Source organism: Oculina patagonica, chromosome 2, assembly GCF_052425735.1.
Source record: "Oculina patagonica isolate OP01 chromosome 2, crgOcupat, whole genome shotgun sequence".
NCBI classification, from domain to species: Eukaryota; Metazoa; Cnidaria; class Anthozoa; order Scleractinia; family Oculinidae; genus Oculina; species Oculina patagonica.
In genome coordinates, this window is record NC_135759.1 from 40318402 (window position 1) to 40387933 (window position 69532).

Sequence of the window (69532 nt, forward strand, 5' to 3'; positions counted from 1 at the left end):
ACTACGTGCAACCGAACCATTTGCAATATGTCGTAAGATATTTAGGATTTTGAACGACTTTCTGCGTGGAAGGCGCCCGGGGGGGGGTACTCAAAAAAGTTTTATACGGGGAGGCTCCGCCCCAAGTTCTAACCCCTTACCCTTTTATATACCATTTTTGACAGAAATTGTACCCCTTTCGTATACCTTTAACTGAAAAAAGGTACCCCTTTCATATACCTAAGAGACATGGCGTGTACTTAAAATAGGACGTTTTCTTGTCATTTTAATGTAGCGCTTAATAAATTAAAATGATACAGCCATAAATTGCGTCTGTTCGAAATATTTTAATAAAAGACACTTTTAAATAGCCAAATGACAGATTTCCATACCCTTTCATATACTCAAACTCGGGAAATCCCTACCCTTTTACATACCTGAAGCCTGAAAAAGGTACCCCTTTCGGGCGGAGCCTCCCCGTATAGGCCATTATAGGGAGTACCCCCCCCGGGGGAAGGCGCCAGCGTCACCGCAACTCGCTGCTGCAAACTCACCGTAATTTTCACTTTGTAAATCCACATGAATGATCGATCGACAGAACATAGAAATGATCATCTTGCATAAGGCGAAAACAACTTAAATCTTAAAAGGTCGAAACGTTTACGCGACATCAAAGTATCTAGAAATCATTCTTGCTAGATGAGCTTCTTCTGTCTTTCCCCAATTGCCGCCAAAGCAGAATTCGCCGCGAACATTATAATTTATTCTGCCGCCAGAATGGAAATTGATCCATGTAATATAACACAACTGATGAGAAGATAACTCAAATGCTGCTGACAGATTATAACACTTTCGGTAACCGCGAACTAATCCTCTTAAGAAATCAGGAACTTACAGTTGACGCCACTTGCGTCCCCTCATGCAAAATGCCAGTTAAATCTTATATAGGCTATTATTTATTTAGAAGATGTGAAATTGTGATTTTATTTCTTTTCACATGCGTATCTGATTTTGACTTTACAGGGGACTGTACTTGACTTAAGTGGACTGTACCAGTACATTTTCATTACCCACCACCACTCCCAAACCCTACCCCCCTCCCCCTCCCCCGAAAAAAGGCAGAAGAATGAGCTGGCTCTAAGTGCCCTTTGATTATGATTAACCAACTAAAACAGAAGTTATCAGAAAGCCGTCAAAAAGGTGTAAAAAATCGATCAAAAACTTTGTCAACTGGTACTTACGAAACAGCGCGCAGCAATGTAAAGGGGTTTATTTTCATGGAAGAGAGAGGCATTATTTTTTTTATTATGGGACCAGAGAACACAGCTGGGAACACACGCTTAAAGAACCCTAAGTGTGTTTCACTTTGAGGAAAAGAGGAGTTACTGCGTGATTATTTTCTATCACTGGCGGCGGATCAAACCTTCGGAATCGAATGCGGAAATCAAATGATTCATTATGCTATTTTTAAACTGCATTCTTACGACCGTAAGCATGTATTGTACCTTGATCTCCGGCATGAAATTGCAGTGTTTCCTTTTCACTGCGACAAGTTACTCTAAAATTCGAGAGAACTGATAAAGTTTATGCAAGTATGTATGTAAGTTATGTTAGACATTTTGATGAGTATGGTTTTGGATTTATTTGGTGTGATGTCATTCCCATTATGAGCTAATGATGTATGCAAGACGGAACAAACTTCAGCCAGAGGGCAAGTCTACCCCGTGAGAGCAGAGCAGATCAGAGATTGGTCGCGTGCATCACATGCCTTTACGTTGACCAATCATTTTTATAGTTTTTCTGGCAAGTATTGTTAAACTACTTCACAAGTTACTCTACATATTTTAAGGTGTGTCATATCTTAGCTAGTATAACGTCCAGTTGACATCTTCTACTCGCGTCGTTTCGTCCAAGCCAGCACAACCGTACCTACACTGTACCAGAGACGCTACCGACTCCAAAGAAACCGGAAAAAGCGAAGAAACATGTTCAATTTTCAGAGTTTAGTGATTGTTATGTTCCTAATTTTCTTGCCAATGGGTAAGTGACAACATATTATTACTTCAATTCGCATTTCTTTGAGAAATGTTTAATTCCTGCATGCAGATTTCACTCGCTCAGTGGTCTTGCATCATCACTGTGCTTCGACCTCGTGGTTTGCACAGTGAATATGCTTTCATTCTTCTTTTGCTTTCACATGTGTTCTTTGCCCTGATTTCCTAAACTTTAAACAAACTTAACATGTGCCAGCGCTTTATATATATATATAACTATCTATATTGTTTTCTCGCAGAACAAACTTGAAATTAGTGTCAGTATTTAGATTTTCTTGTTGACTGCAGGCTGCATGCCTTTCCTGTCCTCGTGCTATGCCATGAAACGAAATCAATATTAGATTAACTTTTGACATTACAGTTTAAAATCAACAGAGGTTTTCATTAGATCGACATCAAATATTAAGCCAGGTCGAGGAAACAGGAACAGTTCGCAGGAAACATTTTAAAACATTTACGCAATCTACTACAAAACTAGACCAGAAACAAATCTTAATATTATCACTTTGTTTTAAAAGAGCCGAAAACAGTTTGAAGTCTAATTTAATTGTACAAATAGCAGTTAAAAATTTGATTCGGCGTAGTCTGTAGTGATTCCCGCACAAGTAACTGAAATTAAAAAATGCCAGTGCGCAAAAGTTCAAGTTCTGCTGTTATCATTTGCTGCTGTTATTTGACTCTGCGAATGTCTATTAGACTAACTCTAAATATTTTTTCAAAAGTGTCAGTTATTTTTTCAGTAGCGTAAGAGCTCGTGAATTTAGTTCTCGTTTTCTGAGTCGCATTTTGCGAAACCATGAATTTTTTCCGGTTTCGGTGAGGTTCATACGTGCAGATTAACATTACAGTTCAAAGTCATCACAGGGTGCCATTAGGCCGACGTCAAATGCCTTCAATTTTAAGCCAGGTTGAGGAAACAGTACGAAACATTGCGAAAAATTAGTTTGTTTAGGTGAAAGCATTTTCCTACAAAACTAGGCCGTAAATAAACTCTGTTCACTTTGATTTAAACCAGCCAAAAACAGTTTGAAGTCCAACTGCACAAATAGTTGTAGTACATTTCATTCTTATTACTCTGTCGTATTTCCCGCAAAAGTAAATTAAAGATGCCAGCGCAAAATTCAAATTCTGCTGTTCTCATTTTCTGCAGCTCGTATTTCAATCTCCGAATGTCTATTAGTTCCCTAAGAAGACTAACTCTGAGTATTTTTCCAAAGGCGTCAGTTATTTTTTTCCAGTAGCGTAAGAGCTTGTGAATTTAGTTCTTGTTTTACGAGTCACATTTTACGAGGCCATGGAATTTCCCGGTTTCGGTGACGTTGTGCGTGCAGTACTTGAATTTCTCGTGAAGTTCGTACGTGCAGATCGTCAGTAATACAATTTAAAATCATGACAGGTTAACATTAGGCCGAGCCGAAAACAGTTTGAAGTCCAATTGCACAAGTAAGTAAAGGATGTCAGAGGAACATTAAAGTTCAAGTTCGACTGTTATCATTATTTTGCTCCTGTTATTTAAGACTGCTACTTGAGTTCCGTATCCGATCCCTAACAAGACTAACTCTAAATGTTTTCCAAATGTGTAGCGTTAGAGCCCGGGGGGGGTACTCCCTATAATGGCCTATACAGGGAGGCTCCGCCCGAAAGGGGTACCTTTTTGAGGCTTCAGGTATATAAAAGGGTAGGGATTTCACAAGTTGAGGTATATGAAAGGGTAGGAAATTCGGGCATTAAGATATTTAATAACCTTTAAAGTAAATATTTCGAACAGACGCAACTTATGGCTGTATCGTCCTTTATTTATTATAAAGCGCTACATAAAAAATGTCAAGAAAACGTCCTGTTTTAAGTATATGTCGTGTCGTGTAGGTATATTAAAGGGGTACTTTTTTCAATAAAAGGTATACGAAAGGGGTGCCTTTTCTGTCAAAATGGTATATAAAAGGGTAAGGGGTTGGACCTCGGGGCGGAGCCTCCCCGTATAAAACTTTTTCGAGTCCCCCCTCCCCCTCGGGCACAATAACAACTGCTACACTAGAAGACAAGTAGTGACTCGAATTACAAGCTTACGAGAACTGCTTTACTACTGGGCCCAGTTGTTCAAAGGTGAATAACGCTATCCACCAGTTAAATCACTATCCGACGGATAAATGTTGGCAAAACAAACTACGCTATCCACTGGATAGTGATTCTATCAGTTAAATAGCGTTATCTATCCTTTGAACAACTCAGGACTTGCCCATATTATGTCTGTGATATCACCTATTCCGAGATTGCGCTGCAGAATAGATTTGGTGGGCGTGTTCGAATCCCTACAATTATGGACCTCTCAAAGGAGCCCGGGGGGGGGGGGGGGTTCTCCCTATAATGGCCTATACGGGGAGGCTCCGACCGAAAGGGGTACCTTATTCAGGCTTCAGGTATATATACTAGTTATGCAACGCTTTCGAGTGGTATACTATGGAATATCCCACAAGTCACTTGTATTTTCTCGGTATACACACGAGCCTTTAGGCGAGTGTGTATACCAAGAAAATACAAATGACAAGCGGGATGTTCCATAGTATACCACGAGAAAGTGTTGTGTAACTATTTTATACCATGCCATGGAAAATACGCTTACTAAATTTCTTCGAGAATACAATCGCAGCGCACGATGGGAAGGTTGGGTTGAATACCGTCGAATATACAACGGCTTTCCTGTATTCTGATTGGCTGTATTTTCTATGGCATGGTATAAAAAAGGGTAGGGATCTCACGAGGTTAAGTATACGAAAGGGTATGGAAATATGTCATTCGGCTATTTAAAAGGGCCTTTAATTAAAATATTTCGAACGGACGCAATTTATGGTTGTATTATTTTAATTTATTAAGCGCTACATAAAAATGACAAGAAAACGTCCTATTTCAAGTCCACGCCATGTCTCTTAGGTATATAAAAGGGGTACCTTTTTCAGTTAAAGGTATATGAAAGGGGTACAATTTCTGTGAAAAATGGTATATAAAAGGGTAAGGGGTTAGAACTTGGGGCGGAGCCTCCCCGTATAAAACTTTTTTGAGTAGCCCCCCCGGGCGTTAGAGCTCGTGAATTTAGCTGCCGTTTTACAAGTCACATATAACGAGGCCAAGAATTTTTTCCGGTTTCGGTAACATTGCGCGTGCAGGACTCTCGTGAAGTTCATGCGTGCAGGAATTTTTTCCTGTTGCTTAAGAGAATCGCACCCGTGATTCTATCCTGTTGTTCTCCTGTTTTTTAGAAAAATAATGCTAATTTTGTCCCTGCGCTTTTATTTCAACCTGTTTTATAGCATACCTTTAATCAGGATCTCCACTCAATTCAGAGGAAAAAATGAGACCCTTGGAATGAGGAAGTGTTTGTATTCGCTGTGATGCGATGCAAAACTGTTGTGTTAACAAACTGGCAACACAAATTTGTAATTTTTCCTGTTGCTTTTTTTTAAATGCAGTGACTTCCCGTGAATGTTACCAATGTCTGAGTTCGCTCTCTTGGCAAGACTGTAATGCTAACAGGGTAAAAGTCCGATGCCTAACTTCAAATCAGTGCATCAAAGTCAGCGGTGAAAGCTCAACTGAAGCTGCTTATGGAAAAGGCTGCGCGGCAACCTGCTCAGCATCCGACATTCCAGTCTGCAGGGAGCCTGGTGTCAAGTGCAATGTGGACTGCTGTTCCTCAGATTACTGCAATGGGGCACCCGGCCGTATGGTCAGCGGTCTTCTCTTGGTGGTTGCCACTGGCGTCATCTACTTCTTGGGTTATTAGATTGATTTTGAGTAACTGTAGTCTTTCATACATGTAATGTGGTTTAATAGGCAATTTGGTGGAACACTGAATGTTCTGTACAAGCGCTTAGTAAATTATTAATTTGGAGTTTGTAAAGACTGTAAATGCCCGTTTTAGATTTAAAGGGCGTCAGCCCTTTGTAAGAGCATTTAAAAAAATGTTTTTTAAGCTCGTGAATGTGTATAGCTTGATTAATGAAAGCTAAGACTGGAACATACGATACGTAATGTAAAAATAAAAACTGTTTTGTTGATTCTTACTTATACTGTCTAACTAACCTTGCTTGCTTGTTATAGGACCATTATATATGATTTGTCACCCCATCTCAGACCAATCAGACTCTTGTTTCTGTGTTGCAGTACAGTAAAACCCGCGAGCAAGAACTCTAACATTTAAGAACCTGTTAGGCTAAACTTAGCCTCAAATTTGTAAACAGGTTCTTATTTTCTAAAATTGATTAAAAATGTTTATTTTTGGGAAATAAGTTTGGACAAAGCATAACTGTACATGTATATCATGTCATATTCTAAATTATTAGTGCTTCATTTTTACATAAGCACTTATGTGGTATGCAAATTTTATACAAGAAATAGGCCGAATACCACTAAAATCTCTTAAACAATATTGAAATTGTTAATAGCCCTTTATGTATAAGAACCTGTTTAGGCTAACCTGAAAATTAATAGGTTCTTTAATACTCGCGGGTTTTTACTCTATACATGAGCAGTCATGCATAAAATCTTTTCTGTCGGTCATTTCCATTTTTATTTCAAAAATTCTTTCCTGTCAAAATCAAAAGAATTTTTTCTACAGTCTCGCTACAAATCAAAGCCTATTTTAGACCAAATTGAGGTAAAACTGGAAGAACAAAAAACCTTATTCTTTTGAGGCGACATTGCCGTACATGAGTGTGTCAGGCGGCACGCATTGTTGTATTAAATAGATTTAGCCAAGCCTAAAAGCGGAGCTCCCCGGTTATTTACTTTGCCCTTTATTAAAATATCTGAATTCACTGACAGTAGGCATAAAAAATGGTTAATGAGCCCGCAATCCAATAGAAAAACCATTTTTCGGTCAGCGGTCAACTTTATAAAAACGCGTTACCTCGATGAGTTATACACCTGAGCCCGCGATATGATCACGTGATACTGGTCAGCGAAAACCTTGTATTGACAGCTGTCAATTGACCATAACTTGGATGCCCATTAACAAATAGCCACCAACAGCCCTGCATTTTTAATTTCTGCCACCATATTGATTTCGTCCTCTTTTTCCTGCCCCTTTATCGTTCTTGTGCTTATTATTTTCCTATGGTTAATTAGTGTAGAGATTTGTAATACATCGTTTCGTTTTGTTTCTTTACTTTATTACATTGTAATTTTTTTTTCTTCCTTGTGTGTATTGTATTGTTGTAAGCATTGTTGTAAGCATTAATAATAATAAAAAAAAAAACAAAAAAAAAAAACAAATAGATGAGTGTTAATCTATTTCTGAAGTGCGCAACACCGTACGTACGCCGTACGCGCCCGCGAGCCATGCCGCTAGCCATGATGACCATGAAAACTCAAGTTCATGGTTTTCCTATTTCTGTGAATTTTCTATGGGTATGGGGCTCCGCTCTGCGGCCCTTCGGGCCGCTGTGGAGCTCCGCTATAATATTGATCATCAACGCATCGTTGATCCTGAAGCTTCAGAGGAAATAGTTGAAATTTCAGCCTGGTTTCTAGCATTTTTAACTTATCCATTTCGAGTGTCGTTTTAACTTACTTTTTACAAATAACTTTTATGAAGTAAAACTTCAACTGAAAGTTAAAATTTACCAGCATTTCAGTTATCTATATATGTTGCCTCTGTTACGGTCTTGAAGTTAGTAAGTTGCTACGCTCTGTTTGTTTAGTCTTGTATATTTATAAACATGTATGTGAACATCATGAAAGATCTGTCAAAAGGGACTACTGTGATCCTGATATTCCATCATCTTTCGGCTTTTTAATGCAAGACTAATTAACCCAAACCTGCCTGACCCATTAGGCTATTTAGCTATAATATGCGCCTGAGCGCAGGGACCGCGGAGAGGGAGGGGCTAGGGGAGGCTTCAGCCCTCCACTTTTTTACAGTAACATGAAAAACAATGTAATGAATGGTCGATTCCCTCTATGGCGCGCGCCTGCAGGGAATCACGGTAGTTGTATTCATCGTTGCTAATTCTCGCGCGACCTCGCGCATGGTTGATGAATACAACTACCATGATTGCGTGCAGGCACGCGCTATAGAGGGAATCGGACATTAAAAAACAAACGAAAAATTTCTGAAATATTTTGGTTGTGGATGCCATATTATTGATTTAGTTTGTAAAGGACGAAAGTAACAGCAGTTACTGTTACCAAAATATACTTATCTTCAACTTAGATACATAAAAAACAAGTAATTGCGGACGATTGTCTAAAAGGTTTTCAGATATAATCGAAAAGATATTAGGCCACTACAGTACAATGCCCTTCATTAAAACTGGCTTTTTAAGGGTGAATGGACTTCTCATGAAAAAGGCCTGTTTCGTCATTGGTCAGTTTCGATCTGAACAAATAAGTTAATTATAAGACAATACGTTTTGCTTTCGAGCTCATGCTTAAATTAATTCATTTTGTAACAATGAAAGTGAAATTGTCTTTTCTGTTTTCATTCCTCTGATAACATCTCAGTTTCCGGTACTTCAACATGGTAAGAAAGGTTCATGTCTTGATGTAAGGTTTAAAGAGTCATGAGTGAGCATAATACACCTTTATACGGGGAGGCTCCGCCCCAAGTTCTAACCCCTTACCCTTTGTTTACAGAAGGCTGGATCGAGTTAATTCTTTTAAGTATCTGGGTGTGATTATCAACGAGAACTTGACTTGGACAGATCATATAGAAAACCTCCGTAGTAAGGTATTACTATTACAAAGGTTGGGCGTACTTCGAAGAATTAAGTGTTCTCTACCAAGAGATATCAGAGAACTTTTCGTTAAATCAACTATAATACCTCTGTTAGACTATGCGGATGTCACATGGGGAGACAAAGCCAATTTGACTCTTATGAAGAAAGTCCAAGTTCTGCAAAATTTAGCTGCCAAAATTGTGCTCGATATGCCAAGGCATTCATCTGCTACCGAGGCGTTCCAACAGCTTGGCTGGGATAATTTAATGGAAAGAAGAAGACTTCATAGATTAATTTTGTTTTTTAAGGCATTAAATGGCTTGATTGACTGGGATTTTAATTTTTATAGCTTTAAAGACATTCATAGTTATAATACTCGTGGACGAAATGACATTTGTAGGCCCAAGTCATGTCGCTCCTGGGGCCAGAACCGTTTTATTAATCAAGCTGCTCACGAATGGAACATTTTACCCGACAAAGCAAAAAGCGCATTTGACATTTTAACTTTTAAAAGACATATTAGAAGTATTTTGATAAGTTTTTTAATTTCTTATATTCATTTTTTAAAATTTAACTTTTTCATCTTCTATTTTTAATATTCACTGTATAACCATTTTTATCATATTTGTTATTTATTTTATGCAGGGCCCCACTGAAAACCACCTTTTTGTGACGTGGGCTCCCTGCTAAAATATCTTTATTATTATTAATGGCAGAACGCGCGGAAGAGTTTGGGTCGAGTACATGAAAGCGAGGCGAGTGAGGCATCGGCTTCGAACCAAAACAAAGAAAAGTATGGCGAATTGAAGTAGTATCCCGGGGGGGGGGGGGTACTCAAGAAAGCTTTATACGGGGAGGCTCCGCCCCAAGTTCTAACCCCTTACCCTTTTTATTCCATTTTTGAGAGAAATTGTACCCCTTTCGTATACCTTTAACTGAAAAAAGGTACCCCTTTCATATACCTAAAAGACATGGCGTGGACTTAAAATAGGACGTTTTCTTGTCATTTTTATGTAGCGCTTAATAAATTAGAATAATACAGCCATAAATTGCGTCTGTTCGAAATCTTTTAATTAAAGGCCCTTTTAAATAGCCAAATGACAGATTTCCATACCCTTTCATATACTTAAACTCGTGAAATCCCTACCCTTTTATATACCTGAAGCCTGAAAAAGGTACCCCTTTCGGGCGGAGCCTCCCCGTATAACAAACAACTACAAGCAAGGCTGATCATACTACGTGAAAAATAGGCTTTGCGAGACAACACCACGACTGGAACCGACACAGCAGGATTGCAACCGCGGACAGCTGTTTCGTTCTTATTGGAACTCATCAGCGCGGTGTAGCGAATCTAAATGACGCCAGCCCAAAGGCCAACGCAAATAAATTGCCCAATAACCCGTACACTGTATCAAGTTCCGTACTTTGAACTTACTTGTCCCCCGAATCACGCGCTTTGCAGCGCGTGATTCGCCACCTCCTCTATTCGTGTCGTTTCGTACCAGCCAGCACAACTACCGTAACCACACTGAACAAGAAGGCTACCAAGTCCAAGGAAAGCAGAAAAAGCGAAGAAACATGTTCAATTTTCAGAGTTTGATGATTGTTATGTTCCTCATTTCCTTGCCAGTGGGTAAGTGACAACTTTTTATTACTTAATGCGCATTCATTTAGAACTGTTTAATCAGTCCGCATGCAGTTGATTCACTCGCTCGGCAGGCTTGCATCTTCATGATCACTATGCATTGGACCTCGTTGCATGCACAGGAAATATGCTTTCGTTCGTCTTTTGCTTTCACAACTGTTCTTTACCGATTTCGTAAACTTTAAACGAACTTAAAATGTGTCAGTACTTTATATGTAAAACTATATCTAAATTGTTTCGTCACGGGGCAAACATAAAATTACCTTATTGTTACTTATTTTCGCGGGTACTTAATTTCGCGAAAATGGAACAGGAATATTTCGCGAGACTTAATTTTCGCGATTTGGCCAAAAATACGTAATTAGCATAAAAAATACAATAGAGATCGTTTAGAATTAATTTTCGCGGGTCTTTAATTTCGCGATTTTTTGAAAATCGCGAAAATCGCGAAAATTAAGTCCCGCGAAAATAAGTAACAATAAGGTAGCTAGTGCCAGTTTTTAGATTTTCTTGTTGACTGCAGGCTGCATGTCTTTCCCGCAGGTCCTCGTGGCTATGGCTACGACTGGACTCAATATTAGACATAAAGCTTGTTCAATCTGTTTTAAACTAGCTGAAAACAGTTTGAAGTCTAACTGCAAAAATAGCAGTAGAACATTTCGTTCTATACTCTGTCGTGATTCCCGCACAAGCAAAGGTATCATATCGCAAAGCTCAAGTTGTGTTTTAGTATTTGTTGCTCTCATTTTGAGACTGCGAATGTCTATCAGTTCACTACCGATCCCTGACCTAAGAAGAGTAACTCTTCAATAGCGTCAGTTATTTTTTTTGGTGGAGTTAGAGCTCGAAAATTTCGTTCCTCCGATTCACACGGCACCCGGAACTTCTTCCGGTTTCGGTTTCGGTGAAATTGCGCAAGCCGGGACTTGAATTTCTCGTGATGTTCATACGTGCAGCACATGACAAGACGCAAGCCTTAGATATGAGAAGTTCGGTCATTTGAAATGACCGAACTTTGATCCGGACTAAAGATAAAATAGAAGTCGCTGACAGATCTCACAGCAAGAATTGCTTGAACGCTTTGGTTAAATTTAATCTCAAGTACGTTGCGTTACGATCGTTGCGTTACAATATACATACGCTCGCAGTACTCCTGGCTTGGCACAATTTTTAAACCGCCCGAGTACAAGTACAGTTGCTGATCAAAACGAAAGCGCGGCGAGCCAAGACTATTGAATTGTACTAAAAGCGATAAATACGGCTCTTATCGGCCGGAACGTAAGACTCTTTTCATCGAACGGAAAGTTATCGAAGGTGTACAGTTTTAACATGATTGACACTTTGTGGTTATCAAAAAATTTGGTGTTTTCAAGTGCGTCCACGATTGCCAAATTCAAAATTTGGTAGAGACAAAATTTGTCGAGACTTTTGGTAGAGCCAAACACATTTTGTCAGTCCAGTGCGTCCGGGCACTAACTAATAAATATCACGCCCCTGGGAGATACAGTTGGGAGAGAAGAATGAGACCCTGGGAACGAGAAAGTGTTTCTTATCGCTGCGATGCGATGCGATGTGAAAGCTTTGCGTTAACAATTGGCAGCCACATATTCATAATTAAATCCTGTTGCTTTTTTTTTTATAAATGCAGTGACTTCCCGTGAATGTTACCAATGCCTGAGTTCGCTCTCTTGGAAAGACTGTGATGATAACAGGATAAAGGTCCAATGCATAGCTTCGAATCAATGCGTCAAAGCCATGGCCAGGGGACAAAGCTCAACTGATACTGGTTATGCAAAAGGCTGTGCGGCAACCTGCTCAGCATCCGACATTGAAATCTGCACGAAGGCTGGGTACAAGTGCGAAGTGGACTGCTGTTCCTCAGATTACTGCAATGGCGCACCCGGTCGTATGGTCAGCGGTCTTCTCCTGATGGTTGCCACTGGCGTCGTCTACTTGTTCGGTTATTAGATTGATTTTGAGTGATTGTAGACTTCCATGCATGTAATGTTGTTTACAAGGCAATTAGGAGGAGCATTGTTAAGACTGTAGGTTGAGCTAAGCGCCGCTTTAGATTTTTTTAAGGAATCCGATGCAAATTTAAAGGCGTTATTAAGTGTAGATCTGTATAGTTTGACTGATAATAGCTTTTACTAGAAATACGATACGTGTTGTCAAAATAAAAAAAGGCATGGCTGTTTCTTACTTTTTCTGTGACTTTTACTGTGTTACTAACTTTGCTTGCTTGTTAAAAGACAAAAAATATATTATTTTTCACCCTATCTCAGACCAACCTTGGACTGGTTGCTGGGTTGCGATACGCAGGAGGCATGCATTGATAAATTTTGGATCAATTTTCTGTCCAACCTCGTTCCCAGGGCTTTTCCCTTGGTGATTTGGAACGTGCGGGAAAAGACCCTGGCATCGGCCGGTCACGTGATTATCTTAAATATTTCGCGGAACTCTAATTTATGCAACGGCTGGTAAATCCCGCTAAAACAAAAGTGAATAGAATACGTTTCCTCTGCGTTTTCTCGGGTTTTCTGTGAAAATTTTGGAGCAGTCAACTCCCAAAAATACACGCTCGGAATTGACTTTGCCGGCTCTGTGATGGTGAGTACGAAAGCCATCATTTTGCTTCGGGTTTTTGCCATCGATGACATCGAAGCGCGCGGCAACCCTGAACGGGTCCGAGATGCCTGGAAAAACCTTCGCTAAGCAGCTAATGTTTGGAGAAAATCCGGCACGGAACGATGAAAGCGATCTTAAAAAACCAATGGAAAAGTATTCTTCGTCCTATTGAACTGAGCTCCTAACGATATAAACCAAATCACTGGAGCAAATCTGGACAGTCTAGAGGTCACAGGTATCCCGGCGTATACACAGTTTCCTGTTTGTCACCTCTAGCTCATGTTTCGCTACACGGCTTGTTTTGGCTCTTTTCTATTTGCAAGATATTCTATAAGCTCTCAAAATGGTCGCTCTGGAAGGACAGGATCTGAAATATTCCGTGATAATGTTGATTACTTGCATTGTGATGCCGGGTTCGGCTATAGCGCTAATTAATTTCATGAAATACTGTTGCAAGACAGACGTCTGGTTGCAAGATGTATTGATTTGTATCATATCACGGATGACATTTATCTTTGTCCGGCTTTTTCAGAGCTTTACTTCGAGAAAGCTAAATTTTTATTTTATAGAGAAACATTCTGTGTAGTAAAGGTTATGCTTCTTGTATTAATTTGATCGAGCGTTTTGTCTCTTGAGCTCGATGCTCTCTTGTTCGCTAGGTTACGTTGTGGCACCGAATGATTTCAATGCAGATTTGAAATCTCACACGCGCAAGTGGAATATGTTGACTGTTTTTCGTATTGTATATGCCATTATATATATAAAAAAAATTCTCTTGAAGTGGCTTTAAGCGAAACAGAGGACATTTGCGCATGGTTTAGAGCCATTCCAAGCTGACTGAGCAAACCGAAAACAGATAATTCATGCGTTGCCTTGGTTCATCGTTTTGCAATATTTTTAGGTTTCTGTGTAGTATATTGGATGCCCCGCATACCTGTCAAAGATAAATTTCATACGTTCAACCTTCTTTCCGTACGAGTGTTTTGAATACCCACAAAAATTCGACAAAATTTTATGGCGGCGGGGACGCGAAAACGGCCTTTTAACCTTTTGCCGATTTTCTCAAATATAAAAACCCTTTGAAAATTTTAAATGTCATTTTTGTAAATAGTTCACCAAAGGGTTTCTTTTGACTGAATATGAAGAAATGCGAAATCGGAGTTTTGAAATTTTTTTCTCGAAAATTCCAGTCGGTAGCACTTAACATATTTGGGTCTATTAGCTACCTTATTACATGAAATTTTCGCGACACGTTAATTTCGCGATTTTGTGAGTCGCATATTTCGCGACACTTGAATTTCGCGATTTTGCGAAAATTTTGTATTTTGAATCACTTTAATTTCGCGTTTTTGAGTAAGACACAATTTACATTTCCTTGGCAATATTATTTTACATGCCCTTGAATTAAATAAAAACGACTTCACTAATGAAAAAATAACGTCAAAATTAACAATAATGCAAAGTGGGGGGGGGGGGGGGTAAATCTCGGCAGTAGCAACAGTTCTTGAGTCCATTGACGACAACATCCATTTTATTTTAGGTTGATAATTCCTTCCTTCAGTGGCACTTAACGTATTTTTCCTTAATTATTGACATAATGTGGGTCACTTAATTTTCGCGTCGTGTTATGTTCGCGACACTTATTGTTCGCGTCACTTTAATTTCGCGATTTTTTTGGAATCGCGAAATTCGCGAAATTAACGTGTCGCGAAAATTTCATGTAATAAGGTACTTGAAAAGGTTTCTACTTGGAATGACGCTCTGTTGCGGTTAGTACTATTTACTGACTTTCTGATATGCAATCAATTAAAATCCATGTGTAGTGAGCCCGAGGAGGGTGGGTAGAGTATGGTTTTAGAGTTTTCCTTCTTGTTCAGGCTATCGATTTTACTTCTTATAATTTCAAACCGGAGAGGTATCCGATTTTTACTAATCCGGCCACAATGTAAGATTATGTGTTGGCAATGATTTAGATATTGACGCAAAGCACAATTACCTGAATTACGCTACAATAGTCAATTGTACTCCATTCCACTTCACCCTTCTCCAAGTGAAAAAATGCCATTGTGTGAAGAAATCGACAAATAGCGATTGGTTTAGTTTTTATAGCTTTCTATTTTGAAGCACGGCACGTTATTAACTTTTCTGATGGTCAGTGAGAGGTCATTCTTTTCCATGATATCGATAATTCTCCAGCAATATCTCGGCCCAAGTCAGCCTCCTTTCATTTTCGATGCTATCGAAATTATGAAAATTGAATGGAGAAGCGAAATCTTATTGCATTGCTGTAAGTTGTGTTACTGGAAGTTTGTTTGATTACCTTTAACAGATTCACGGCGATCTCTATCGTCTAAACTGACACGCTCCTTGTGCAATATAAATAATAAATATTATTATTATTATTAAATATAGAACCATGGATAGTACCGAAACTCCCTAATGTAATGAAAAACGAATGCGTGACTGACTAGAGTCCTTTAATAAAGCTTAAAAAACTCATTAATAATTCATAAAGAAAATACAAAAGAAATTAGTGTTTAATGAGTGTCTTTATATCTGATAAAGACACGGCTAAACTTTACGTCCAATTTTCTAGGTCAAGTAACCCCAAATCTAAATATTAGTGCAAGAATGAGTTGATCTACATCAGAAGATTTTTAAGCCGTTTAATAAATTCGCAGTTCGTGTTTTATCAAGTCTAAAACACTCGGCTGCGCCTCGTGTTTTAAACTTGATAAAACACTGCTGCTTATTTATTAAACATTATTTCTTCATATTTTTCGGCATCAAGCACGTTTGGTGATAGGATCTTATTACAGGTGTCGATTAGTACAGATTTTTGGCAATAAATTTGTACCGGTTTAAAGGTTTTCCCGTCATTTCTTCAGAGTAAAGACGTTAATCACTTTACTTCCTTTTCACTCAGGTACCGTGAGGAGTTGAGTTACAAGAAAGTGCAGTAGTGAAACTTTTGTTCTAATATACTAGATACTGTTTGTATCTGATCTTAAAGAAACGGTTTAAAAGATGTTAAAAACGTATGAAACTGAATTTCGGTAACTCTGTGTTACCTTTATCAGAGTTAAAATCGGTTCAGTTCATGCATAATAAGTTAACGATACTAGATACTAGTTTTTTTGGACCTATCAACAACTATCAGTTATACATCTTTATTAAAAATACAAACATTGAAATTTAATGACACGCACTTATTATTATCAATAGACAAACATTCTACTTAACCAAAATAGGGAACTCGAAACTTGGAAAATAACTTGACGTATAGTAATTTATGCAAGACGGAACAACCTAGGCAAAACCGGCTTGACAGGTCATGTAGGCTCTGTGATTGAAGGTTTACGTCGACCAATCAGACTTATTTTGACAGGTATTATTAAACTACTCTGGTAAAAGGTTACTTTTGACATCATTTTCCCATACTTGAGGCGTGCTTCATTAAGGTTCAGTTGAGTTCTCCCTTCAGCTCCCTAGGAAGCGGAAAAAGTGAAGAAACATGTCGAATTTACAGAGTTTGGTGATTTTTACATTTCTAATTTTCTTGCCAGTGGGTAAGTGTGATCTTTGTGTTAGCTTTATTCCAAAGGCAGTGAGAAATCTCTAATTCCCGATTTCAATCGACGCATACTTGCGTACGTGCCGACGTTAAGCTTGGCTTTCACTAAGCATAGTGAAGTGATACAATAGCAAAATAAGCGCATGCACAAACAATCGCCGGGACATAAGCATGAGAACCAACACTAAACTAAAACTATTCGTTCTTCTTATGTCTCCGAAGTCCTTAAATTACTATCCGTATGTCGCTTAAGCTTCTACCAAGCTTAAACCAAGTGCAAGCTTCTACGGGTGCAAATTTAGCTAACATTTTGCTCCGCAAAATAAAATTTAGAAAATGTATTGACGGCTTCTATTTGCGAAAAAAGTTGAACGTGTGTTTAGCAGTGTTAACTGCAGACGTAAGCCATTGTCTCTATTTTATGTTACCGCACTTCAGTTCGTTCATGCACGTAAAATTACATACATACATACATACATACATACATACATACATACATACATACATACATACATACATACATACATACATACATACATACATACATACATACATACATACATACATACATACATACATACATACATACATACATACATACATACATACATACATACATACATACATACATACATACATACATACATATACTTTATTGACGCTCTCTAAAAAGGGTTTTTCAGCTCAATATAATAAAATTACAAATACAGATTAAAAATTTAAAAATTTAGATTAATTAAGAATATAAGTTTTATTATAATTACAATATAAATATAATTAAAATTACAAAGAATATAAATATAATTATAATTACAAAATTACATGATTGGAAAAACACATTTCCTCATTCACGTCAGTCCTGAAAAATACCCAGTTTTACATTTATTATTGTTGAATTCTTTAACGTATAACAGTCTTTAAATTTGCTAAATTCTAAATAAGAAACGACACAAAGATTTTCTTTCAAAACATGATAACATGGTAAGAGGGTGGTAAAGGGTTTTTTCGTGACCCTTGATCACGTTGATCGCCCCTTTTCTTCCCTTGAGATGTGAAATGGCTATTTTTTCCGTCGTGAATCGTGACTTCTACTATGGCCCTGAATCGGGATTTTCCAAAACGTTCTCTTTATTCCGTAAAGCGTAAAATGCCAATATTATTAGTTTTCGTGAATTGTGAAAGGGTCGTTTTATTTTCCTTGAAACGTGATCTATATCCCTCCCCTTCCCTTAACCACCCTAATGATAACACCACGTTTCAGCTGCCATCATATATCATTTTCAGCTGCAAATATTTATCAGCATTTTTAGTTGTTTATTTGGCTTAACAGAACTCCTGATTATGATATACAAATTTAGTTCAAGTGGCAAGCATGCACTCTCGGGATCTTTATTTAGTTCTTCCAGTTCCCAAACAGTTGAAAAAAGCCACGAACGGAAAAGAGAGTTATCGAGACACTGGGAACGAGAAAAAGTTTCTTAGGGTTGTAATGCGATGCAAAATGTCTGTGTTAACAACAAGCAGTTTTATCATTTTCCATGTTTTTTTTTTCCAATACAGCTATTTCTCATGAATGTTACCAATGCCTGAGTACGCACTCTTGGAAAGACTGCGATGACAAGCAAATCAAAGTCCAATGCCAAACTTCGCAGGAGTGCATCAAAGCCAGCGCTCACAGCTCAGTTGAGTCAGTTGATGCTTATGTAAAAGGATGCGCGAAAACCTGCTCGGCTTCTGACATCCCAGTCTGCAGAGAGGCTGGTGTCAGGTGCAATGTGGACTGCTGTTCTTCAGATTACTGCAACGGCGGAATCAGTCGTATGAACAGCACACCTGCTCCCTATTTCAAACTCAAGATTCCTTCTTCAGGATGCTTGTCATTCAGTGCATCTATTGTTGTAATTAGTTTTTGTTTTGGTTTATTTGCATTGGTATTTGTATAATGGCTTGCGTTCCGATTTTCACTGTAGTTTTCCACTTGTTCGGGTTGTTTTGGGGCAATTGTGTAATGTATTGTCATGTAATGTAATGTATACCGCCTAGTTATTCATGCATCAATTTTAAAGTTTGAAAACACTGTTAAGTAAATTAACCGCCGTTTTAAATCTAACTGAATTCTACAAGAGTCAGCCTTCCGTTAAAGCAGTCATAAGAAAAGCGTTATTTTAGCACCTTCATCTGCATAGCTAATTTACTAGCTGGAACATTCTATATTTAGTTGTAATATCTGCACATGTTGAATATAAAAGTTCTCATTTACTTTTTTGCTTCCTATTTCTGATGAAATAGCGTAAGATATTTAGCATGTTTACTTGTTAAAAGAAATACAGCTGAAAACCAAAAAGGAATTACTAAACAAAACAAAAAAACTAAAAACAGTTCGGCTGCTGAAGTAATTTATTATTAACGTTTAATACGATACTTCATCAGTTTTGTGAAAGTATTTTTCCCCGTTGATTTGGATCAATCTTAGGACATAACGAATAGAACGAAAAGTATAAATCGTTCCATCGGTTAACTGTCTCAACTGACAACCCCCAAAAATTTCAATAACAATCCCTTTCCCGATAAGAAAAAGTCCCTCTCTTCTAATATCTCACAAGATGTATTTGGTTTAATTGTTGAATCCACCCAAATTTGCAAATAATCAACAGAAAGCCACGTGTGGGAATATCCTTCGGACGACGGCTACACACACCGTACCGATGTCAGAAATAGGAAAAGTTTTAATCGCTAAGTTCCCGATAGCATCGATCAATGCTTCTTTATTTAATTAAGCGGATGTGGTTGTGTCTCAGTTTCCTTCCTACGAAAAAAATCACGAAAATGAGTGGAATGCTTTCCTGTCGCCATGGAACAAGAGCAATTGCAAACAGGAAGCAACTCAGTATTTGCACAGGACCTTTCTTTAAATATCACCGATATTTACGTTATGCCTTTAATCAACGCACCCTTTATGCGAATCCTTCTCAAAAATTAGGACTAGAACTCTCAGTCTCCCTCGGTGCCCGTAGCACGTCACAAATGCCATGTTCATAATTCGCGATATCTTATATCGAAATGTTCAGCATCGCTAAGGTATATCGAAAATATTAATCTACTTAGACTTAACGTCGATGCAAAAAAAAAAACAGTTGAAGGCAATATGCCGGTCCTAGAAGTTCTTTTATTTAACGTTCACCAAAAGTCCACTAACACAGGCAAGTCAGCCAGCGGATAGACTGTCCACAGCCTCTCGATTTTTGCTTCTTCCGTTTTGCGCAGGCGTCCAGTTCTCTCGCCGTTCTCACCGCGCGCTCATCGAACGAAAAAAAAACACGAAAAAATAGATGGCTGTAAACAGTCTAGCCAACGGATAGCGCGGGCAACAAGTCGTGATAAGTAGAATTTTTCAGCTGTTATTTTATTTCTCCATTGACTTTTACCCCCCTTTCACATGAAGTCAAACATAACCCTCCCTTGCAAATGGTTGAGTTTTTTCCCTCAAATCTGTACTGCGTTCCATGATGCTGTAGTCATTGACTCTGGTGTTCTTATCTTGAGCGCCAATGCATACCGTATTTTAATATTCGATTAAACGCCGCGGCGTTTATTTAATTTTTCGTGTTTCGAGTGCGACGTTTATTTGAGGGCAGCGTTTATACAAGGACGGCGTTTATTTAAAATTCTCAAACTCATTAATAATTCATGACGTTATAAGCCAACCAGAGCGCCCCATTCGGGTCAGGTGGATGAGTTGGAAACTCAATGAAACACCAGTTGAAAATCACTAGTGTTTCATCACGTTTTCATCACTAGTGTTTCATCACGTTTTCATCACTAGTGAAAAAATTGTTCTTAATCTGCATATTCATATATTACTCAAACACAGCTTTACATGAATCATTAATTTTTAATAAACAATGACCAGGAAAAACATTTCAAATTACAAACTGACAAGCCTAAGTCATTTGAAATTAAAGTTTACAGTACATTTCTTAAAGTCGCCAAAACAGACTGGCATAGTATCCATATCCACATTCTGAGAAACTTTTTCTACCTTCCGTGACACGGACTCACTGCTGGAATCGACACTAATTGTCGCACTTACTGTAAGCGGCTGAACTTTGTGCAATTCATACTCTTTAAAAACTCCACCAACCTCGAGTATTGGAACATTGACACTTCGCACTCGTTGCCAATCCTCCAAAATCCCTATTGCCCACTTATTTTTATATCTGGTAGACTTCGGTACTGCTCTCTCTACGCAAAGTTCTTCTTCCTCGATTGTTTTCGGGGAGCGAAACCTTCCTTCGGCCATGGCAAAAACAATATGTAAATCCCTTCAAGTTCACAACGCTTTTAGAATACAAATTTGGTGCAACGCGAAACTATTGGATAATTAAAAACAAAAGCTCACAAATACAATGAATGCCGACTGAATACAACAAATCACACATACAAGGCATTTTAAAGAAAAATGGGAAAAAATACGACACTGCATAATTTTGTATTGTTTCTTTAGAGAAGTCATTTCAAAAACTCGTGCATCGTGTTTCATCACGATTTCCAAACACTCGAAAACAGATGAAAGCACTCGGCCGAAGCGGCCTCGTGCTTTCATCTGTTTTCTCGTGTTTGGAAATCGTGATGAAACACTCGCACTCGTTTTTGAAATAGTACTTCAATTTTTTTCCTGCAAACAATAGTATGGTAAAAATAATGTCAGACAACTCGCCCCCCGGACAACTAGCCCCAGACAACTCGCCCCCAATCTGGACGACTAGCCCCCACTTTCTGGACGACTAGCCCCCATTAATACTTAAGATAAAATTTACTTATGCTTACCGTATTCTGACTTGCTTTTGATGTCCCAAAAATTCTACGATAGCAGGGCACGAGCACGAAATATGTAGCGATTATAAAGTTGCTTCGTGTTGGCGACAAATTTATTATGTTTAGTTGGAACTTTGCGTTTAGTTTTGCCTAAACCTATGAAGAGATAAGAATTTTAACTGCTATTTGTATGTGTTGCTAAGGAAATTCGAATTGCGGTGACAAAAGACTGCCCAATTTACCTCTTACATAAACTTCGCATCGACATTCGCAATCTTACGCCATTTTGCGGTTTCTTTATAAAGAAGTATCGCAGGCGCATACAAGCCGCGACGGGAAATTTAGCAGGTGTTATAAAATTTTCCATGGGAAAAGACAATTCTGCGAGGAATAAACAGGGATATATGAAAACTACTTTATAAAACAGGGAGAAAATTGTTGGATACTCGCGCTTAGGGAAAGTAATCATTGGTCATTGACTTTTGTATTGTTGGTGGCTCCTAAAGGAGCCGTTTTTGTTGGCTGCAGTAGAGCCTTTAATTGTGTTTTATTATTAATTTTCTCTATTTATTGGCTTGACAAGGTGAGCACAGGCCTCTAGTAATTCTCTTGCGTTCTTCTCGTCGTCGTCGTACTCCTTCCATAGCGCGAACAGCCGTTTCTGCAGTTTCTTGTACGTCGTACGCTGGTGTCTCTTGAGCAGCTTGTCAGACACCAGTCGGATCTGGAGGTTGACCAGCAAAGCCTCCTCATGAAGAAGCTTGATCAGTGTGTAGAGGGGCAGCTGGGCTTTGCCTTTCGCTCGTCGGTTTAGTCCGTTGTGCCACCCCTCAAGGTCGTTGTTGGTCCTGACCGCCTGTTTGAATACGCTCCAGTAGGTTGGTGGGAAGAACTCGCTGCTGACCCAGTTTTCGTCCACGTACTTCACCATTTTTTTGACAGCACGGACGCTGGCTTCTCGTTTCAGGCGTTGGAATCTCCTGGGGATCTTATCAGCGGGCAGGTAGGGCAACGCCATCAGCTTTCGTAGAAACTCGTTAGTCCCACGGTCGTTTTTGTAGGCTTCTTGTAGACCAAGCTCTTGAACCTGGAAAGAACAATTGAAATTTTGTGTTAAAGGAGCTACGTCACGATCATGAAAGCGATCAAGTCTGTGAAAGCAAGATTGTTTCGTTCTTGAGAGATTTGAATAAAGCTCTTCATGATTTTAAGTCCATCATGAAAGCGATAAAGTTTGTGAAGCAAGATTGTTTCGTTCTTCTGCGTCATTTTAAGTCGATCGTGAAAGCGATAAAGTTTGTGAAAGCAGCTTTCAGGCTCGCGATAGCCTGGGTTCCAGTGTTTCGTATTCAATATGGCGACCATATTTACGATCGAAGCAAAATGCATTTCAGTTTGTCGAAGAAGAGTATAAGCAACTAGAGTAGAGTACAAGAAGAGGTGTTACAAGTTTCATCTTTTAAACACAGAATAAGGTAGGGGGCTAGTCGTCCAGAAAGTGGGGGCTAGTCGTCCAGAAAGTGGGGGCTAGTCGTCCAGATTGGGGGCTAGTTGTCTGGGGCTAGTTGTCCGGGGGGCGAGTTGCCCGGATACCGTTTAGAATGCCATGCTGTTGAGTCCTTACAAGGACGAAACAGCTGTCCATGGCTGCCACTCCACGGGTAATAGGCTGTGCGCATGCGTACAGGTCTTGGCCAGGCCGTGAAGATGTGTCGTGTGACCATTGCATTCAGTGGTTTATAATAGTATGGTTGTGGTACATTAGAATATTAAAAAACAGGAACATGTTAAGTGCTTGTCTGAAACGTCGTTTTCAATATCTTAAACATTGTTGCAATCAAGGAAAATAACCTTTTTAGGCCAGCTCAAACTCGATTATTACTGCATTCGCTGTTTTCACCGTTCCCATAATACATCTTTTTTACCCCCCAAAATTTTTGCATAAGCATTGTTTTCAATTTCTCTTGAGATTTACAATGACGTACAATCGTCCCAAGAGAAATTGAAAACAATGCTTATGCAAAAATTTTGGGGGGTAAACAAGATGTATTATGGGATCGTGAAAAAAAGCGAATTTGCTTTTTGTGTCTTTTATTCGAATAAACGCGGCATCGTGATGCGGTGTTTATTCGAGGGAGGCGTTTAATCGAATGAATACGGTATTTCCCGCGCAGCCTATTTAGTTATAGCAGCCGCTGGCTTCAGTTATCAGGCAGTTTCCCGATACTCTGATGATTGAGCTTCAGCTGGCTGGAGAAGAAAAATAATGTTGTCCTAAAACTGGTCTTCCTACCGACTCCCAACCCCGTCCACATGGCGCTTTCCCCGGCTTCAAAGGGAAAAGTGCCCTGGGGACGAGGTTGGAAGTCTCCATCTTGTTCCTTACCCTCCCCTCCCGCCGGTTTTTGCATCCTTCACAACATGATTACCCCTACAGAGGGGGGATAAGTTACCGGGATCTGATGAGCCCGGCGTGAATATTTAAAATATCACTGGCGTCCTGGATAGATTTTACTTTTCTTTTTCAATTAGTTTTTTGAAAGATTGATTTTTCTCTTGTGTCATCATCCTTTCATCATCAGAAGCAGCGAGCGCAGTAAATTAAATGCTAGCAAATTAAACAGATGTTCAAGAAAACTCACCAATGCTACTGTTTGAAGAAAATCGATCGTATGCAAAATAAGCCGTTTTATTTGACCATATGTTTTTTGTAAAACAATATTGAAAAGGAATCGGTTAATTGTTCCGTTTTGCTGTCAAAAGTGATCCGTTCGGCTTGTCATAATTTTGTTGAACAATGTTACCAGAAGTTGTTTATGCCTCCACGGCTTCTCCGTCAGCCATGCCATCCGCGACTTGTGGCGAATTCCTTCTCGTGGAATTCTTGATATTTTTCGCCATATTCCTGGCTGGGTTTGCAAGCAATGCTTTGTTCATTTTAGTGAGCTGCAAAGAGCTGGTAAATAACAAAGGCTGCAAAGTTAAGATCTACAATAATTATCTGGTGCACTACTCTATCGCAAATGTTATTTTGTTGATCAGTATGCCGCTCGATATCATCAGCTTTGCTTCAGGTGGATCGTGGTATTTCGGGGAGCATTTCTGCAGGTAAAACGAAAATTTATATTTTCAATTTTCGTCGGCTGCAATATGACTGCGGACGCCTGTTTTGACACAAAATGAGCTTTTTAATAATTTAGAGCGTTTGTTTGAGCGCTTTAATATTATAAATAAATGCTATCTGAAGAAGGCAATATTTTATTTAGTAAAGCTGTCCGCAAAATTTTGGAAATTCTCCATTATTTAGCTTTCTTTAAGTTGTTCTCAAGTTTTCTTTATTCAAGATGTACGATTTGAATTAACATTTGGACATTTGGATTCAAATTAACATTTGAATCGCTTAGCGGAAAAACTGTCTTTAAACTGTTATGTTAAAAATTCGAGGCGCCTGCGAATATTTTGGTTACTCTTTGCCTTGCGCTTTCATTCATAGATGTATTCAAAGAAAACCTTTTCCTTTCAAGTAGTAGAAGTAAGGTCTGTGGCATTACTACAAGTTTGTAAATTAAAGAGAGAGTTTTGATCATATTACTCACGAGTTAAGAATATACTAAATAATACACTACTTGTTGGAAGATCTCAAAAATTTGCATAACAGATCACTTTTCAGTGAGAGGCTAAAATATCAGGCTAAGATTTTCCGTCGATTAACATCCGATGGTTTGTGCCTTTTAAAAAGAGACATCTCGTATGAGCGCAGTTAAATTGCTTTTTGGATGCAATTTACTCGGACATATAAATTTGGCACTCCCTGAATTTATGTATTCAGACAAAGACTCCACATGCTGCTTTTATGAATATGTTTTGTTAACTAGTAATACACGAAAAAATACAGAATTCTGATTGGCTAAGAAAAATGCAATTTTTAGGAAGCACAGTGCAGAATTCAGTTCAAATTACAAACGAAGATTTCTGAGGTTAGTACAACAAGACTCTGTGACATACCAACCATCATCCGAAGAATAGCGAAGTGACTGCTTCCAGTGCTTAACTAACCTGATCCAAACGCTCGAGGGAGTTTATAATAATTTGAAATTCTCTTAAATTCCCTCTCGTGTCTTCATCAAGCTATGTAATATTAAGTAGACACGACTTGCCAAACCCCTTAAATTTATCTGCGCAGGTTGCACTTTTTTGTTGAGAGAGCCCTATACGTTGCCATAGCAACCCACGTCCTGAACATGGTACGGGATACTTTCGCACCATTCGGCTTCCCTGCCATGCCGTTCAGCTGCACAAGCACTTGGATTATATCACTGGTGTTCATGTGCCCGCTGTTACTTACCACCACCATCGTAAAGACGCCGGAGGGGTGCATACGCTGTGAAGTAATGAAGAACAGTTTGGGAAGGATGTGGATGTTTCAGTGGAGCGAACAGCTGTACGTGGCCATTTTGCCTCTGATCGCGATTTGGTTTTACAGCAACAAGTACGGCGAGCATCCAGACTATGAAGCCATTGACAAAGCTGGTAAGAACAAGGCCTTTATCTTAACCTTAAAACAAACTTGCAGTCATCATCTCTAGAAATCGCGGACCTCCGAGTCCGGAATTATGTCCTGGACCGAGAAGGAACGCAAGAACAAAGAAAATGATGGAGAATGAAATGAATTTTCTTGACAATTAACAAATGTAAAAATGTGAAAGGGAACACAATAGATTGATGTATAGAACCATGTAAGAATGAAGTGAGACTCGAATTTCATTTTATTCATGAACGTTTTCTGCGAACAGTTTTGAGACCAAAATTATAAGGCGTAGAGGAGAAATGTATGGGAAACGAACTTAAAGTTTATAAACGGGAATCGGCAAGAAGTGATGAAAAAATGTGAAAGGGATAAAACTATACTGAATCTAACTCACCAAATGACTATCCTTCCGATAGATATCTTGCCGAGAAAACCATGACTGTAAACACACGGCGGAGTCCTGAAATCCCATCCGCTGGAGCCGATTCGCCGTGCTCCAATGCCGCAGCCATCGTAGACTGCCCTATCAGGAAATGACCAGTGGCCACCACAAATGTGGGCTGAGTACCCGATGAAGAGCCAGTCAGGCCGAACAGCGAACCAGGCGGCGGAATGGATGCATCAAAATCGCCTACTTCAATGTCCGCGATTCTAGCGATGGTTTAGAGGGTCCTGAAGGGGAATATAAAATCCCGTTTCTCAGTTGTCCCGATTTTCCAAATCCCAGCCTAGTTCTTTTGCTTATTTGTTTGTGATTCCCAGTCCCAGTGACCCAAAAATGACCCAGTCATTCCCTTTTTTCGTTACGTAGGAAAGTTATCGATTGTGAACTTGTTCATTTTAAAAAAGTAATACGAAAATGTCAACTAACTGTAAAGATAACAGACTGCCAGTCAAAAATGATCACAAATTACTATTCACGCCAGTCGCTGGATCCACAAGATTTTACTTTAAGTAAACGCCCTTTAATGAAAGATATATTTTTTCTCTCAAGGCCCGGATGACGTTGGTGGTAAATTCAAGATGAATCTGCGCTCGATATGCATTGCTCTCGCATTCACCATCTTTATCTGTACCAGTCCAGCTCGTCTTACTGAGATCGCCGGCGGAGATTTCAAAATGTGGCCTGGGCACCAGATTATCTTTTCCTTCATCCCTCGTCTGCTGATCTACGGGCAGACCATAATATTCACTGCAGTGTGTGCCTACTACTATCCGGGCTTTTACCAAGGAGCCAAGATTGCCGCCGGAAGGCTGTGGAGCTGCCGCAAGATACCGGAAAAAATCATCGCTGGACAAGAAGATGAGAATAAAGAACTTCTGTCGTGACTGAACACGATTTGTATTGGGACGTTCCTTTAGATCTTTTTCTTTCTCATTAGAGAATATAACTTAGTAATGCTTTAATTGTCACTCGCATATTGATTTAAATACCTGGAGGCAATGGTTCGATTTAGCGACCAGGCACTTATTTACTTTTGGTAGCACAAGAGAGGGTTCTTCTTTTTGACATTAACATCGCAATGTGATAAAGCATTTCAATAAACAACGACAGATACTGTAACTTAAGAACTGTAACAATGGGAATTCGCAACGTCACTCGCTTGTTCAATATCAAAATTATGATCAGCTAAGAAAGAAGGACTACATAATTTACGCGCCGTGTCTGATCAGTTTTAAAATTTTATGTCAATGTCAACGTCTTGAATTGCTTTTTCGCAATGGGATCGCTTATTGGAATAGGGTCGGCGCTCATTTGATTTCAAACATTTTATGATGAAGAATTTCAGGCCAAGATATCATCCTAGTTATTCTTTTGATGAAGAATCATTAAATAATGTGGTTATTTTAAAAAGCTTTTTTTACTTTTCCAAAACGGACTGTCCACTTTAGTAGGTTTAGGGGTTGGTTTGGGAGGGAGGGGGATTGTGGAGATTCAAATAAATCGAGCATCTCCGAATCTCACACAGTAAGGCAATTAAAAAGTAGTTCTTGTGTAAAGTTACTTTCCAGCAATATTAATGAAGTGAAATTTTATACATGTTAAAATTAACATTAGCATGTATCCGACATGTATGTACAAGTAGTATTTATTATCAGTAAATCACCATGAAATATTATACCATAACCGAGAGAATTCTCGCGCGCTGATTGGTCCAAAGTTATCAAAGTTATCAAAAAGTTATCGGTTATGGCCGATAAGAGTTTATAGTTAGTTATTCCTTTAGGCTCCTGGTGGAGCAAAGGGCGTCAACAATGCTTCGCCACCGAACTCTATTTGCTGCCGCCTTCTCTGCTGCGTTCCAGCTGATGTTAGCTTTCTTTAACTCCTCCTCAGTTGATCTTCTCCAGGTCTTAGCAGGTCTTCCCACCTTTCTTTTCCCCTGCGGATTCCACTTTAAGGCCTGCTTGGTGGTGTCAGTGCCTGGTTTTCTTAGTGTGTGGCCGATCCAAGCCCATTTCCTTCTTGCTATCTCAGTTGGTATGTGCTCTTGTCCTGTCCTGCTCCAAAGTTCTTTGTTACTGATCTTTTCTGGCCAGTGAATCTTGAGGATCTTTCTGAGGCACTTGTTGACAAAGCTTTGTAGCTTATTTGATAGAGCTTGTGTCACTTTCCAGGTCTCTGAGCCATAGAGAAGCGTAGCTTTTACATTAGTGGTGAAGATGCGCAACTTGGTTTTGGTGGAAATCGAGGAGGCATTCCAGACTGGTCTAAGCATGTTGAACGCCAGTCTCGCTTTACCAATTCTGCACTTCATATCCTCCTCAGTTCCTCCAGTGACTGTGATGATACTGCCTAGATAAGTGAAACTTTCGACATCTTCCAGATCCTCGCCATTCAACTTAATTTTGCCCCGCTGCTTGCTTTTGGTTCGCATCACTTTGGTTTTCTCTTTGCTCACCTTGAGGCCGGTTGTCTCTGCAATCTGTGCCAGGTTGTTGGTTTTGGCTTGCATATGTTGTAGTTTTTGGGAAAGAAGGCATATGTCGTCTGCATAATCCAAATCATGGAGTTGAGTTGTTAGTGTCCATTGGATTCCTGTCTTACCCTGATCTTCCACCTCTTTCATAATCCAATCGACCACCATGATGAAGATCATCGGAGACAACAAACAGCCTTGACGAACTCCTGTGCTCATTTCGAAAGATTCTGTCAGCTTCCCGTTGTGAATGACTTGACCAGATGACGACTCGTATAGGTCCTGTATCAGCTTGATGAACTTTGATGGAATTCCATAGTGATGCATGAGTTGCCAGATGATGTTCCTATCAACACTGTCAAAAGCCTTTTCGAAGTCGATGAAATTCATGTATAATGGAGTCTGCCATTCGTTGGATTGTTCGATGATTATCCTTAGAGTGGCAATGTGGTCAGTGCAGGATTTATCTTTCCTAAACCCTGCCTGATTACATCGCAGTTGTTTGTCCAGGGCGTCCTTAAGCCTTTCAAGGATAATGCGGCAGAATACCTTGCTTGGGATGGAGAGAAGCATAATTCCACGCCAGTTGTTGCAGAGTCCAAGATCTCCCTTTTTGGGCAGCTTCACCAGATAACCATGCTTCCATTCTGTTGGAACTTTCTCTACTTCCCAGATCTTAAGGAAAAGTGGATGTAGCATTTCTGCTGTGTTGTTAGGATCGATTTTGAGTGCTTCAGGCGGAATCCCGTCTGGTCCTGCTGCCTTCCCATTCTTCAGTTTTTTTACAGCTCTAGCAATCTCTGCTTTGGATGGTGGATGGATGCTGACAGTTAGAAGGGGTCAATTTGTTTCAATAAAGCCTGGCGTAACAAGGGGAGGTGGTCTATTTAAGATGTCATGGAAATGTTCTGCCCATGCATCTCGCCCTTTGCTCTGGCTCTGTGGAGATGGTCCTGCCTTCCTTGTTCTTAACTGGCCTTGTCTGTTTACTTTTCTTTCCTGACATCGTTCTAGTTATTTCGTATAACCTCTTCATGTTACGCTGCCCTGCTGCAGTCTCAGCTTCAGTTGCAAGAGCATTGAAGAATTCTTTCTTGTCCTTTCTAGCACTCTTCCTTACCTCCTTGTTTAATTTCCAGTACCGTGATGTTAAGTCCCTTTGTCTGTCCTGCTCGTTGCATCCATTGATATCTTCCTTAACACCTTTCCTCTGCAGGATCAGAGACCAAGTTTCGTTGGACAGCCATTCCTTTCGGTTACTGGCCCTTCTACCTAGGACTTCATCGCATGACTCTTGCCACGTCTTTTTCAATCCTGCCCAGTGATTGTTGAGATCGTCATCCACAAATTCAAGGGCGGAGAACTTGTTCTTTACTGTGCAATTGAACATCTTCGCTGTTTCACTGCAACTGAGATTGGGGATGTTGTATTTGCAGTGAGGTCTAGCTGAAGGGTCGCGGTATGCCCTAAGTTTCACCTTAAAGGTCCCCAGTAGAAGATGGTGGTCTGAGGCAATGTCTGCCCCTCTCTTTACTCTCACGTCCAACAAACTCGATCTCCATTTCCTGGCAATTGTAATATGGTCTATCTGATTTGCCGTTCGTCCATCAGGAGATATCCAGGTGGCTTTATGAGTGGCTCTGTGGGGAAAAATGCTTCCACCAATGACTAGGTCATTGAAAGCACAAAAATCGGTAAACCGTTCTCCATATTTTCGCTCATGCAGCCAAACCCATGGCAACCCATGACCCTCTCCTTGCCGGTGTTGTCAGGACCTATCTTGGCGTTGAAGTCACCCAAAATAATTTTGATGTCTCGTCTTGGTATGTAAAATAAAACACCTTGGAGACTACTATAAAATTCTTCTTTCTGGTCATCTGCTGCGGTGTTAGTTGGGGCATAACAGTTTATGATGGTGACCTTTCTGCCCTTGGAGTTAAATCTTGCTGTGATAATCCTTGGTGACACTGGATTCCATTCAGTCAAGGCCTTTGCTGCTGACTCGCTTAACATAAACGCCACTCCTTCCGTGTGTGCATGTTGTTCGTCTTCATGCCCAGAGTACCAGGCCTCCAGTCGCAGCGCCACCTGCCCATCCACCTGCGAGCAGCCCGGGTGGCGCCGCCACGGTGGCCTCCTGCCCGGGGGGACTCGTCCAGCCCCCCAGAGCCGGGACACCAGATGGCAGCCCGAGGCCCCAGACTGCCGCGCCGCGGGCGGAGGGCGCGAGAGAAGGAGAGACGGGGGGACGGGGAGGAGACAAGAGGGAGCGGCGGGGAGGGGACGGCGGGCGGACTGACCCGGGCAGAGAGGGACGGTGGGCGGAAGAAGGAGCCGGCGGCCGAGAGGGGAGGGAGGGGCGGACGGGCGAGCCCGTGAGGAGAGGGGGAGGACGGCCGGGGGGGGGTCTCCGTGAATGAAAGCGAATTTCATCGTGTTTTGTTTGAATCAAGTACGCATTTGTTTTCGGAATTTAGGATTGGACTTCTACTTACTAGGTGATCTGTCAAAAGAAAATTGACCAGGCTTTTGAATTATTGGTCTAACTGAGAAGAACGGTGCTAGCAAACCGGCAGGGGACTGTCGATGTTTAGTGAATGAGCTCTAACAAGATCTTCAGAAAGAAAAATAATCTTGCCCGCTTCAAGCGATAGGCACACACTCAACGAGAGAGGAAAAGGTAATTGAAATTGTTATTCTTTGAATTCTTGTTTATCTTCTTTTGCATCATTGTCGTTTTCGTACGTGTCGGACCGGAATTTTTACGTCCCACCGGCAAAGTTTTTTCACGGTCAGGCATTGCTTTTGAGAAATACTTGTTCGAGTTTGTTATGGTATAAAACAAATCGACCACATTTTTCTATGGTCTACTTAACAAATAGATTCCATTTTGCCGTGCGTCTGTTCAGTAATAGATCACAGATGACGTCAAAATGTGGTATGAACAGAGAAGTGGCCCACGAGGCGCTAGCCGAGTGCGATGTCATACCACATTGACGCTGGATCACTGAACAGACCCACGGCAAAATGGAATCTATTTGTTTTATATAATAACACAAGACTTCAGCACACTTCAGTGTGAGCAATGCCGCCGTATCGATGAGCTGAGTTGTTTTGATTTCACTATTGAGATTTTCGTTAACACGAAGCATTGTTAATCCGATTGAATAAACAGAAAAATGGTCAATTGAAAGTCAATGAAAACACTAACCTTTATTCCGATTTGGAAAGTTGTTCAAATCTGTAAACATAACCGAAGCGTGGCGTTGTCCAATAATTTTGCATAACATCGGTCAAACTTTCATAAAGATTTTGGATAATTTCTCGAATAATTCACTGTCTTCTTCAAGCTTGTTTCGCCCAGTTAAATGCTTCGAAAGGTGAACGATGCTTTGCATATTGTTTCTCACTGAAGATTTGTAATTAAGCTAAACGTTTTTGCTTTGTTGTGGCCTCGCAAGTTTGAAAAACTTTGCCGACAACTCTGAATTGGACTATGAACTCTGATCAAGCGCGCGAGTCACACCACCGCGTGACGTCATCTATGTGTCTGTACTCCAATAGATCATAAGTAAGAACCAATCAAAATGCGCGTAGAATTCAGGTTATTATATAAACTCTTATAGACCATAGAAATGACGCCATAAAATGTCCAAAACTTTGCAGTGAAACCACTCGGCTAACGCCTCGTGGTTCCACTTGAGTTTTGAACATTTTCTGACGTCATTTCTATGGTCTATAAGACCATGGAAAAATGTGGTCAATTTGTTAAATGAGCCGTTCGTTCACAGTCAGAGCAGCAGTATATACAATATATAATTAAAATGTATCATTAGAACTCTATATCTTGAGTCATCAGTTCGTCTGTGATCTCAACTTTACCTTTAATCATAAGTGATCAGAAATGAAGGTTGATCATGATCAGAAATGAGGGTGGGGTTGATCAGCCTTTTTTTAAAAAAAAATAAATAAATAAACGCTGATCACCCGTTAGCTAAGGTCAAATAAAAAACAACCGAAGATCTTATCCTGTGTAGGTCCGAGAGGAAGAAAAACGAACGATCGACAAAACTGAAAAAGATATTGAATTGTTTTTGCACCTTTGCTGTTAATACACGCTGAAACAGATCTTTTTGTGGTTTGTGACGTACGTAGCGGAAGTTAAAAGATATTGGATAGACGACGAATACGCGATCAGCCTTTTTTCTGTGGGAGGAAAAAAATAAACGCTGACTGCCTGTTAGCTAACGTGAAATAAAGAATAACTGAATATCCCATCCTGTATATACGTCGGAGTGAAAGCATAACGAGCTATCCACACAAAAAATATATTGGATTGTTTTTGCACGTTTACTATTCATACCCGCTGAAACAGACCTTATTGTGGTTTGTGACGTACACAGCCGTAGACGTTGGGTCTTCAGCTATTTTTATTTAACGTTATCTAACGAGCGATCAGCCTTTTTCCGTGGCGTGTAAAAAAATCAACTCTGATCGTCCGTTAGCTAACGTGAACCGAATATCCCATCCTGCCTTACGTCCGAGTGAAAGCATATCGAGCTATATCGACAAAAAATTATATTGGATTGGTTTTGCACCTTTGCTGTTTATACGTGCTGAAACAGATCTTATTTATTGTGGTTTGTGACGTACGTAGCGGAAGCTAACCACGAACGTACGATCACGCATTCCAAAAAATATATTGGATTGACGACGAATACGCGATCAGCCTTTTTATCGATCCGCGGCGGGTAAAAAAATCAACCCTGATCACCCGTTAGCTAACATGAAAACAATATAACCAAATATCCCATCCTGTGTACGTCCTAGTGAAAGCATAACGAACTATTGACAAAATATGTTGGATTGGTTTTGCACCGCGTTGTGGTCGTGTGACTGTTATATGCCCGGCCAGCCGGCCACGGTCTTAAATAGACTAAATGCCCGGCAGCCAAAAAATTTACAGAATTTCCACAGAAAGATTTTTTCAAACTTCTTGATAGTATAAGATGTGTTTTTAGAAATGTTGAGCGATTCCAAAAACCATGTTGGTTTTCTATTTGACGAAATATCTGAACTTGGGCATAATAGTAATAGTAAAATCGCTGTGTTCTCGACACTAATTTTTGGCTCAGCCCGGCATTCAGGAATACTCACCAAATTCCCGCAGAAATCCTCATTTAAACCTAATGAGAGTATTCTATGTTTGATAAGAAATGCCAAGCGATTCTAAAATTAAATTCCAATTTAGTCTATTTAAGACCGTGCCCGGCTGCCGGGCATATAGCCACAGCGTTGCTATTACGGTGTTCAAGTGTCAAACAGACCTTAGGGCCTGTTTACATGGAAGGCGGGTGCCCCGGCACCGAGTTACCCGCAACCGAGCTACCCTGGGGAGCCAACTTTTCATACGTTCTAGAAACGACAGCCACTGCAGAGGGTACCCGCTGCCGGGGCCCGGCTGCGGGACCCCGGCGGGAGCGAGCCGAGGGAAAGAGTGCAACCGTGGAATCGTCGCTGGAATGAGGAATAGAATCCCGACACAACGACGCAGCGCGACGGACCGAAAAGGGGGACGCCAGAGCACCCATGGAGCACCCACCCGCCAAGACGCTGCCCGGGGGGAGGGGTCCCTCTAGCCGGGACTGGGCCGGGGCACCCTCCCTCCGTAAAAGGCCCTAACTGTCACGCAGCGGTTGCTAACAAGGAACCTGCGATCGGGCAATTTTTTTTAGGGAAAGAGGGAAGAACAGAACGCTCCGCGCTCGTTAGATAACGTTAAATAAAAAATAACTTAAGACCCCAATGTGCACACAAGAAAAGATATTTTTTTGTTGCACCTTTAGTATTTTCACGCGTACACGCGTTAATGTATATGTTGGTCTACAAGCACGTGCGCACGGTTTTAAAGACGATTCTGTGCAGGCACAGGTGAGACTTATTTCACGTTTTCAGCTTTCTATTTTTGGATAAGCACTTTTGGCTTAAATTTTGTGTTTTCGTTACGTATACTTCCGCCTTTGAATTAAGCACGTTCTCTATGTTGGTTTCTTACTGTGGAAATACGTTATTAGCCAATCAGAAGGCAGTGTGCTGATACGTATATATATGAGTGAGGCGGAAAAGTTTACAGTTCGCCTTAGACTGGGTTGGCTATCTATCGGGAAAGCTTTTGACAACAGTGGTGACGAATTTTTGCAGCGTTATTACGCGGGGTTGGTAAGTAATTTGCATTTTTTAATTTGAAATTTAAACGAAGTCTCCCTAGATTTCTGAGTTCGGTTTACCACAGCTTTCAACGTTTGTCTCGTGTCAATAGATAAAAGATTTCTGGAGTTCCGAATGAAAGCAAATAGTAATGGAAAGAAAGCAACGCCAATTTATTGACAAGAGATGAAAAAGACATTCAAGCGTCTACAGCAACAAAAGCTTACAAAGCGATAAAAACAACCTCCTGGGAGGATATACTAGCCTTTACGGGGGGGGGGGGGGGGGACTTCCATTTATGGGCTATATAGGTATGTGCCGCGCGATAGGGTATGGTTTTTGAGGCTCTCGGTCCTTAAATAGGGTCTCATTTTTGCTCCTTTTGGCATTGTGTTCCCGGCATGATCCTTAGATAGGGTACCTAAATTCTTTCAGCTAAAAAAATAAATAAATAAATAAACGCCCAGCTAATCGAAAAATAAAAAGTGATCTTTAAACTGAACTAACCATTCAATTATTAGTAAATCGATTTTATAAAGATTTGTGTTTTGCCGTGCGCGGTTGGCCGTTATTTGGGTTGTCATGCAACGCTTTCTTGATCTCTTCCCCTTGAATTCGGTTTCGGGTTTGGGCCTTAAAAAGGGTATCAATTTTCGCTTTATTTATCCTTAAATAGGGTCAGGGTTTAAGAACCTTCGCGGAACACGCCTATCCGAAATTTATGGGAGTCCTCCCCACCCCTCCCCCCCCCCCCCCACGATGGATAAATAAGCCCGTTTAAATTTACGGGATAAAGCTTCTGTGATAGGATCTTATTACAGAAATAATCTTTTCAGCCAATTTTGGGTGTCTGTACTACGCTTGTGTTTTATTGAGCATTTTTTGAGGCGAAAGCATTAAGCATTATTCGAGCATTTTTGTAGCATTTTCCTGTTTTTTTTTTTTTTCAGAGAAAATAAAAAATGAATTGAAGTAAAAAAAAAAAAAAATTCGTTGGGACCTTGGCTTAATACGATGTCTACTTAACGAGATTGACTTTATGTTGCTGTTACTGACGTTTGTGATTTAAAAAGCCGTACGCGTCCTGCGTTCAAACTCTACAAAATTATATTACCGGTTTAAACTATCAGTTATGCATCTAAATTGAAAATACTACATTGAAATTGAATGGCATGCACTGCTTATTATCAATAGACAAACATTCTGTTCTACTTAATTAATAACGAACTCGAAATTTGAAAAATAACTTGGCTCTAGTTATTTATGCAAGACCGTACAAACTGGCAGAACCGTCTTGACAATTGCCTAGTCATGCAGGCTCTAGATCTGCGATTTAAGGTTTACCTCGACTACCGTATTTATTCGAATAAGCGCCCACCTCGAATAAGCGCCCACTCTGTAGGTAGTAAAAGTTAATAAGCGCCCAGCCTCGAATAAGCGCCCACCCCCACCCCCTAAAAAATTGACATGCACGAGAGTTTTAAAATGAGAGGTGTGAAATTGACTATTATATATAAAGTACTACCAAGAGACTACTCTGAAGATAAATCTTTCTCAATAATTTACAGAAACTTTCAAGGATCAGTAAAAAATTCGACTTTTGGACACCTTTACGTTCTGTAATTATTTATTTTTTTCTTGCAAAATAAGCGTACTTCTTGCTAAGAATGGTGAAAATTTAATAAGCGCTCAGCCTCGAATTAGCGCCCACCTCGAATAAGCGCCCACTCTCAAGGTCCAAAAATTTAATAAGCGCCCAGGGCGCTTAAACGAATAAATACGGTAATTAGATTTCAACTTATCTTGACAGGTGTTGTTAACTACTCTGGTAAAAGATTACTTTCGACATCATTTTAACATACTTGAGGTGTGCTACATTTAAGGTTCTTTCTCTAGAAAGGGGAAGCTGATTGTGAAGAAACATGAGAAGTTTACAGAGTTTGGTGATTTTTACGTTCCTAATTTTCTTGCCAGCGGGTAAGTGTGATCTTTGTGTCATCTTTATTCTAAGTGCAATGAGAAATATCTAATTTCTGAGTTTGCTAGTGGTGCGATTTCTACTGACGCATACTTGAGTACGTTCGTTGAGTTTTGCTTTGTACAAAAAAATCAGGCTACAAAGTCAACTCGAAAACGTCTTTTCGTTCAGTTCGTATTCCTTAACAAATGTCTTCAAAAAAAAAAAAAAAAGGAATTAGATTTTAATTAAAGACAAGGACATCACATCATACCAATAGATGTTAATAAAACAGGATCATGGCTTTGTAAATTTAAGTTCTTGCTTCTTTGACTAGTGAATGTGGATTTTTTTTTTTACTTTTCGAAAAAAATTGGGTCGGTCGGGTGACGGGAAACGAAAAATTTTTGGGATGGCCAAATAGAAACTGTCGCCTTATTTACGCAACACACTTGCAGTGATAACAGTTCCTTAAAAAATCTGCCGGTTAAAGGGTTAAGCATGGGAATAAGAATAGTGAGGAAGTACAAGAGCAAATTAAGCGCAAGAACAAAGAAAAGAAGAACAAAACAACCATTCTATCTTAAATTTAAGTTTCTTCAGTCTTATGTGTAATCAAATGTAATCGCAGGGATAAAGCATGAGTACCAAAACTGAACTAAAACTGTTCGTTTTTCGCCGGTTCAATTATGCTTCAGCGTATAAAGCTTGTAGGACCACGGCAGCGGGCTAAAATATATTTTAGCCCGTTGAATTCTCCATTTTAGCCCGCAAAATACGCCACAATACCCGATGAAATGATTATAATAGATATGTTTAATTCTAGTGTCGATTCTAGTAGCAAGAATACACTTTCAAGATCTTTATTTAATTCTTCCAGTCCCCCAACAACTGAAAGTGACCCGGAGGGAAAAGAAAGTAATCGAGACCCTGGGAACGAGAAAGAGTTTCGTTGGGTTGTGATACGATACGAAATGTCTGTGTTAACAACAAGCAGTTTTGTCAATTTCCATACTTTTTCTTTCAATACAGCTATTTCTCGCAAATGTTACCAATGCCGGAGTAGGTACTCGTGGAAAGAGTGCGAGGATACACAAATCAAGGTGGAATGCCAAACTTCGCAGGAGTGCATCACATTCAGTGCTCACACCTCACTTGCCGATCATGTTTATGAAAAAGGCTGCGCGATAACCTGCTCGGCGTACCGCATCGCAATCTGCAGGGTGAATGGTATCCTGTGCAAAGTGCAATGCTGTTCCTCAGATTACTGCAACGGCGGACAAAGTCCTACTACTGCTACAACTAAAGCTCCTTATTTCAAACATACAAATCCTACTTCAGGGTGCTTGCTATTAAGTGCATCTATCAGTATAATTAGTTTTTGTTTTGGTCTATTTGCATTGGTATTTGTGTAAGTTATTTACCTTTAAATTAACCTTGAATGATACTTTATTAAAGTGTTGAAGTATTTAGCTTAAAAAAACTAATTGTGGACACTATTTACATTATATATATCTAAGCTATTTAAAGTACTTTGTTGATGGCCTGCGTTCCAATTTTCCCTGAAGTTTTAATTTTCTACTTGTTTTTTTAGTAATTATGTATATATATATTGTTATGTAGTTATTCATCAAGTTTAAAGTTTGAAAACAGTGTTAGGGAAATAAAATGAATTCTACGAGAGTCAACCCTCCGTTAAAGAGTTAAAGCAGTTTATAAGACTAGGAGTTGAGATGATAGCAAGTAATAGAAGGAACGAACGGAAGGTCATGGGAATGTTTCGGATGTTCACATTTTCAGATGTGAAAGATATGATTTTTCTCAGTGAGTCACTAAATGCTGACAATTCGCTTAGTTTGTATAATAATTAGTGACATTGAGAAAAGGAAGCAATGTAACATAACATAGCACGTGCAATTCGATTGCAAAGCCATCAGAAACACCAATTTATGGCGCCAAAAAGCTCAAAGCTCGCAAGTAATCTTCGTAGTGTTTTTGCTCTACATATTTCCCGCTAAAGCCTCAGAAAGTAAATTTTTTCCTTAAATTAACTTAGTAATGAATAATTATGAAAGCAATATATAAGAATTAAGGCCTCGTAAATTCGTTATTCATCAGAGCTGACGCATAAGGGATGAAAAGATCGGTTCTCCGGCACTTTACAAGACCATCTTGCTTCAAGCGAAGTTTCTTGGGAAGCATTTACAAAGTACTGAACAGAAGCGCGAAGGACTCTTTAGCGAAAAGGACATCACAAACGGCAAACGCAGCTTCCACATTTTACATGCCGCTGATTATACGTACTGCATGTACTCAAAATCATCGCCAGCGAAAAAGTCGAAAATCGAGTGCATGTGTCACATATATAAAGCGCCCAGGCCCCACGCGTTGTTTTAGCAATGTTTTAGCATCTTCAAGATTATAGCTTGACTGGCTGAAATGTTTTTAAGTTGTTAGTATCTGAACAGGAAGTGTTGAATAAAAAGTTGTTTTTTTAATTTCTTTGTATTTTTTTCCTACTTCTGATGAAATAGCTAAGATAACTCATCCGTTTTGTTAAAGCATTTCCCCCCTTGATTTGGACCAGTCTTGGGACATAACAATAGAGCTAAAACGAAACGTATAAAGTCAAAGGAATCTTTCCATCGATTAACTGACAGCCCTCCCCGATTAAAAAGTCCCTCTCCTCTTGGATTTTTTTGTTGAATCCACCCACATTTGCAAATGATTGACAGAAAGCCACGGGTCGGAACTTTTTGCTTGGCATATCTTTTGGACGACGGCTACTCACACCGTGTCGGAACTAGCAAGAGTTTTTATCGCTCAGTTCCCGATAGCATCGATCAATGCTGTTTATATAATCAAGCGAATGTGGTTGTGTGTCAGTTTCCTTCCTACGAAAAAAATCACGAAAATGAGTGGAATGCTTTCCTATCGACACAGAACAAAAGCTAACAGGAAGCAACTCAGTGTTTGCACAGGACCTTTTTTTATAAATATATATCACAAATATGTACTTTAATTATGCTTTTAAAACATAGGGTCGGGGGGGGGGGGGGGGGGGGGCGCCCCCCCCCGGGGATGGGGGGAAAAAAAAGAAAAAAAAAAAAAAAAAATTTTTTTTTTTTTTTCCCCCCTTTAAAACGCACCCTTTTTGAAAATTCTTCTCAAAAATTTTACATCTCCCGTTTTCCAGACTTTTCATTTTCGTGGACAGGCTAGAAATTTCAGTTTCCCTCGGTGTCTGTCAAATTTCCCGGCATTCAGTTTATGTCTAAATGTTCAGTATCGCTTATATCAAAAATATTGATTTACTTAGACTAAAATAAACGTCGATGCAACAAACCGTGACAAACTCAATTGCAATATGGCGATCACGATTCACGAACAGAGGCAACGGCAGCGCAGACAACACAAATTCACTCCTTTTTACTGTTTTTGTCATGCATGAATATAATTTTTCAGCTGTTATTTTATTTCTCAAATAACTTTTATCCTATTTCACAAAAATTCAAACATAACCCCGCCTTTCAAATGATTTAGGATTTTTTGCTTCATAACTGTGGTCAACTTTACTGCGTTCCTTGGTGCTATATTAAATCATTGACTCTCGAGTTCTAATCATGAGAGCCTATGCATATATTTAACGTGTAGGCTGTTTAGTTATAGCAGCCACTGTCTTGAGTTTTCCAGTTTCTCGACACCCTGTTTATTTCAATAGAAGCTAGGGTAAAAATAAACAAGGCTTCAGCTGACTGGAGAAGAAAAATAATATTGTTCAAAACTTATTGGTTTCCCAACCGGCTCCCAACCTCGTCTCCATGACGCTTTTCCCTTTGAATGGAGAGAGACCTGGAGACAAGGTTAGAAGTTTCCACCTCGTCTAATCTCTTACCCTCCCTCCCTCATTTTCCTCCCTAGCCCCTTTTACTACTTCATTACCCCGACAGAGAGGGGGATAAGTCAACAGGGTCTCATAAGCCGTGAATATTTTGGATTTTGCTTGCGCCCTGGATAGATTTTGTTTATCTTACTCCATAATACTTTTTTTGAAAGATCGTCTTTACTCATGTGTCACCCTTTTTATTAGAAGCAGCGAGCTCAGTAAAATTAATGTTGGCAAAAAAGATGTACAAGCAAATACACCAATGGTACAAGTCCACATCGTTTCCTACTGTTTGAAAAAAATCGATCGTATGCAAAATAAGCCGTTTTATGTGACCATATGTCTTCTTAGCAACAATATATTTTTTAGCAATAATAAAGAAGAATCAGTTGATTGTTCTGTTTTGCTGTCAACTGATCGGCTTGTCATAATTTTCGTCGAATGTTACCAGAAGCTATTTATGCCTCTTCGGCTTCTTCGCCAGCCATGCCATCCACGACTTGTACATGTGGCGAATTCCTTCTGGTGGAATTCTTGATATTTTTCGCCGTATTCCTGGCTGGGTTTGCAAGCAATGCTTTGTTTATTTTAGTGAGCTGCAAAGAGCTTGTGAATAACAAAGGCTGCAAAGTTAAGATCTACAATAATTATCTGGTGCACTACTCCATCGCAAATGCTATTCTGTTGATCAGTATGCCGCTCGATATCATCAGCTTTGCTTCAGGTGGATCGTGGTATTTCGGGGAGCATTTCTGCAGGTAAAACGAAAAGTTATATTTTCAATTTTAGTCGGCTGCAATTTGATTGCGGACGACTGCTTTGACACAAAATCAGCCTTTTTTAATTTAGAGCGTTTGTTCGAGCGTTTATATGCTTTCTAAAGAAGTCAACATTTTATTCTTAGTAAAGCTGTCCGAAAAATTTTGGTAATTCTCCATTATTTAGCTTTCTTTGAGTTGTTCTCAAGTTTTCTTTATCCAAGATGTACGATTCAAATCAACATTTGAACTTTTGGATTCAAATAAACATTTGAATCGCTTAGCGGAAATACTGTCTTTAAACTGTTATGATAAGGGAAAAATCGAGGCGCCTGTGAATATTTTGATTACTCTTTGCCTTGCGCTTTCATGCATAGATTTATTCAAAGAAATCCTTTCCCTTTCAAGTGGTAGAAGTAAGGTCTATGGCATTACTACAAGTTTGTTGATCAACACTGGAAATTAAAGAGAGAGTTTTGATCACATTACTCATGAGTTAAGAATAAACTAAATGATACACTTCTTGTTAGAAGATCTCAAAAATTTGCATAACAGACCACTTTTCAGTGACAGGCTGTAATATGTTCTAAGATCTTCCGTCGATTAACATCAAATGGTTCTGGTTTTTTTTAACAATAACCATTTCGAATGAGCGCAGCTTGCTTTTTGGATGCAATTCTCTCTTTATGTAAATTCGGCGCTCTGTGAATTAATTTTAAAAGACTTGCCATGCTGGTTGTATGAAAACGTTTTGTTCACTGTTATTACACTTGAAAAAATACCAAACTCTTATCGGCTAAGAGATATGTAATTTTTGGGAAACACAGTGCAGAGAAAAAGTTATTTAGTGCAAATTACAGCGAAGATTTCCGAAGTTAGTACGACCAACCTCTGTGACATGCCGACCGTCATCCGAAGAATTGCGAAGTGGCTGCTTCCAGTGCTTAACTGTTGAACTTGATCCAAACGCCTGAGGGAAGCTGAGGGAGTTTTAAAAGAATTTGAAATTGTGTTAATTTTCCTCGGCTTGTGTTTTTATCAGGCTGTGTAAATGTAAATTTTAAGAAAACACGACTTGACGAAGCCCTTAAATTTATCTGCGCAGGTTGCACTTTTTTGTTGAGAGAGCCCTATACGTTGCCATAGCAACCCACGTCCTGAACATGGTACGGGATACTTTCGCACCATTCGGCTTCCCTGCCATGCCGTTCAGCTGCACAAGCACTTGGATTATATCACTGGTGTTCATGTGCCCACTGTTACTTACCACCACCATCGTAAAGACGCCGGAGGGGTGCATACGCTGTGAAGTAATGAAGAACAGTTTGGGAAGGATGTGGATGTTTCAGTGGAGCGAACAGCTGTACGTGGCCATTTTGCCTCTGATCGCGATTTGGTTTTACAGCAACAAGTACGGCGAGCATCCAGACTATGAAGCCATTGACAAAGCTGGTAAGAACAAGGCCTTTATTTTAACTTTAAAACAAACTTGCAGCCATGCATGTTAAGAAGGTCTTGAAGGGGAATATAAAATCCCATTTCCCAGCCCAGATTTTGCTAAAATCCCATTTCCAAGCCTATTTTTCCCCATTTTCCAAATCCCAGCCTAGTTCTTTTGCTTATTCGTTTGTGATTTCCATTCCCAGTGACCCAAATTCATTTTTCCTGATTTGCCCAATCCCAGGAAACGCGTGAGTCCGACGGGTCGCCATCTTGGCGAAGATGAAATGACTCACAGTTTTTCATCTTCCCATTTTTTCGCATTAATCACGGATCCAAGATGGCGGCCCGTCGGACCAACGATCGACCGACCACAGAAAAAGGAGACGTGAAGCAGTATATTTCTGAACCGGTTGTCAGACCCTGGAAATAAAGATAATTAGGCTCAATGTTTTATCGATTGTGAACTTGTCCAGTTTGGAAAAGTAATATGAAAATGGCAACTAACTGTTTAGTGTAAAGATAACAGACTGCATGACAGTAAAAAATGATCACAAATTACTATTCACGCCAGTCGCTGGATCCACAAGATTTTACTTTAAGTAAACGCCCTTTAATGAAAGATATATTTTTTCTCTCAAGGCCCGGATGACGTTGGTGGTAAATTCAAGATGAATCTGCGCTCGATATGCATTGCTCTCGCATTCACCATCTTTATCTGTACCAGTCCAGCTCGTCTTACTGAGATCGCCGGCGGAGATTTCAAAATGTGGCCTGGGCACCAGGTTATCTTTTCCTTCATCCCTCGTCTGCTGATCTACGGGCAGACCATAATATTCACTGCAGTGTGTGCCTACTACTATCCGGGCTTTTACCAAGGAGCCAAGATTGCCGCAGGAAGGCTGTGGAGCTGCCGCAAGATACCGGAAAAAATCATCGCTGGACAAGAAGATGAGAATAAAGAACTTCTGTCATAACTGATCACGATCTGTATTGGGAAGTTCCTTCAGATCTTTTTTTTTCTTTCTCATTAGTGAATATAACTGAGCAAGGCCTTAATTGTCACTCGCATATTGATTTAAATACCTGGAGGCAATGGTTCGATTTAGCGCCCAGGGACTTTGCACTAATTTACTTTTGGTAACTCAAAACTGTAACAAGAGGGTCTCAATGGGGTGGTGGCTTTTACGGTTAACTGTTAAAATTTTGGCTTTTTTACGGCTAACGGTTAATTTATTTCCATAACGGTTAACAGAAGTTAACAGTTAATTTTCATTGTTTTAAAAAGTTAAAAATTAATTTCCATTATTGAAAAGCATATTTTAGGTCTCAGGGCCATTCTGGGACGATGAAGTGAACTAGTTTGGTTTATTTATAATTACTGACCGATTTTTTAACGTGCTTCAAAGAAGGAAAGGATGTAGCGATAGGCTCTTACCGATAGTGCTAGCACTTTTTTGGCATTATTTGCTTTCGCGAGCAATTTTTTCTACATTTTATCCCAAAAAGCACTTCGAATTCTAGCATTATTTTGGATTTTCGACTGATTATTTGTATAATTTTGTCTGGGGAAAAGGTTTGATAGGTCAGCGGTTGCCTTCTAGAAACCCAGTCCATCACACTCCAAGATGGCGTCATCCACGTTGTCATCGAGGAACAATGGAAGACAGCCAGCCAAGGCAAAAAAGTGAAAAATGTTACTGAAAATCTGAATAATGTTATATTCTATGTTTAAAAAAAAATCGGAAAAAGTGAGCATTTTTATGTAAACCACGAGCACTTTTTAAAAAAATTAGCATTATTTTAGCACTTTTTCGCAAAAACAAGCACTGGTTTAAGCATTTAATGTTTTTTTTTTACGAGCACTATCGGTAAGAGCCTAAAAGGATGTAGTGATTTTTAAATGGCAGTAAGGGATTAGTCATTATTTCAGTTTCAGCCCTATCAGTTCATTCATCTGAACCCGGTTCTGACTTGTGAAAGTATCTTCCTAAATAATAGAAGCTGGAGCATAACTCTTGCTCCTGAAAAAAAAAACAACAACTGAATCGCATCCCTTCACCGCGTCTTTAGGATGTGAAGCTATCATGTTACTGAATGGCGCGTAAATGTCATTTTTTTTTTTAAAAAAGGCCACCATATATTTATAGGCTCCTGGGGCTATAAAGACTAAACTTAAGACCTAAAGCCTAGAAACCCACCATCAAGCAGCACATGCATACCCTTAATACTTAGTACCGTATTTTCTCGATTAAACGCCGGGTCTCCAAGCTGTATTTGAAAATAAACCCCTTAAACAATTATTAAAGGTTTAACCTGCTTTAAAAATAATGTCTAAATATATTGCTGTCAAAAATAATGAATAAAAATCATTTCTGAGAAACATAGGGCTTGAACAAACTCCTGGAACCAAGTAAACGCCGGCTCTATCGGGCCAAGTTTGAAATAAACGCCTTCCCCCTCCCCACCTCCTCAAACCTCCCACTACCCATCGGTTTACGTGTAAACCTCAGGATAATGTATACTGTTTTATTGTTATGCATAAACCTTAATTGCCCACCAAAGTTTACCGACTTAAGTTAGCCATTTTTCTTTAAGCACGGTTTGTAGATGGTGTGAACCAGGAATTTGACTGACAGGCACCATCATCACGTGCTTAGACGATTGACCAATCAGATCGCGGGTGTTAAAAATATTATGTGACATGTCTTGATGCTGTATTGACGTTTCAACTAGGCTGATATTGAGGCCTTCCGGCGTTGAGTCACCTGTTTCGTGTCCTCGCAATCTCTGCAGCCCAACGTTCCGTTTCCCAGCGCCATTCTACTAACATCGACAGGAAGGACCGAAAGAGTGAAGCAACATGTTGAATTTGCAGAGAATGGCAATTGCTGTTACCCTAATTTTCCTTCCAGTTGGTAAGTGTGAGCTACGATTCTAAGCAAAAGCTCCAAATAACGTTACGGAAAAAGATTTACATGAGTAAAGAAGTAGCCGGGTTGTAAACTGATATTGAAAAAGAATGAAACAGTTTGCAAATATCTGAAATATACTAAATATCAACCCTCGCTTTCAGTACCGGGCCGACACTAAGTGCTCAAGTTCAAGTAATTTATATGCGTTACAGAATCGCTGCAAACATGTCGCTCATATGCAAATAAGGCTGTTGTTTGTTTTTGGTTTTATTCAAAGCACTCCCTTGTGGGGTAATCGAGCATTCCTTGTGCGCATAGTAGTGGAGCGTAACGTCATAATCAACAAGGAAAAATAATGAATGAACAATTTTTTTCTTTGGCAAAATTTATAATTAGTTTTTTACTGCGTCGCGAGATAAGCGTTTGCTTGACTGACCAAGTAGCTTGAACGGCGGTAATGGTAGAATCTTGTATCTTTTGTAGTCCATTCTCACTGATCGTCAAGAATGCGGAGAATGTGTGACTTGAGTGAGGAGGGTCACGCACGCTCGCTTAGGTCACGCTATTGTCATTTTGGCCCAAGCACAATTCGACTAGTGATATGGACTGCTTTCTTTTCGAGACTGCTTTGTAGTGAAACTAAAAATGTTTTCTCTCAGAACAGCATTCAATACTCAGAAATTTTATTTGGTTGTTGTGTCGCATAGCTTCAATATTGAATGTTTATTTCATTTTCATTCATGTACAGTTCTTTCGTGTTCTTTTCACTAGCCATTCTATTCATGATACAATATAATGATAAATGTCAGTTAACAAACACTTTTATTTTTAATAGCACGGTGTTGTTGTTATTGGACCAAGCTCACTGACTCTCTTCCGTAACTTAAGCCTCAAATAAATAACAAAACCAAATAGTCACAGGAATTTAGTTTATGAAAATGAAACGTCGCCCGATACATATATGATTTATACTATAATTAAAAGTTTGAGACTGCAGGCTTTTTTTTTTTTGGGGGGGGTTTGTTGTGTTTTTAAGAGGTTAAAAAAAATTTTATTTTTGGGGGGGGGGGTTTTTTTTTTATTTTTTTTTTTTTTGGTTTTTTTATATGATTTATAAAATGTAGCAAAGGATTTGCGACGCTGTCCTCCTTTAAAAAGAATGTTAGGCTACGCACCTCGGTCGTTCCGGGCGGTAGTCCTAGCAAGAAATGGGAAACCACAAGAGGCAAAGAAAGTTATTTTGATCTCCCACCGTGTAGCCCCTGATTTCCTTGGGCTAGCGCTAGAAGGAAATACATCGGTTGATTTCATCACTTCGAGAATTGCCACAGAGTTAATTATTTTATTTCCAAATCATTTAAATAGGATTCAATTGCGTGAGCTCGCTGGCGCCTACAAATGAAACGATCTGTCCTTGTTCCATACTTTGCTTACCACACTTTGATTTAAAGATCGAATATTCGACAGGAAAAATAAGAGCGCCTGTGTCTAGTGTATATTTTTCTGTCGGACCTCACCCATGTTTTATCGCGGTTTGTAAGTCATTGAATAGTATATCAACGATGATATCGAACAGCTAAAAAAATGAGTATCTGCCACAACTGAGGTTGAAAACTGAAACGGAGACCCTGATTGTCTCATATTTAGATTAACTATTTACAGTTTCTGTTTCATGTGGTCATAACTTTCAGCTAGGCTTTCAGTGTGAAAGGCACTGCCGGACTTTGACATAATGACGAAGCTTCAGCAAGAGAGGAAGGCTTTATGGCTGTCGGGCAGCTAGAAAGCTGTTCGCCATGAATCGTGGGGGCGGCCGGAACAGCTACTCGTAACGCGGCTATTCCAACAGTAGTATTTTTGCGGCACGGCTACCAATTTTAGCGATATAGTTTTTTAAAAAATATTCCTCGCTCAAACCAACAGTGCTTCTCTGTGTTTTGTTAAGCCTACCCTGCCTTACAACTTTCGAAGTCGTCAGTTTAATAAAAAAAATAGACTTTTTTCATAGTGCAAGTTCTTTTTGGCGGTATAATTTTTTCTATCTCTTTTTCTTCGAATTTATCTTCCTCAAGTCTAGTACTGGAGTAGTTTTTATTTTACTCCTGCTAAATCTTTTTAAAATTGCTTAATAAGGCAATTTAAAAATCGCTACATTTCAGAATCGCTAAACATAGCAGTCCACGAGCTCGCGAATTATTATGCGGTTTCGTTGCTCGTCCGGATCCTTGCCTGAATTTCGCTTTTGTTCACAATCTATGTACCAGGAACAGATATAACGATCATTTAACCAGTAAGCCACCTAAAAAATATTCTTTAATTCGAGTTCCTGATTCCTCATCAAGCCTAGCCGATCTGATCAAGCTGGTACGATCATCAAAATCTCTTTTCCGTAGCGCAGGACATCCGGTAACATAAAGGCTGCTATTAGATCTGCGGAACCAAAATTAATAGCTGTAATTTCTCAAGGCTGCTGTCATCCAAACTAATCATACTTAAAACAAAAATATAAAATTCAATTTTCGATTACTATCTGAACACCGTTTTTTTGAATCAATAAACAATCTGTTGTCAGGCTATTCCACTCCTACCGAGTGAAAACGTCACTGGGATCTGAAACATTCCGTTTGCAGAAAGTCAAAGTAAAGTGAAGTTTTTGAACGAGTTCACAAGGCATAGTTTCGTGCCATGTTTCAGTTTCCTTTATTCCTCAGTTCAAGGACGAAAGTTCAGTGCTGTCGGAATAATCGCCTCTGTCCATTAGATAATCGTTTTCGGACAATGGCTTAGCCATGCCAATATTTACGATTTAAAATGTAAAAATTTAAAAATCTAAATCTAAAAAAAAATGCTGTGTTAACATGAGAATAGGAAGATTTTGCGATCAGGAAAGGAAAAAGAGCGTAGGATCGGAGGTTGAAAATCTATAAATATACATAACATATGAAACACATACCAATACACACATGTGTGTGCCATATATAACTGAGAATGTCTAATGACGTTGCATGTGTTTGTTACTTTATATAGTTCCGCCGCGAGAAAAATAACGCCTGATCGCAGGTTATACATAGTAAAGTTCGATAAATTATGACACCTTTAAAACAAACACCCACGCCTTTGATATCTCAGTCGATCACAGACTTGATCAATCTAATTTTAGATCTTCAATAAAATTATTCTCCCCAGATTTTTTTTAATCATTACACTGATCACTATCACTAGCTATTGGACATTTGGTAAGCTTGCAAAAGCACCCACTTTAGCAATTTAATCACCCACCAAAAAAAAAAAAAAAAAAAAAAAACAAACCGGACCCTTGCTACGTTGACCCGACAAGCTTTTTTTAAGCTCGTAAAATGATTTCAACCAATCATTGTTAATCGTGAAAAAGTTTCTGGAGAGAGTATAGAGGCCCTCGATTCTGAAGTATCAATTCCTTGTTAAGTTTCCCTACAACTTATTCGAGTTTTGATCAGTTTGATACATTAACAGTTTGAAAATCGACTCTCGTGACGTTGCCACTGTGACGTGTTTTTTTTTTGTGTGGCTTTTTTTGTGGCTCGCCCTCACTGAGAAGACGAAGCTGGAAGGATGTAGAAATTATTTATTAAGCCGACATTTCCGATACTAATCAAAGTCAGCCAAAATCTTACCTCCCAAATATGTGCATGTGTAAACGTCAGCTACTGTAATCGGATGATAATTCTAAAAGGTTTGTTGACATAAGATGACAAAAACTTAGTGGGACACCATGGCATTAGTGTCCGTCAGTCACGCAATTGGGCGTAATAATATTTATTGATAGAGTAACCTTGTTTCATAGCCATTTACCAGTTCACAATTCTTATAAATTAAAGTTTTCGTTGTCAACAAATCCTTGTCAGTGGAGCAACTTTGGAGCTTTTTGTTTATTTCCCTTTTTTCGTTGGGCGAGCAAATTGGCGTTTCCGTGACGATTTCGCAAGAGAAATCTGAGAACGGGCGTCATCGAAAATGTCCATGCAGAATGTCATCGCCTCACATCGATTTCCTCAAGTCTTGCAAAATATACCCTTACAGTTTTCGCTCATAAAGTAACTGAACATTCAGAGAACGAAATAAAGATAACTTCACGGTAACTAGCCAAAGTAGGCCGGGTCGAACGACAGTGGTCCAACATCAATATTCTTTTGTTGTGGCTTTTTTGCCTGCAAAATAAAATAGTTCGCAGTCTTCGCAAGGCCGACGATCAATTAACGGTCATTAACCCAGAATAACCTTGTTATCAAAATAAACATTTAGCAAAATCTTGAATCATGTGTTTGTAGAGAACTACATTGCCAACCTTACCTCTCCGAACATCTGTTGTAAAATGTCGAAATCCATACCCAAATCCCAGTTAATCTTGGATTAAGCTATAAAGTAAAATTCTGCTGGTCATCCAAAACGCAAAACGTGCGTGCGCTAGCGCAAGACTGTCCCATATCGGAATAACGTCATTATCCATAGGCGTGGCTCTAGCTGTTGACACGCCGCGGAGGTGTAGAAACATTTCCACGTCTTCTGCCAATAAAAAGACGTTCGAGTGCTGTGTATATTCATTTCAAGCAGTTTACTTGTAACGCGCAAAGCGAAGTATCAACATCAGAAGACGACAGCCCCAAAGATTTTCGACATTCTTTACTTATTCGACAAGATTACAAAGCTTACCCGACTCGAATGAAGATGACAAATTGGTTTGTAGCGTTCTTGTCTGTCTCCCTGTTGCTCGCATTTGGTGGCTGTGGTGAGTTGAACTTTTGTTATTAGCAAGAAATCCCTGCGTTAGAGACAGCTACTGTTGCTGTTGTTAGTAGATTTTGATCTATCTTTGTCACCGAATTCTGGCAATTACAATATTCTAGGACCTGATTTACTTGACCTTTGAGCGAAAATATCAGACGGCAACCGCGAAATATTAAATGATGTTGATAAGAGCCTGATGTAATACAACGTGAACAGCGCTTTTGTCGGTACCAGCTAAAATCGCAATAAACCTTAAATTTGCCCAAATTATTATTCAGATAATTTGTTATGAAGTTATTTAGCTGGGTCATTTTTTTCTTTGAACAACGTTTTGGGATTGCGACACTTTTATTTCAGCGTGATTCTGATTGCGTTGTACACAGACGTAGGCACACTCTTGATTAGATTAGATTAGACACATATTTGGAAAAAGAAAACTTAAAGTAGCTATAAACCTTTGAGTTTTGTATACACAAAACTAGGTTAAACTAGGGAATATTTAAATAGAGCAAGCAACTGTGCATGAATTGCAAGACACGATCTCGCTGGTGTGAAATATGACCCGTGGAATGTAAAGCAGCGAGGGGGCATTATAAATATACATTTTTAAAAATTACAAAGAAATTATCCTAATCATAAACTGGGCAAAACAAAACATCACTAAGCATGAAATGGGTAGCCAAGACATCTTTTTTCGTTTTAACTGAATAGTCGCGAGGATGTTTCGCAATAATATTATGCGTGTGCCGCAATCAAAACCATGTTGAAGACGTGCTTTTAGTTCTGCCATGCAGCCTGTTTTCTTGCTTCGTTGAAGACTTCCGGTTAAAAATCTCGCTCTCTACAGGTAGCTCATGTTCCCGTGACGTTAACTGTTAAACATCGTTATTTCCTTTAGCATTCGTTTAATACTTTGAAATCACTTTTAACCTTTTTCAAACGAGAATAATATTTCAATTTTAAGCAAAAGTAGAGTGAAAAGTTCAATGATGATTTTCTTTCTCCAAGTAAAAAATTAATATTTGTCTTGCACTTCTTTCTCAATCAATCGAACAGGCCAAATAAGATGGTCCAGAGAGAGTGAGAGAGAGAGAGGGGGGGGGGGGGGAGGGGGGAGGGGGTATAAAATCCCATTCCCCAGCCCAAATTTTGCCTAAATCCCATTTTCCAGCCTTTTGTTTTCTCGATTTTACTTATTCACAGTCCCAGTCCCTTGTGTTTTTGTTTGTTATTCCCCGACCCCGTGACCCCAATCCCTTTTCAGGCCCCTCAAATAGAAGAATACTGTTTTAAACAGTATACGTAATCTTAGATAGGTGTCCCAATAAACTAAAAAGCAAGACATTCATAAAGATTCAGAAAGATTTGGGTTGGTTGAGTGGTTGGTTGGTTGGTAGCCCGTTCCAGGCGTTCGGTTAAGTTTGGCGTTTTCGCGCTTCCCAACTAACCGAACGCCTGGAAAGGTAGTTGGTTGGTTGATTAATTGATTGCTTGATTGATTGATTGATTGATTGATTGATTGATTGATCGATTGATTGATTGATTGATTGAGCAGCTCATTCGTGCACCCAACAACTTCCAAATTTCGAGCAAACTAAAACCATAGGGTGAAATGCCAGTCGCCTAGATCTCCGGCCTCGGGTTTGAGCTGAGGGCGAGACGACGATTGGCATTTCTGGCTATGATGATGATGATGATGATGATCGGATGTTTTTAGTGAGAATTCGAATTTTGATTTTCAAACAGATTACATGTATTTGAAATGGTTCTTTCTTATTCTTTCAACAGCATACTCTCTTAAATGTTACAATTGTGTCACATCTTCTGAAGAGACATGCGATAGAAACCAAACTCTACAAGAATGTTCAAATGCACAACACCAGTGTGCAACAGCTATGTACACTAATGTCGACAACAATGGGAACTTTTATTCTCAGACGTACAACAAGCGCTGCCTTCCATTAAACTTTATAAACAATTATTGCAACATTGTCAATAAATCAGGGCTGATACATAACTGTTCAATATCATCCTGTGCAGAAGACTACTGCAATGGTCCGCCCCCAACAACACCAACAGTTCCTACAGTGATAAGCACCAGTCCCTTTGAAGGCACGACCCAGGAGCCATCTACAACCGAACCGAAGAAAGAGGCGAGATCTGGAAGCCCATCTACAAACTTGACATCAAGCGTATTTGGTCTGGCAATGATCGCTTTGTTCTCGGCAGGATTTTGGAGATTTGCATAGTTAGCTGAGACAATCCCTAGAAATGATACACTTTTGACACTGTGCTTGTTGTATAGTTTACATTTTATGGAATAGAGTGGGGGGGGGGAATCGTTAAAGTTATATTTAGCCCCTGAGGCCTTTATCTTTTCAAGACTAAAGAGGGTAGAAGGGATGCTTATTAGAAGTGATTGCTTTTCTGTTCGTTAACTGTCTAAGATCGAACATAAGCTAGGAGGAGGCTTAAAAGATTGGGTGACAGGGGCTCAAAAGAACTTGTAAAATAATGGATATTTTAATTAATCATAAACGCGTGTATAAAAAAATAGAAGTTAATTCCTTATTTTTGAAAATAAGTGTGATTTCTTTTTTTTCAAATGCTAGTTGAAGTGTAGCGTTATAATTCCGTTAAGACGGATAAAATTAATTGATGATCTTTTTGGGAGTAGAATAAATGAAGTATACCCTAGGTTAACGTAAAAGAATAAATGAATGCGTTATTTTGCGATGCGATGTTATGTACTTTTAAGAGTTTCGGAAGAACGAATATTTAACTTTGTTCGACTGGAGTAATCAACTCGTTCCCTGTACTTTTCCTTTAAAATTTGTAGAGGCATCGACCGGTCACATGACCTATTATATACATACTTTTTACGCAGGACACGTATTTGAATAAGAGGTTGATGTAGTGTTGGAGATGAAAATCCTGCAAATGCAGCGATAAAAAAAGAAAAACGAAATTGGAATGATGCATTATTTCTCGCCATGCCTCGTTTATGTTTAATATGATTGTTTTCTTTTTTCTGTTCATGTTACTTTTTAATGAAAAAGTATAAGATATTGCAACAGGATACTGTAAATAAAAAACTAGAATACGTTAATAAAAAAATTTCTTTTTCTTTAGAGAAGAACTAACTCAAGTGTTTAGATTGAACAGTAAACAAAACAGAACGAATAAAGAAGCCGAAGATTCATCAGTACGGTCATGCGTATGGGATGGCCGAGGAAAAAATGGTTCTCCCTTTTTAATCCATTGATTCTTAGTTCCTTGCCCCCGGGTGGGGGATAGGGCTGGAAAATCCATGGGAAGAGAATGAAGATGAAGAGAATTCATGATAAGGCTCTTTCAACTAAAAATACCTATGTCAAGCCCGTTTGTAGTCCCATCCCGGCAATTAAAATGATGGAACCCACACCAGACTTGAGTGAGGTTTAGAAAAGTTCCCAGGTTGTATTTATTCTTCCCTCGCTGTCTCATAAAAGAGAGGGGGGAAAAAAAAACCCCTTTGAGAGTGCCACCTCTTTCCGTGCAAGAATTTGTTTAGTCGTCATTACACTAGCCTGCGTCGCAGACTTACAGTCTAAACCGCCGGTAGGATTTTGTGACATGTCCGGCTGCAACGCAGGCTACATTACACTCATTCCTTCTTTGTTCACGGAGGCTCTCAGAATGTAAAGGGAAGCGGGGGGAGGGGAACGGATCACATGGAGAGTAACCCTTTGCCCCGCACCTACCGTTTGTTTCGCCCTCCTCGCCGCTTCTCTCTCTACCATCAATTACGGGCCACCGCAACAAGCCGTGTATGCTTTATTTTGTTTTGGTTTTGTTCCCCATTTCGTAAAGTGCTGATATCAGGCGAAGCCTATAGCCATTTGGAAAATATATGCAAAGAACCAAGTCCGGAAGAGTCTGATGAGCAATATATTGTACAAAAGTCACCGGTTACCCCCGTTGGAAAAGGTTTGGTTGGGGTGCTCCGCTGAGGTGTAGAAACCCTAACCAGGAGCAACCAGGGTCGTAGCCACAAAAAAAATTATGACTGTGGCAAATTCTCTTCCTAGATATTTTCTCCCCCACCCCCCCCCCCCCTCTCCCTCCCAAAAAAAAATGCAAAAATCGTATGGTCTTCGAATGACACTTGGACAATCTTCAGACTAGAAATTGCAAAAAGGTGTTTGAAAGGAAAAAAGTTGCTCGAAATATGAAAAGTTTTTTTTTTTTAATTGCAATCACACAAAAGTACATCACTTACAAAAATACAAAAAAAGGATGCCCACTACTCAATACTTACTATTTACAACACTTTCACTACTTACAATGCGATGCTTACTACTTACAGTGAAAAAAAATTATTTTTTAAATACAAAAGAGACTAAAATACTATAACACTATACATAGCACAGGAGCTAATTGACAGAACTTACACTGCACTTACAAAAAAAACTGAAATTGTCACTAAAATAATACAGGTACTCACTATAACAACAGATCTAATGTAACTAAAATGATAAAGGATAAATATAAAAGACAAAGAAAATGCACCTTAACCTGGCTCTTTTACTTAATCAGTGGTACGTATACGAAAGCTACCGCATCGCTTATGCAGAGAGTGGTCCACTTTGTTTCATACTTTTTATAGCTAGAGTTTTTAATAGCGATTTGTCTTTCACATTTGACTTTGCTTTCCAGTAAGGCAAGAAAGACCTTTATGCTAGGAGTCTCTGACTGATTTCTTGCGAGATATAGATGATATTTAGCAATAAGAGGATAGTGATTGAAAGCATGATAGCTGGTGTTCTCAGGTCTGTATCCATAAAGAATTTCTGAAAAAGTAGGATTGAAATTGTCAGAGCGATTAGTATTCCACCATTCTATGACGTCTTTCCAAAATAGCTTAACTTCGGGGCACTCGCAAAACCTATGGAGAAGTGTCTCATTTTTACAGTGGCAGTGTTCGCAATGTGGTGACTCTTTTATTTTCATTCTATAGAGTGAGAGATTGGTAGGTATGATGTTATGTATGAGTTTATGCTGAAAGCTTCTTAATCTATTTTAAACGGTGATTCTAAATGGAAGTTCGTAGATATCCTTTAAGTTTGTCACTTGATTTCTTAGAGAGATTTCGACGGTAGGGGGAGTGAAGGACCTTTCCGCAAGCATCAAACGGGCTTTTTTTGCGGAGACGATATCATCGCTATTTGAATCAGCCTTTAGGAGTTCGCTAACACCACCGACACTGTTGCACGTGATTTTTCTTTTCCACGCTTTGGGGATAACTCCGGCGTAGTCGAGGAAAGTGCATCGAACTCTGAATTTGCGCTTAAAATTCTCGAAAGAGAGGAATTGGTCGTGATTGTCGAGGAGATCACTTATTCTTAAGATGTCTTGATTTACCCATGTTTTTTAATACACCGTTTTACCATTCGTCTTTATGAACCGGTTGTTCCATAAAATTTCTTGTTTGAATTCATTTGTATTAAGCGGTTATTCTTGCCACACCTTAAGAATATTTTTATAGAAAGGTGGTAAATTGTTAAGGTTCAGAAATTCTAGGTCGAAATTGCATTGAAATAGAAAAGCTCCTCCGACTTTACTTAATAAGGAATCAAGGCGGGCGCACCAGTGACTGCCAGCCGATTCGCAATAACGATTAACCCAGGTAATCTTTAGTGATTTTACAACATCTTCAAAGTTAATCATATTTAGACCGCCTTTACAGACTGGGCCAATCAACGTTTTTCTTTTAATTTTATCAGGTTTGAAATTCCAGATAAAGGAGAAGATGATGCTGTTGACCTCTTTTATGAATTCGGCAGGAACGTTTAAGACGGAGCAGCAATAAACAAGTTTGGCTAAATTCTTTACGATGGCTATTCTGCCTAAGATGGTTAGATGTCTTTTGCACCAGATGTTATGAAAAGTTGCCAAAAAGTTGCCGAGCAACTTGTGGAAAGCCTTATGCAGACGTTTTTTGTGCTCGTCACGCGGGAGAATCGCGCGACGAAGCTAATGAACGTCTGCATAGGCTTTTAATAACCAGAAGTGAGAACGATATGCACGAATAAGTTCACTGCCCCCCCCCCCCCCCACCACCCCCCAGTTTCATTGACATTCGCCTCGTGCGTCACACAGGTGGCTGTCTGCATTCGCAGGCTGCTCGGTTTGTCGAGATCAAAGCATAATGCTTCGATTATATGACTAATAACAATTCAGAGTACGACTGATGTGTTTTCGTGAGCATTCCTGTTTATATAATCTAAATGCCCTGTTTAAAGGTGTCCATTGTTTCATTGTTTTGCAGTTCAAATATATATCAAGTTACAAAAGTTGCTAGGGGTCGTAAAAAGATTCACTAGTCAAGAGGTTGTCACTCACAGCTCACAGGTCTAACAGGGCAAACACAAATCGAAGATGGCTCTTGATGTAGACACGGTATTACAGCACATCGGCCAGTTCGGCCCATACCAAATACGCATTCTCGTTCTATTTTTGCTAACGATTTTTCCCGTAACCTATCAAACGCTGATAATGGTTTTCATTGCGTTCGAACCGCCGTGGATGTGCACCGAAGGTAGCACTTCGTGTCTAGGTGCTAATTTCACCAACGGTTCAACGGCTGTAGTGTACAGTACGGCGACAAAACCCAAGTCCCTTTACGAGAGGCGATGCTCCTTGAACCGAACAGACTGGAAATTTGCCGACTATGACCTCTACGACGGACCGCATCTGACGATTGTGAACCAGGTAAAAAAATTGATTTCTTTTATGCATTCTGGATGTACCGTATTAACTAATCATGACGGGTGTTCTTTGTCTAAAACACCTTGTTGGCACCATGTATAACATTGTGTGAGTTTTGACTACTCACCTTTCACAGCTTTGGAGAAAAGATGTTTTTTTAGCCTGGGGTGTTTAGATAGCATCAAAACCTTTCGCAAGGCAAAATATCAAATACACACTCTTATCTCTCGCGTGTACCAAACACAAGCACTCACTGGATAAGAAGCTTTTTTTTCTGACAGATCAACTCAAACTGTACAAACACGCGCACACATTTTTAATTACACATACAGATCACGCGATCTATTATGGATAACGACCAGTCCATCTTTTTTCGTAATCCGTCGAGCGTGAACGAGAAAAGCCCAAATTTGTCATACCAATGGCCATTTTGCCACTCGCGTACATTATGGCTTCACGTTTGATGAAATAAGAAAAAAGAGGGACTAATGATTGCCTAGATGACCTAGATTCTTTGTCACTTCAAGCGTTACGTTACATGACAAAATAAAGTAATTAATTAACCAATTAGGTCCTTTGTCAGTACAAATTCACTAAACCAATCTAGAGCCCAGAGTTGGCGAGAAATCATCAGTTGTCTTTTCTAACATTCTCTCAGAACACACCAAATTACAGTAGTTAAAGCATGTCTCAATTTTCAAAATTCCAGGAGAAGGATGTCCCGGAACCCTCTAACCAAATTCTACCCTTTCAAACTACAGTGTTAGAAACTGTTTAGAAGATAGGAGGGGGTGAGGGGTGAATAGAGGTACGCAAATTCGTCGATCCGTGTTTAGCATAACCCAGAGACCGATCTATTCAATATAATAAGTGGTTTATCTATAGTTTTTTTTCGTGATTTTGGCAATTTTACTTGCACGCGCTCCCAGGGTAGTCTATCGAAAATTAACCTGCCCTTGCCTAGCTGAATTAGTCAGAGGCACCAGCCTCATGAAGAAAACGGTCTCTATAGGACTTGGAATTTTCTCTGGTGTAGTATATATTGATGGTAAATCCATTTCGATTACTTCCTTTCCGCTAAACAAAACTTGAGCAGTTGATGAAATAAAGGAAAGGTCAACATTTCGAACTATGTCTATGGCCGTAAAATTCCGGTTAAAAGCCCTGGGCTTTTACAACTTGGTAAGGGGTTTTGGGTGGGCTTATAAACGGGAGGGCCTACTGATCCGGGGGGCTTATAAGCGGAATAAAAAAAAAACGTTTTGAAACGAGCCACTTCATAAAAAAGCAACATTTAGCCATGTTCTGTACTGTCATCTAGCAGAGGAGGGTTTATAACCGGATGCATTTTTTTTTTGTTTCCAGTTTCCAAGTAGATGGGCCAATAATCAGAGGGGCTTTTTAGCGGGGAAGCTTATAACTGGAATTTTATGGTATTCATACAGTAGAATCCCGATTTCTCGAACTTTAGTCCAGAGGAAGCGAAAATTGCTCCATGAAATCGGGAGGGGTGGGGGGGGGGGATACAAAGAGGTACTATTCAAGGCCTGAATGAAAATTTGTGCAAGAAATTGGGAGTTTCGAGAAACCAAGGGTTCGAGAAATCGGCATTCTGCTGTATATCGTTTCTTTCTTTGTTTGCAGTTTGATCTGGTTTGCGGGCGTGCTTTTCAAGCTTGGTTGGCTAACTCGATGCTGTTCTTTGGTTGGGCTGTTGGTGCAATAGTGCTTGGCATCATCTCAGACAAATTCGGCCGCCGAAAAGTGTTATTCCCTTCGCTGGTAACCGTCGTGATAGTGGCATTTGCCATGGCGTTCGCAAAAGCGTATTGGATTGTCGCCGTTTGCCGATTTGTCATCGGGTTTTGCGAGGCTGGTTGCTTTATCACAATGTTCGTGTTGGCGACTGAATTAGTAGGGCCTGAAAAGAGAGCGTTGGCAGGGACCCTGGTATGGATCTACTTCACAGTGGCCCTCCTAGTACTTGCCATAAAGGCCTATTTCGTGCGAAATTGGAAAATACTTCTGATTTTGTCGTCTGCACCATTTGCCTTTATTGTTGCTTTTTGGAAGTAAGTATGAGCTCCGCTGTTAAAATAAACGACAAATGTTCAAAACGAAATTTGCAGTTTGTAGATCTCTCTACTGGCATTGATTTTAGCAAGGCAAAATTTAACGTAAGATTATTCCACGTGCAGCTAACTGTGTTTTAAATGTTCAATACCGAATCGAGTACTACTGAAGGGAGGAGAGTGGGGGGGAGAGAGGGTGTAATAGTTTGTATGTTGGACCCAGGATTGACCGGTTCGAGTTTGAGTGCTGTTATGTTCCTTAGCAGGAAAATATTCCACACACAGGCATACATTCGCACCTGCGATGGACTAGCATCGATCCTGGACAAGTTGATTACTCCCAGTCGCTTAGGTTATATTGTTCATGTGTTGACTCTAAGTTGCAATCGTCGATGCAAGCCTCGTTCGGTCAGCGGGATCTAAGTACACACACTACCCGACTTCTCAGTTTATAGTTTCAGCTTGAACAATTCTGGGTGCTTTTCTATATCTATACCCTAGCCCTGCTGGATCACAATGCTATACATTTTATATCATCTAGGTTAATTCCCGAGTCAGTTCGATGGCTGTTAGTAAACGGAAGGAAAGACGAAGCTCGTGCAATCCTGGAGAAGGTTGCTGTTATTAATAAGAAGGAGATGCCGAAAGATGAGCTCTACGTTCCTGTTCAGTCTTCAAGGAAGAGCGTCGTTGAACTTTTCAAGTCATGGAAACTTGCTAAGCTGTCACTTATCCAGTGTTATGCCTGGTATGTACCTTGTTTTGTGAATTCTTTTATTTGGACAGTGCCTGCTATAAGCTAGGCATAATAATTGGCATAACGGTAGTCAGGGTGAAGGCTTAACTGTAAAGACCAGTTCAAAGAGTAATAAGGGGGTCTGTTTGGCGGCTCTCGTGCATTGCGCACTCACCAAATTTCAGAATTTTATGTCAGTCGACGAGAGTGTTAATTCGTAGCAGTTAAAATAACGCATGCTGTTATAGCAAGGAAAATTCGATTGTATCAAGCTTGTGCAGGCTGTAAGAGAAACACTCTGCTCCACCCTTCGATCTCGTACGCGTGTACTTATACAAAGTCCGGCGGTACAAAGCCTAAGTGCGTATTTGACTAGCTCTATAGCTGAACCTGGTATGTGCATGCATATACACTCCATATATATTTTCAATGATGTTTTTTAATGAGTTTAATCAAACTTTTATATACAGGTTTGTCAACGGAATGGTGTATTATGGACTTTCTTTGAGCGCTGGAGAATTTGGCGGCAGCATTTACTTGAACTTTGTTTTGACAAGTCTTGTGGAGGTTCCTGCCAATATTTTGGTTATCCATAATTGCAACAGGTACCACCCACAACAACTATATGATATCTATGCAGCCTAGCATTCTTGTTCAATAGTCTAACCCTCTTGTAATAAAAAAAACTGTCCACTTAGGAGAGATGCCCACTTATGTGATGTTACAAATGTAGTGTTTATATGTGGCTGAGACCATGACTAAGTGTCTACTTATGGGAGGTCAAAAATTTGGTGTTTAATAATAAAGTATTATTTCGTTTGTCTCACGACGTAGTCACGTGTGATGGAGATCGAGACGTTTCGACTGCATACTGCTAGTCTTCTTCAGGCGATAAGGTCGACTGGTTGTGCGTTAGCTTATAACTACACACTTTTACACTTTTAGCATTCTTTTAACATTCTTTTACACATACTTTTAACTTTTTAATTTATGCGATTCGCTAGTCATATTTAAATTTTTAGGTCCATTTTATCACTTCATTTTTATCCGTCGAAGACAGCAGTCTGGCTGTCGAAAGCTAATAATTTTTAAAATATTTTACCAGAGAACGCTTTTTACTTTCTTATAATGAATCCTGGTATCGGATCTTCAATATTTTAAAGAATCCTTTATACTGGAGAAGTAATGTGCTAGCTAATGGTCTCCTATTTTAAATTGTGTAGGTTTGGTCGAAGAAAGACAGTGGTAGTACACATGATAGCTGCGGCCATTTCAGCTGTGTGTGTGTCATTCATACCTGCAGGCACTGATAACAAAGGTACTGTTGTTTAATTCTGGGCCTCATTTAACACTGTTTGAGACTGGCTAGGGTCAGGGTGGTGTGTGTACATGGGAAATGATAGCCTGCGAGGCTAGGGAAATGAAATGTGTTTTTTTTTTCTTAGTACAGCCCATCCACCAGGAAAACCTGACATAGTTATGAAAACGATTGCGATAGACTGCATGGAATCCCTTCTTGCAAGGCAAGAAGCAAAATGCTGCTTGGTAGTACGGAAGGGAGGAGGGAGGGGGTTAAGCCGTGGTGAACTAACGTGGAAGCCGGAGTTTATATAGTCGTTGTAAAAATAACAGGGAAATTCGCCTGAGGGAAATTGCACTGACACTTTTATTCAATTCTTCCAATGAAGTACTGAAGAAGAAAATTTGTATTTCAAGATCACATTTTCAGTGTTATTTACATTAAGTTCTTGTCGCTCGTAGGTTACATTGGAGGCCGAGTGACACTTGGTACGCTGGGCAAATTATTCATCACCACATCGTTCAATGCTATCTACGTTTTCTCCGCGGAGTTATTCCCTACTGTTGTAAGGTGTGTAATATGAAAACATTTAATTTTAGACAGTAAGCTTGGTGGGCCGGAGTCACTGTGTTGTGCTCTTGGGAAAGACTCAACTATCAAAGTGCTTCTTTTCACCCGGAAGTCAAGGAACAGGCAGTAAGTTGCTAGGGCTACCTTAAAAAACATCGGGGTAACTTGTGATGGACTAGCGTCCATTCTAGGAGGAGAAGCAATACCCCTTGTCGCTTTATTTTTCATTGATTTTGAACAAAGGTGCTCAGCTAATCACCTCTTCAGGAACGAGATGGCGTCTGGAGCGAGTCTTATCTAGCAGTCGCTTCTGGGACAGTTACTGTAAACTGCGTAGACATGCGCAAATCGTGGAGGGTGAGGGGATGATGGGTCTCGTGACGAGGCGGGACAATATGGCTTGTCAGTGATGGTTCCACAAGCGACTGCAAGATGAGAGTTGCCTCAAATTTCCTGTCGATTCTGATGTGACGAATTTATTAAGGTAAACTGAAGGAATTCTTTACAGACTTCATAGTCTATACTAACAATATTTTGTACTTCATTTTCAGGAATAGTGGAATGGGAATGGTATCCGTAGCCAGTCGCATTGGAGCTGCAAGCTCGCCATTTGTTGTTCAAATGACGCGAATCAATCCCATCCTGCCGTTTGCACTTATGGGCGGCTTGTCGTTCATTGCAGCTGTTTTCTGTTGGATTTTACCAGAGACTGTTGGCAAAAGAACTGCTGAAGTCATGGGTGACTCTGATGAAAAGGAACAAGGTAACGATTGCTTCTATGTATTCACCACCTTTCTATATTACTACGAATCAAGAGAACTACATATTCTCTTGTACGAACTAGTCTTAAAGGCGGTTGCTTTGTTTTTATGATGGTAAAAACTTAGATCCTTTAAAATGTCATTTTGAAAAGCTGAGTTACCCGAATGACACCAATGAGTAAGACTGTACTGAAATCTTACAAGTCTACAATCATTGACAAGATTCGTTGGCGCACCCACCCCCATCCCCCCATTTCAGTGCTGGATAGCGCAATGTGCCCAAACTCCTTGCGCAGTTCGTTTCAGTTTGTAAGCAAAAGTAGGCAGCAATTAAAGGCATTATTTTTTAAAATGTTACGCAGCATTATAAAGGGGGAGAGGGGGCAATTGCGCCAAGGTTTTGTCAAAGATTGTAGTCTTCTTAGTTTTTCGAACAACTTTCAACTTTCACTGCAAATTTTGTCCCACTCACATGAAGCTGACACAATCAACTGTATTCCGCTTCTTTGTTTCCTTACTTTTGCTTTTTTTATTGAGGTAGCGTGGCCGAGCAATTCAGAGATTCTACCCTGCAAGTAGCTGGATTTGTTCTTGGTCGTTCCAATTTTAAATCCTTGGTCACGCTTTGAAAAAACCAACTGGTCTGCATCCCGCCAGTTGGGATTTTTAACTATGTCATTTATGTTTAATCATTCAAAATATTCCAGTGTTTTCTCTGTTTCAATACCATCTTGGAAACTAGCTACAGTGGAACTTCGATTTAACGAACCTCTATATAACGAAGTCCTCGGTTTAACGAACGACATTTTTCTCTCCAGTAACGGTAAAATATATGGAAAAGAACCCCGATATATAAAAGGAAACCTTGTCCATTGGCCCTTCGTTCTATTGAGGTTCCACTGAACCTCAAAGCTATTTGCTTGTAGACTTACAACCTTTTTTTACTTGCAGATTTAGACAATCAGCTAACAATGGCTTTCAACGCTGAAACAGGATCAATGCATTTTTATCAGGATGAACCTGAGCAAATGGATAAAATGGACGAACCGTTAACAACATAGTCACGACATAATGAGCAGTCAAGCTCAAGATCCTTTCTAATTAATAATTAGACTACGAGCCCGAGTTTTCTATAAGAAAATAGTCAACTAGGTGCAGCCGAGTTGACTATCGTTCATAGAAAACAAGGGTAAGTTGTCTAACCGTTGAAATTGTCTCTTTAAAAAGCAACGCGCTTATAGAAAACAGCGGGAGTCAGAACCAATCAGATTCGCGGATTTCAAATAGAGAATGGGGCTGAGTTTCTACTCATGGCTGATAGTGTACCAATAGCTCAGCCAATCAGATTGCAGCATTTGCATTAGAACAAAAGTAGAATTTTACTGATTATACATATATCAGTATATATTAGTGGGAAAATATATTGTCTAAGAAAATATATAGTATGAGAAAAAAAACGAGTTGCTGTTTTGCATAACATATGCCGGCTGGCAATATTAAGTGAGGTATTTCTTTCACTCCTTTTTCCAGCTGGAAAATAAACAAATTAGTTATTCCGTACATGTTATACATTTACCTATGTTGTTTTCAGAAAACAATATTATAAATCATTTATTAATCAAAACCGTTTGGTAAACATATCTACCAATACGCAATTACTCAATTAAACAGCACGTGTCCGTTACACGTAGGAACATACAGTGGGTACCTCTATACAAAGTATATTATACTACTCTTTACAAAATATATTATTATCTATTTTATATATTTTATTATATATCATTATTATTCAGAGGACATGGACACAATTGTACAACAGCTGTTACATTAAAGGCACAGACCAATATAATGGTAGCGACCGCGTTGTTATAATGTAGTGTTGATTATCAAAAACGTTGTTTAGTGTTTCCTTCGGTTCCGACATTTCAACAGTGCCAGTCCCCTCCTTAAGCAGAAGCACGCGGCAATTAACATTACGATGAAGGCGACAATTGAGCCTGTGTTACATCAGTCCACGTCACAGAAATAGTAAGTGGTGCCTTGCTTTAGGAATCGCCATTTTCAATGCTCTGGAAGTAAATGCAGTTATAATCGTTTCCAAACATTCGATGATAGGCTATAAAGGTAGTGAGGAGTGTAACCCACTGCATTCAGGGCACAAATTCTTTAGGTAACATAAGTGGTCCAATCAACTTCCATGTAGGACAAAATCTACCAGATGACAAGCTTGAGATTATAAATCTGCTGGAAACCACTTCCATTAGCTAGCAAGGCCGAGGGACCAAATCCACCAGAGAATATTTCGGGGCCAATCTAGCCTGCGAACAGGCTCTCTGTTATTGTATTGAGAGAGAAAAATCGGGGACGAAGCGAGCCGAGGACCAATCTGGAGACAAAATCTTCTTGTTAGCCTAAAGCGATGAAAAGCCAAGTCTACCAAGACAGAAGCCCTGACCAGGACTACTAAAATCATCCTATTGGTACGGAAAAAAAAATTCATATTACTGGATGCCTGAGATTTGGTGTCATCGTATATGCACTTGCAAACTGGGAACCAAAGCTCAGAGAGCAAGAGAACACACAAACTGTTTCACACTTAGTACACATTGCGAACCTATTTCTACTGGAACATGCAAAAAATAATGATGCGGAAGGGGTTTTGAAATATCATGTGCGTATATGCACTTGCAAACTGGGAACCAAAGCTCAGAGAGCTGAGAGAACACACAAGCTGATTCACACTTAGTACACATTGCGTGCCTATTTCTACTGGAACGTGAGGCGGCCGAGGTTTTGAATTATTTATTAGCTTTTTCACGGCCCAACAACAATTTCGTGGTCTTGGGAAACTCGTAGATATTACAATTTTACTGAACTAGGGCTGCTAAGGTTGGGAGTAAAGAATGAGCACGCTTTTAATTACAAGGTCACCTTAAAGTCATGTTTTATTTCAAACCCTTAAATAATTAAGACAAATGATTTTCACTCTTTCGTTTTGCAAGAAACATAGCTAGAATAATGAAACAAAATAATGCGTGTGGAATCTTATTTAGAAGTTGGGGGATTTACTGTGTACCAACAAATACATTTAAATAATAAAATATTCAGTACGTGGAGCAAAACGTAACCACTAAATACAGCCTAGAGGGAAAATATAAACACATTGGATACCGTAACGAAACCGCAACCTTACTTCTAATAAAGACCATAATCAAATCAAAAAATTATATTTTTCAGTCTTATTTTGCTCTTGTGGAAAATGTTTCGTGGCACGAACGGTGATGAAGACCGCGATTTGAACAAATTATTTTATTCAAGAACGATCTGTGAGTTGTTCATTTTTAAAAAAGAACAGATTATTAAGCTTAGAACGTTCACGAAAAACTAAAACGCATTAAATTTTCATTGAGTCCCAGCTAAGAAAATGTATTTTTAAGCTCTATAGGATAAGTTTAATCCGTTAAGGACGCGTCAAAAGCATCTTTTCTTTGTATAAAAACACACAACGTTTTGCCAAATCATTCATTTATGCGTGAACACGAGCAACGTAGCGTTACATTTTTGACACAAAGAAAATCGCGATTCGCGAGAAGACTCGTGATATTTTCGTATTGCTCCAAGACGCATGCATGGCGAGACTACTGATCGACTCAACGGGTCATTTATCAAGTCTTTAGAGGTAAGTGCAGCATGACTAAATACAATTTCACCCGAGTGTTATTTTTTGGAAGAATATATACTTCGTTTTATATTAAACAACAGACATCTTGACGTGGGATTGAAAATTTGTAATTGTCACAAAAGGCTCTGTCGGTTGCTTATTTTTATTTCAGATCGGCCAGGAAAAGAAAGAATGAATTTTCAGCTTCTAGTGCTTGCTGCTTTCACAACAGGTGAGGTTTGAAGTCAAACGTTTTAGTCTAATGTAAATTGATTAATTGTTTCACTTATACGAGGAGCTCAAATTGGCTGTGCTGCTTTTTTACACTAAACCGAATAAACATTTCCCTCCAGAAAATTTGATTTTCCAGAGTTAATTTATCTTTTATTCGAACTCAATTCGTTTTGTGCTTATCTTTCGTTGCAGTTGTTTCCTTTCCAAGAACCGCGTGAGCACTGTAAAGCGCACGAGGAGTTATTTCTTCCCTTCCCTCCTTGTGCTTTATTTGTAATTTCTTTCCGTCAAGGGCAACAAGCTTTTACTGGCTTTTCGCTCTAATAATATTGGAGAGTAAACGGCGTCTACCAGGCTAGATTTTGTTTCCTTCAAGTTCTGTATTAACCGGCTTGAAAACAACAAAATTTTTGTTAATACAGCCAGTTATCATGCCTCACAAATTTACATTAAAATGTTGTTTACTGTTTCTCCATATAAACGACAGCAGATTATTAGAATTTTTTTTACCTTAACCTTCAACTTTCACCTGCTGTTGATATAGAAAATTTCTTGCCCTTGCGGGTGGTGTGGCTAGTGTTATCTTTAGCGGATTAAGTTAGATTGTGGGGACGGCAAAGCAGCTGCTGATATCGTCCTAAAGAATAACTGTATTCTTACGAATTTTCGCGATTTTCGCGATTTCAAAATAATCACGAAATTTAGTACGCGCGAAAAATACATTGCGTGAAATTTAAACACGCGAAAATTAATACCATATTATGTCAAAACAATAAAAATTTTAAATGTTTAGAACTGCAACTATCTACCTTTAAAAACATCTTTCCGTCTTGTTTTTGACTAGCACCCTTCCTCTTATTGCTGTTTCGAGCTTGTAAATTGATTCAAAACCTCTTAATAGTACAGTCACTTAAGTTTTCGTTTGCAGGCTCTTTGAAATTACATTGAGCCAGACCTTTGTGTATTTCCGACTGATCCATAAAACATTGACAAAATTGCGAAATTTAATACACTTTTTCTCTATTTTTTTTTTTGCAATCGCGAAAATTAATACTCTCGTAATTTGGCTCTCGAATTTTCGCGAATTAAATACTCGCGAAAATTATTAAGAATAAGGTATTTATGAACCCAATTTAAACAACAACAACATTCTCCTGTATTCCATCGAAGACTAGCTACATCCATTTCAGTGGACGCTATTGTGGAATTTTGCGTTCGGTAAATTGATTTAAATTTCAGATATGTTGTCTTTCGGGTCTGATACGGTAAAAACAGACGAACCCATAAAACTTGAAAAAAGAAATTAAAAAAGTTGTGATGTTATTGCAGGCAGGATAATCACATGGAAAAAAAGGACACAATGTTAATAAAAACATTTCCTATTTAGCGAAACATACCCTTTTATCAAGAGAGGAAGCTTTTGCTCATAACAAGCACAAGATTTTGTATCTATTACAAGTTTCCGTTAACTTTTACCTATGGCTCTCTTCCCACAAACCGCAGTTTAGGTTTTTACTAGTGGACATTTTCGACTGATTTCGGATGTTGGTAACATATAGGAATAATGTTAACATTTAAAAATAAACACTATTCGAAAATATGACAATGTCATATGTCGGTTATAAAACTAAGCGTGCTTTACCAATAAGTACTCCATTTCGTAATCTCAGTAGAGCCGACATAACAGTGATGTAGTGTACAACAACACAGCAGAAAGATAAACTAAAAGTCGCGCGTTCGGGCCTAGAGGCCCATCAAGCGGAGACGTTAAGCGACTAGGAGTGTTTTTTTTTTCCCACCCCATCCCTCCCCCCCCTGCCTGGATGGGATGCTTGTTCATCCCAGGATTTACCCCAGCATTAAATTCGCCGATACTCATTTATACACCTGGGTGGAGAGAGCCACTGCGAGTGTGTCTTGCCCAAGACCGCTCGATCCGGAGTCCAGCGCACTTACCATAAGGCCACCGTGCCTCCCATAAACTGCAGTATTGGCCCGGTTGTTCAAGGGTGTTTTTTTTTTTGTTTTTTTTTATTTTTCTTCCCCCTTTTGTGCTTCATTAAAATTTGACCTTTTTAAAAAAAAATAAAATTTTTTTTTTGGGTTGGTACCTTCGCACCACCCCGCCCTGATCTGTAACATAGTAAAAGGTTAAGTAGTTCATATAGTGTTATTCAAGAGTCATCTTCAGAGTCAAAGTGACTTGAATCTGAAGATTTCTTCGAAACGTCAGTTACCAACAACAGTTCTTTTCTGAACGACCTTAACCCGGACGATCACACTATACGAACAAGTACCGATCTATATTTTGACTTCAGTCTTATTTGTTTTCGTTATTATGTTTGGTAGCCACGATAAAGACAGCAAGATCTCTAGAATGCTACAATTGCAATAGAAGTTGGTCAGCGACAATGTGCCTGAGAAGTTCCCGGATTGAAAACTGTCCTCATCGACTGAAGTCTGTTTGTATGAGTCTTGATGCCTCAGTCACAAACTTGAAAGGAGAGAAATCGATTCTGTTTGTAAGGTATGATATGGCATGGGTTGTTAGTGAAAGACTAGGATAACTGGATACATCAATGTCATTTTTCAAAAGGAAACCAATATATATTTATACACAAGTTATTTTTATTTTATTTTAATATAACTGGCCTAGTTTTAAAA

The 69532-nt window shown here is 39.4% G+C and overlaps 9 protein-coding genes across 9 annotated transcripts in view; 7 read left to right on the forward strand and 2 right to left on the reverse strand.

Annotated features, from left to right (window-relative positions):
* Positions 1 to 1678: 1678 nt before the first annotated feature.
* Positions 1679 to 6091, forward strand: LOC144641635 (uncharacterized). The gene is made up of 2 exons (XM_078500683.1): positions 1679 to 2019; positions 5498 to 6091. Exons 1-2 carry the CDS (start codon positions 1965 to 1967, stop codon positions 5809 to 5811), a joined length of 369 nt encoding a protein of 122 aa, XP_078356809.1. The 5' UTR covers positions 1679 to 1964; the 3' UTR covers positions 5812 to 6091.
* A 4126-nt stretch (positions 6092 to 10217) lies between these two features.
* Positions 10218 to 12598, forward strand: LOC144641633 (uncharacterized). Its single transcript, XM_078500681.1, has 2 exons — positions 10218 to 10379; positions 12040 to 12598. Exons 1-2 carry the CDS (start codon positions 10325 to 10327, stop codon positions 12357 to 12359), a joined length of 375 nt encoding a protein of 124 aa, XP_078356807.1. The 5' UTR covers positions 10218 to 10324; the 3' UTR covers positions 12360 to 12598.
* A 9363-nt stretch (positions 12599 to 21961) lies between these two features.
* Positions 21962 to 23782, reverse strand: LOC144642374 (uncharacterized). Its single transcript, XM_078501338.1, has 2 exons — positions 23702 to 23782; positions 21962 to 22495 (listed from the first exon to the last, which is right to left on the reverse strand). The coding sequence occupies exons 1-2, from the start codon at positions 23780 to 23782 to the stop codon at positions 21962 to 21964; spliced, it is 615 nt and encodes a 204-aa protein (XP_078357464.1).
* A 370-nt stretch (positions 23783 to 24152) lies between these two features.
* LOC144641548 (uncharacterized) lies at positions 24153 to 27888 on the forward strand. The gene is made up of 3 exons (XM_078500572.1): positions 24153 to 24516; positions 25592 to 25938; positions 26931 to 27888. The coding sequence occupies exons 1-3, from the start codon at positions 24206 to 24208 to the stop codon at positions 27263 to 27265; spliced, it is 993 nt and encodes a 330-aa protein (XP_078356698.1). The 5' UTR covers positions 24153 to 24205; the 3' UTR covers positions 27266 to 27888.
* Positions 27889 to 28152: 264 nt separating this feature from the next.
* LOC144642375 (uncharacterized) lies at positions 28153 to 30870 on the reverse strand. The gene is made up of 3 exons (XM_078501339.1): positions 30590 to 30870; positions 29886 to 30497; positions 28153 to 29680 (listed from the first exon to the last, which is right to left on the reverse strand). Exons 1-3 carry the CDS (start codon positions 30868 to 30870, stop codon positions 28153 to 28155), a joined length of 2421 nt encoding a protein of 806 aa, XP_078357465.1.
* A 10490-nt stretch (positions 30871 to 41360) lies between these two features.
* LOC144641552 (uncharacterized) lies at positions 41361 to 45227 on the forward strand. The gene is made up of 3 exons (XM_078500578.1): positions 41361 to 41665; positions 42771 to 43117; positions 43748 to 45227. The coding sequence occupies exons 1-3, from the start codon at positions 41394 to 41396 to the stop codon at positions 44080 to 44082; spliced, it is 954 nt and encodes a 317-aa protein (XP_078356704.1). The 5' UTR covers positions 41361 to 41393; the 3' UTR covers positions 44083 to 45227.
* A 5293-nt stretch (positions 45228 to 50520) lies between these two features.
* LOC144641648 (uncharacterized) lies at positions 50521 to 53368 on the forward strand. Its single transcript, XM_078500692.1, has 2 exons — positions 50521 to 50785; positions 52573 to 53368. Exons 1-2 carry the CDS (start codon positions 50719 to 50721, stop codon positions 53031 to 53033), a joined length of 528 nt encoding a protein of 175 aa, XP_078356818.1. The 5' UTR covers positions 50521 to 50718; the 3' UTR covers positions 53034 to 53368.
* A 3552-nt stretch (positions 53369 to 56920) lies between these two features.
* Positions 56921 to 64830, forward strand: LOC144641504 (solute carrier family 22 member 15-like). Its single transcript, XM_078500511.1, has 8 exons — positions 56921 to 57537; positions 59179 to 59606; positions 60148 to 60354; positions 60813 to 60947; positions 61566 to 61660; positions 62104 to 62212; positions 62764 to 62975; positions 63925 to 64830. The coding sequence occupies exons 1-8, from the start codon at positions 57205 to 57207 to the stop codon at positions 64032 to 64034; spliced, it is 1629 nt and encodes a 542-aa protein (XP_078356637.1). The 5' UTR covers positions 56921 to 57204; the 3' UTR covers positions 64035 to 64830.
* A 1469-nt stretch (positions 64831 to 66299) lies between these two features.
* The window catches only part of LOC144641574 (uncharacterized), a 5976-nt gene continuing 2743 nt past the window's right edge, over positions 66300 to 69532 (forward strand). Inside the window, exons 1-3 of the mRNA XM_078500611.1 lie at positions 66300 to 66652; positions 66807 to 66866; positions 69218 to 69395. Coding sequence (XP_078356737.1) covers positions 66827 to 66866; positions 69218 to 69395 — 218 coding nt within the window. The 5' untranslated portion in view covers positions 66300 to 66652; positions 66807 to 66826. The remainder of the gene's footprint in view (positions 66653 to 66806; positions 66867 to 69217; positions 69396 to 69532) is intronic.

Excerpts from the sequence above, each read along its gene's own strand:
- LOC144641635 (XM_078500683.1), top strand. The coding sequence starts at position 1,965 with ATGTTCAATTTTCAGAGTTTAGTGATTGTTATGTTCCTAATTTTCTTG. Across the intron at positions 2,020-5,497 it reads CCTAATTTTCTTGCCAATGG|TGACTTCCCGTGAATGTTAC; the intron begins GTAAGTGACAAC and ends TTTTAAATGCAG.
- LOC144641633 (XM_078500681.1), top strand. The coding sequence starts at position 10,325 with ATGTTCAATTTTCAGAGTTTGATGATTGTTATGTTCCTCATTTCCTTG. Across the intron at positions 10,380-12,039 it reads CCTCATTTCCTTGCCAGTGG|TGACTTCCCGTGAATGTTAC; the intron begins GTAAGTGACAAC and ends TTATAAATGCAG.
- LOC144642374 (XM_078501338.1), bottom strand. The coding sequence starts at position 23,782 with ATGGAGACTTCCAACCTCGTCCCCAGGGCACTTTTCCCTTTGAAGCCG. Across the intron at positions 22,496-23,701 it reads GTGGACGGGGTTGGGAGTCG|GTTCAAGAGCTTGGTCTACA; the intron begins GTAGGAAGACCA and ends TGTTCTTTCCAG.
- LOC144641548 (XM_078500572.1), top strand. The coding sequence starts at position 24,206 with ATGTTACCAGAAGTTGTTTATGCCTCCACGGCTTCTCCGTCAGCCATG. Across the intron at positions 24,517-25,591 it reads TTCGGGGAGCATTTCTGCAG|GTTGCACTTTTTTGTTGAGA; the intron begins GTAAAACGAAAA and ends TTATCTGCGCAG. Across the intron at positions 25,939-26,930 it reads TGAAGCCATTGACAAAGCTG|GCCCGGATGACGTTGGTGGT; the intron begins GTAAGAACAAGG and ends TTTTCTCTCAAG.
- LOC144642375 (XM_078501339.1), bottom strand. The coding sequence starts at position 30,870 with ATGTTAAGCGAGTCAGCAGCAAAGGCCTTGACTGAATGGAATCCAGTG. Across the intron at positions 30,498-30,589 it reads AGGGTCATGGGTTGCCATGG|AGCCACTCATAAAGCCACCT; the intron begins GTTTGGCTGCAT and ends TTTTCCCCACAG. Across the intron at positions 29,681-29,885 it reads GGGCAGCGTAACATGAAGAG|CATCCATCCACCATCCAAAG; the intron begins GTTATACGAAAT and ends TCTAACTGTCAG.
- LOC144641552 (XM_078500578.1), top strand. The coding sequence starts at position 41,394 with ATGCCATCCACGACTTGTACATGTGGCGAATTCCTTCTGGTGGAATTC. Across the intron at positions 41,666-42,770 it reads TTCGGGGAGCATTTCTGCAG|GTTGCACTTTTTTGTTGAGA; the intron begins GTAAAACGAAAA and ends TTATCTGCGCAG. Across the intron at positions 43,118-43,747 it reads TGAAGCCATTGACAAAGCTG|GCCCGGATGACGTTGGTGGT; the intron begins GTAAGAACAAGG and ends TTTTCTCTCAAG.
- LOC144641648 (XM_078500692.1), top strand. The coding sequence starts at position 50,719 with ATGAAGATGACAAATTGGTTTGTAGCGTTCTTGTCTGTCTCCCTGTTG. Across the intron at positions 50,786-52,572 it reads GCTCGCATTTGGTGGCTGTG|CATACTCTCTTAAATGTTAC; the intron begins GTGAGTTGAACT and ends TTCTTTCAACAG.
- LOC144641504 (XM_078500511.1), top strand. The coding sequence starts at position 57,205 with ATGGCTCTTGATGTAGACACGGTATTACAGCACATCGGCCAGTTCGGC. Across the intron at positions 61,661-62,103 it reads TGCAGGCACTGATAACAAAG|GTTACATTGGAGGCCGAGTG; the intron begins GTACTGTTGTTT and ends TGTCGCTCGTAG. Across the intron at positions 62,976-63,924 it reads CTCTGATGAAAAGGAACAAG|ATTTAGACAATCAGCTAACA; the intron begins GTAACGATTGCT and ends TTTTACTTGCAG.